Below are 62,903 nucleotides of genomic sequence, written 5' to 3' on the forward strand. Positions count from 1 at the left end.
TAATGTGCAGGCTGGCTCTGGAGGCCCTCGGGGCCAGCCGGGGTCTTAGTGCAATGAAGGAGGCAGAAGGCAGGAGGACCACCAGGAAGATGGTCAAAGGTGGACTCTCTCATCTCTGGGCCTCTCAGCCCTTAAATACCTCAGTACAATTACATCATTACAACACACTGAGCATGTGTCGACTAGGGAACCATGACATCACCATGGTTCCCTTAGCACATCACCATGCTAAGTACTGAGTATCTGTGGGAACTAGAGAACTATGACACATCACACTGAGTACCAAGTATATATGGGAACCATGACATCACCGTGTTGAATACTAGGTATGTATGGGAACTGGAGAACCATTATCTCATCAATCCCACTGAGTTAACACCCTCCTGGAAGTATCTTTGCTTCAAATATGCTTTTCTCAGAGTTCCCCAATATCTGTGTTCCTCTTGGCTGGGGGGGGGGGGGGGGGGGCAGGAAAGGTTCAGAATGAGTCCTTGTCACATCCCATTTGAGCAAGGGAGGCAGGCTGAGGCCCCGCCCAGAAGCTGATGATGTCATCACTAAGTGTAGGCAGCAGTACTTGAACCCACATCCAACTCTGGCAGCCATCTCTGATCCTTAGAAGTTCCCCCAGCCTAGATATTCCTTTCTGTAATTTCCAGCCATTTTCCCCTGTTCTGGCTCCCAGGGCCCAGCAGCCCCCCTCCCCTGATCTTCTCCAGAGTGAACACACTCAGTAACTTCAACTGATCCTCTCAATGCTTGTGCAGCTTCACAGCAACCTTCTTAAATCGACAGAACATGGCAGGAGCGATACAGGGAGTCTGAGGATTCCTTAGTTCTGGAAGCTCAGCCTTTTATTTTTATTTTTATTTATTTATTTGTTTATTTTTTTTTTGCTGAGGCAATTGGGGTTAAGTGACTTTCCCAGCTAGGAATTGTTAAGTGGCTGAGTCTACATTTGAACTCAGGTCCTTCTGACCTCAGGGCTGGGGCTCTACCCACTGTGCCAACTAGCTGCTCCCAACTCAGCCCTTCTTGATGCCTTAACTGGCTTCTTCATTGCTTCATCACACTGAGATTCATGTCAAGTTTGAAGTCCACTAAAACCCCCAGATCCTTTTCAGACAAACTGCAACCTGATGATGACCCTCTCCCATCCTGCACTCCCAGGGAGAGAGGGAGGACTCTAAGTATATCTGGATATTGTTGAGTTTTCTAAAAAAAACAACAACAACAACAACAAAAAAACCCAAATCTCTAGAGAGATTTCTCTAGAAAAACACCGTCCCGGGAAGTTTGGGTTTTCAGATGTGGAACCAAAGCTTTTGCAACAGATCACAGTGTTTAAAATTTAAAATGATCATTCTAAGTAACCTAATGACAACAGCGTTAATATTCAAAGACATTTAAGGGAGCGAAGTTTTAACAGCTGAAATCTGTGCTAAAGCTCCTCACCCCTCATGAGGGGTTTTCAATCCAAGCCCTGTGATTGCTGTGGTTCGGGGAGATCCCCTTTGGGGTATTTCGGGGCAGAGAGAGTGCTGCTTCCGCTCCCTTTCCCAGCTCACTTTACAGATGTGCAAACTGAGGCAAACACACCCGGTGACTCGCCCCGCGGCTGCACTCAGCCCTTCCAGACGCGGGCCCTGCCCTCCCTCCCCTCTCCCTCCTGCCACGGCCCGCTGCAGTACCCGCTTTCGCCACCAGGAGGGGCGCTATACGCACGCTTCGCTCTCAACTCGAGAGAGGGCCGAGTTTCCAGGGCCCCGGCCCGAGACCGCGGGAAGCGGGTGCTCCCCTTCCCCTGGGCCTGGGCCCCGCGGCGGCCGGGAGGCTGTGGACCTCTTCTCGGACCCACCTTTTTTAATGCATACGATAGAGCAGAAAGGCGGGAAAAGGGAATCAATCTTTAAAAGACCAGTGATGAGAATACTCGTTAGAAACGGCCCCCCGGAGGAGCCCGGGGCTTGCTGGCTTTTCTACAAAAACAGAACAAATCTCGAGGGGGAGGGGGGAGGGGGGAGGGGGACCCCGTCCCGGGACTTTGGGCTTCAGGTGTGGAAGCAGAGCTTTTGCAGCAGGTCGGAGCTTTCAAAATCTAAAGTGATCGCTCTAAGTCACCTACTGGCCCCAGCGTCAAGGCTCACTTAAGGGAGCGGAGATCCGTGCTAAAGCTCTGGGGACCGGAGCGCGCGAGCTCGGGCCCCGCCCCCATCCCAGGGTTCCCGCGCGTGCGCGCATTTTTGTTAGCGGCTTCACGGCAGCCCGGCGCTGGCAGGACGGCTCGGGGGCGCCCGGCCGGGCCCAAACCGGCCCGGGCTCCTCTCCCGACAACGCCCGCGCCGTCTCCCCGCGGCCTTTGTCCCCCCCGCGCGGCTGCGGGTGGCATGACCCATTATGAAGGCCCATAGCAGCCGCCGCAGGCCCGAGGCGCCCGGGACAGGCCGCAGCTCTTCCGCGGGCCTTCCATGGAACGGCCCCCGCCGCGGCCACGTGGCCTGGGAGAAACTGGTTAACCGAAAATTCCACGTTCCGCCTTCCCGGGCGTCGAGTGGAACGATCCGCCCCCGCCCCCGCCCCCCCCCCCTCCGTTCAAAGAACCCCGCAATGGTTCAGTCCAGCCCCTTTCCTTTTGACGTAAGATACAAGGCCCGGTTTGCGAGGCGGGGATTGGTCGGCCCTGGGGGGCGTCGCCCGGCGGGGGCAGGGCGCTCTGGCGTCATCGCCCCGCCCCGCCCTGTGGGCGGAGAGAAAGGCAGGCGGGGCCCGCCCGTTTGCTCACGCTGTTTGCGCGCGGCGGCGGGATTGGCCGGCCGCAGCGGTGAGCGCTCGTGCTCGGGCGGGCGCGCTCGCGCCGGGCTCGTGCCTGCCTCCTGCGTGCGTGCGTGCGTGCGTGCGTCGGCCGCGGCGCGAGGCGGGCGCGGAGTCGGGAGGTCGCGCCGAGGCTCGAGCGGCCGTCGCCATTTTGTCGGGTTGTCTCTGACAGACGCGGGAGCCGCCGCCGCCCCCGGAGGTGCGACCGGGACTTGGGGGGAGGGGGAGAACGGGGGGGAGGGGGCCGCGTTCGGGGGCGAGGCCTCTGCAGGCGGGGCCGGCGCGGGGCGGGGCCGGGGAGGGCTCTGCCGTCTGGGAGGCGGGGCAGGGGAGGGGCGGGAAGGGGCGGGGCTCCGAGTGCCCGGAGGGCTCCCTGAGGTGACTCCCAGAGTCCATTCTCTGGCCCGGGTCTTCCCGAGGGGCGAAACTGAGTCCCGAGCCCAAAACCTGCCCGCCCCTCCCGGCATGCCCCGAGCTGCCCCCCGGATGCACATCTTGCCTCCGCAGGCCGAGCTAGTATTATTGAGTGCTCGCTGTGCCGGCGCTGCAGACGAGACAGCTGCTTCCCCTCCCCCCTCGCGGCGCGGGCACACAGAGGGCGCTCAATACGTGCTGACGGTCGCGGGCTTTCCCTTGGATCCGCCTTCACTCCCCCTACCGAGAACACGAAGCTCTTCCCTCCCCCTTGCTGGGGATTCCGGAGACTCTGCTCCTAGAGACTCCTAGTCAGGAAGGGAGGGACTTCAGCCTCCTTCGGGACCAGGCCTGGCTTTGACCTCTGACCCCACCGTGACCCCGTGACCTCACAGCCATTGGGCCTGAGCCGTGGTGGTCAGGCTCAGAGAGGGCTGGCACTCAGCAAGCGCTCTATGAATGCTGCTCCCTGCCCGTCTGAGACCTGAGGAGCTGAGGCAGTGGCTTGCCCAGGGTCACTGGGTCAGGCCCCTGACGGCGTCCTTGTCCCCCACAGGCTGCTGTCGAGATGGTGAAGCTGTTCATCGGCAACCTGCCCCGCGAGGCGACGGAGCAGGAGATCCGCTCTCTGTTCGAGCAGTACGGGAAGGTGCTCGAGTGCGACATCATCAAGAACTACGGCTTCGTGCACATCGAGGACAAGACGGCGGCCGAGGACGCCATCCGCAACCTGCACCACTACAAGCTGCACGGCGTCAACATCAACGTGGAGGCCAGCAAGAACAAGAGCAAGGCCTCCACCAAGCTGCACGTGGGCAACATCAGCCCCACGTGCACCAACCTCGAGCTGCGCGCCAAGTTCGAGGAGTACGGGCCCGTGATCGAGTGCGACATCGTCAAGGACTACGCCTTCGTGCACATGGAGCGCGCCGAGGACGCCGTGGAGGCCATCCGCGGCCTGGACAACACCGAGTTCCAAGGTGAACTGCCCTGGGGAGAGGGGAGCACGGGTCAGGAGGGCAGCTGGCCCTCGGGGACGGCCTCGTGGCCCCCCGGTGTAGCCAGAAATCCCCTCGAGGGCGATTGTGGGGTGCCAGTTGTGATCATGCCGGCTTCCTCCCGAGAAGCAAGGTCACATTCTTCGGCCCTTCCCGTGCTGGGTCCCGAGATCTCGTCCATCCGCTTCTTGGGGGAACAAACGTAGACCAGTATGTTAAATTGGTTAGTTTTCTGCAAGTTTGTCCACTAAGGAATAGTGTCTCTTTGGGGTGAGAAAGGCTGCAGTCCCGTGGTCACTCCCCTCCAGGCCCTAAGGGAGCTGGCTTACTGCTAGCGGGGTTTGTTTTTTCCACACGGACGAGGACTGCCTGGTGCTTTGAGTTCTCCGAGGGACTCGTTGTTTAGTGTCTTGGGTGACTGGCAGTGACGGGGCCTCTCGGGCCCCCCCTCGCACTGCAGAATGTGAGTCTGGGGTTGGGGATTGGGCTGGTCGGTTTCTTCATTCATGGATTTCAAAGTAAGCAAAGCAAAAGAGCCCATGGTGCTCACTCTGCCCCTTGACAGATTGCTAGAACAGTGAGAAAAGGTGCTGGATTTTTCTGAGAAAATGCATAGGCTTGGAGATGGATGGAAGAAAAGTCTTTGGCAGTCTCCGTTACGTAGGAAAGCACAATCGCATGACCGTTATTTTGGGTCACACGGAGGGGTCGGGCAGGCCCTTCTGTCACCACTGTGGTAGAATTGGGCGTAGTAGGGAAGAAGGCAGATTCTGGGAGAGGGGGAGAGGGCCTGTATTCACTGCATCACGGGACCTTGGACAAGCGCATCTCAGATGAAGGCATTAGAGTCAGGGGGATTGTGCTGACTTCCAGGGGGGAGACTAAAAGAGGTAGCTCACGTGGTCTGTCATGTTACCCCTCCCAGTCTCTCAGAAAGGGCTTAGGGAGCCAGGTCAGCTCTGGCTTCCAGGCTTCCTACTGACGAGCTCTGGGACTTTGCTTCTCGGTGCCTCATTTTTCCTATTGTAAAATTGGCGTTGCAATGCAGCCTGTTTTGAGCCTCTCACAGTTGTCATGAGAACAGTATCCAGGGCTTTGCATGGAGCAGGTGCTTAATGATGTTTGCGGAATTGAAAGTTAAAGTGAGGAAACAGATAGAATTGTGTCTTGACACTAACAGCATTTCTGGAGACAAGGGAATGTTACGTCCAACTGTTAGTCCACTATCACGGGCAGGAAGCTGCTTAGGGCTGAGGCTTAAGCTGTCCTGGTTTCTTTCCTTGAGTGCTGATGATCTGGAAATTCCCATTCATAAGAGAATTTTTGTGAGGGTAGGATTTTGGGGGGGGATTGGAAACTTTTCTAAAGAAAACAAATGCAAAATGCTTTAGTTAAAAGAAAACTAGGAAGCAAGTGCTCTAGCCGTGTTGTAGTTCACCACATTATCCTTAAATTTTCACCCCCTTAATTCCTTTGAGTAAAAATCAAAGAATGATGAAAGTTATATGTGTATTTAGGGGTAAGGGAAGGGGGAAGGAGGCAAAAAGGTTTAAATAACCCCATAGTTGGTGCCTCAGCCAATTCTTCAGGGCCTGGAACACTTAGAAGAGATTTCCTTTTTGAGTCTAGAACATAAGCTCTGCCCAGCTCTTGGCTTTCCCCATCATCCCATGGGAAAGAGAATCCCAGTTTGTTGTTGTCAGGTGAGGTTTTTTCGTAACCAATTCTGTTTTGTTTTGTTTTTCAGATGATGAGAAAAAGTTTAGCGTAGATAATAGAAGTTTAAAATTTGACAGAATCTACAAATTAGGAACCAACTAACCCGGCCAATTAAACTTGAGAACCTTGGCCTGTTGGGTTGGCAACCTGGGTATCTCTCAAACCTTATGTTTGTGTACACACAGAATCGAAGAGCACCCAGGAGGCTGCTGGGCCTTCTCTACCGGGCCCAGGGCTAGCGTCTGAGCTTGCCTGGCCATTCCATCCTCGTTGCTCTCTCCTCAGGCTCAAGAGATTGAGCCTTAGGTCCACTTGCCTCACCACTTCCAAATGTCAAGATGAGAAGGACGAACTTTTTGTCCGTGCAAGATTCCGGGCTGTGTTACTGAGATCTGGCAGAGCTCCAGCTTAGCGTTTCCAAATGGATCATTCACCTATTCTGGACAGTTTAAAGCTTTTTTTTTTTTTTTTTGACTTTTCATTTGGAGGTGGTGTCATCAAGCCTGTGCCCAGGGAAGAGAAAGAAAAAGCTCTAAGCTTCCTCTAGGCAAGCTAGCCAAGATAGCTCCGTGGCATCTTAGGATTAAAGGCAATCCCTCATTCTTTTAAAGGAAAGGTGCCTAGAAATTTAAGTAGGTCTTTTCTGGAACTCTTGGTCACAACCATACATGATAGAAAGCCTTGGGAACTCCTAAATAAACAAGAATTTGCTGTTTTGAGTATGATTTGCAAGGGCTCAGGTGTACAGCCTTTGCCGTTTAAATGAGTTTTGGGGGGTGTGCTACTTTGCCAGCTGTGTCCCGGCCCTCTGGGAATGCTGGCAAACCCCCTGCGTGCTGCAGGTGGAATCTAGCAGGGTTAGAGTTAGTGATGACAGAGTGTTGTCTTATGTTCCCACCCTGAAAACGACCCGTCTCTGTGCCACTGGTGTTCCAGAGCAAGGGGGCCTCAGAACTCCCCTCCACGCCCTCACCTCACAGCATGGAGGTGAAGCCCCAGATTGTCAAGACGATGCCAGTGGAGCATCACGTGGGCACGGCCGGCCGGCCATGGGGGCCACGGAGGGCCCGCCTGGCTAAGTCAGGAGGAGCCGATGACCAGGCTGACTGTAGGGCAGCCTAGGAGGGGCTGGGACCCGCCCTGGGAGGGAGCCCCCCACCGGCAGTCAACTGGGGGTTCTTGAAGTGCAGAAGTCACTCCTGGGAGATTTGGTCACGCCTCACGCAGCAGGGAGGGGCAGTTTTTAACCCTCTTGTTCTTCTTTCAGATATCTTTGCCTTGGTGTCCCCTAAGACATGGTAGAAGTAGAGAAGCAGGACATTTTCCAGATGCTATTAGTAAGGCTTTTCAGGAATCACGAGTAAAAGCCCCATCTCTAACCTTTCCAAAAGCTTACGGAAGTAAATGGGAAAGTCATCAGTTTTGAAAGATGTTTTAGTTCCAGGTAAACAGTTAGTTGCCTCCTACTATATCACTACAGAGAAACGGATTATGCCATAGGTGTTTACAAACTAAATGTTACCAACCACCAAAAGGAATGAAGGAGGGCTGAAGACTGGAACTAGCAGCAAGAATAGAAAGCCTCTGGGGGCCCGCTTCTCCAAAGCTGATCCAGAAACTTGGAAAAGCCTGGTTAGTAGGGGAAAAACAGTCTTCAAAATGAGCTTCTGGATATCATTCTGATTGGCTGCTTTGAAAAAATTCACACCAGAACCAGACCGCCATTTTGTAAATCACTCAGTCCAAATTTCAGAGGTCACAATCAGTTTTATCCATTTTGAGTTTGTAGCTATAGAACTGTTCCAAGTTCAGTCAGTATTGTAGGACCCTTGAATAACTTCCAGTTTTGAAGATGGGGGAAACTTAAATAGGCAAGTTTACTACCTGGTCAAAACTTAAGAGTTTGAGAACACCGTTAATGACCATGACATCTGTTTTGCCAGTTGTGTTGGTGTCGGTGACAGAGCCAGAAACATGGATTCTTCTGAGCCGGAGGAGGCAGGGACTAGATGAGGTTTGGGTTGGTCGAAGTCATGAGACATTGAGGCGTGAATGCGTTCTACTAAAGTGATGTTCCTGCACTAACCCACTCCCCTCTCAGGGTCAGTGCATGGCGCTGTTCTGGCTGCCGTTCTGAATCGGGGCTGTTTCCAACAGGATGGTGGAGCACGGGGCCTCCTGTCGAATAGCTGCATCCAGAACAAGGTCTGTTAAAGAGGTAGCACCTTGCTGATCACGGAGGGGGACAAATGCAGTTTGGTTTTGCTCTAAGCGGCCCTTATGTGAGTCATCCTAACGCGCAATCCCCACTCTCTGTACTCTGCACCGGACTCATCTGGGCTGCCTTGATTTCCAAAGTCTTATGCGCTCTAGGACCCATTTATCTCGCAAAGTACCCATTTTTCACCAGGCCCCCTCTGAGCAGCCTGGGTGTTTCCTGTAAGGGTCCCTGGGCAAGATGGTTGTTTCCTGGGAAGTATGGATGTAGCATGTTTGTCTGGGTGCCCAGAGGCCTTCAAACAAATGCTGCATTTTTAATCGAGTGGATGATCCCCCGTGAAGTTTTTGGGGCGAACACCGCAGGACGAAATGCCGAACATCTCCATTGTGGGGACGATGGGACGAGCGTAGTGTCCCCAGAAAACTGGTACCGTCTCGAGTTCTTTTTGTCCCGATTCCATTTGTAGAGGGACTGCAGATGAGTGGTTTTCCTTTGCACTGTGGGCCTTGACTGACCTCTGGTGGAAGAGGTTGGGTAACTGGGATGTGGACCAGTGTGTCTCACAGTCCCAGGCCTCCTGCAGAGTGAAGCAGATGAGCCTTGTTCATGCAGCCCCTCAGAACCCTCTGGTGATAACCTGCAAAAGGGAAGGCTGCAGCAACCCTTCCTCTGGGTCCTAGGCTACCACAAGGCGCAGAGACGCTGACGGCTCCGTTTACTAAGCGCAGTCTATGGGTAGACCGTGTGTGGTGGCAAGAATGGGGGGTGGGGGTGGAAAGATGATTTCCAAATCTTTGCAAATCGAGGTGCTTCTGAAAAAAACTAATTTGGAAACCTCCGTGACAGAGTTCTAGTGAGTAGCAGTCCTAGCAGTGAGAAGTAGAAACTTGGAAAAAATGTCTACGTCTGTGCGAAATAATCGGAAAGTTGGGGGAGGGATGCTTGGTTCTGCCACTGGGGGAAGTCGAAAGGGCTGGTTTCTAGGGATTCGAGTCCTCCCGCTCTCACCTCAATTACACTCGGTGGACACTCTTTCTCCCCTCCCCAGTGCCCCGTGTGCCGCAGCTGGGGGGCGTGTGTGCGTGCGTGTGCGTGTTCCTGCGGGCGTCCGGTTCTGACCCAACTCACTCTTGGTTGCGGAGGGGAGGCGGGCTGGGACTGAGTAACAGCAACTTTCTCGCGTCTGTTTCTTCAAGGCAAACGAATGCACGTGCAGCTGTCCACCAGCCGGCTTCGGACCGCCCCCGGGATGGGAGACCAGAGCGGCTGCTATCGGTGCGGGAAAGAGGGCCACTGGTCCAAAGAGTGTCCAGTGGATCGGACGGGCCGTGTAGCAGACTTGACCGAGCAGTATAACGAGCAGTACGGAGCTGTTCGCGCGCCCTATACCATGGGCTACGGGGAGTCCGTGTATTACAACAATCCGTACGGAGCGCTCGACTATTATAAGCGTTACCGGGTGAGGTCTTATGAGGCGGTGGCGGCAGCGGCGGCGGCCTCCGCGTACAACTATGCAGAGCAGACCCTGTCCCAGCTCCCACAAGTCCAGAGCCCAGCCATGACCAGTCACCTCACCTCCACCTCTCTCAACCCTTATGATAGACACCTGTTGCCGACCTCAGGAGCTGCCGCCGCCACCGCTGCCGTGGCTGCCGCTGCCGCCGCCGCCACCGCAGCTACCTCCTCCTATTATGGGCGGGACCGGAGCCCCCTGCGCCGAGCTGCAGCTGCGGTCCCTACTATTGGAGAGGGCTACGGTTACGGGCACGAGAATGAGCTGTCCCAGGCCTCGGCAGCCGCGCGGAATTCTCTGTACGACGTGGCGCGGTATGAACGGGACCAGTATACGGACCGGGCGCGGTACTCGGCCTTTTAAAGCTCGAGGTGAGAGTGGGGTGGGTGTGGCGGAGAGGTTCGATTTAGTTGAGGTGAAAGGGACACAGTGCTTTGTAGAGAAGAAAGCCCTCCGCTTCCTGCTGGGAACAGCCTCGTCAAGGTATCAGTTACCCTTTGAACTCCTCTCTCTCTGGCCTAGGACGGGAGGGTCACTGTGGTCAGAACGTTTCTTTTCCTTTGATTCCAGTTTCCTATAACATCTTTTCTGAGAGCAGTTCCTTTTTTCCCAAGGACAGAAGCACTCCTGACTGGGGGGGGGGAGGGGCCTCAATCCTTAACCGATTTCCATTTCAGCAGATGGACAAAGCCAGGGACCGCTGGGCCCCGTAGCCCTGGGACAAAGTAGGGGGTGATCACATCATTTGGGGTGAGGAGACTCCCCTTCCCTCCCCTTTGGTGAAAGCTGACTGTTCTAGATCTGGCTCCACGTGAGGCGGCTTCCCTTAGCAGAGATCCAGAGCATCTGGCTCGATGTTGCTAGCTAATACAGGTCTGAGACTTGGGCTGGGTGGCCATAGGCCACCTCAGGCTCTCTGGGATACTGGGCAGCTCATCCCGTGCCCAGTCTAGGCCATAGACTGAAACATGAGTCTCCTGGCAATTCTTTCCAACTCGGCCTGAGACGTCCGCTTTCTTTCATGTACTTTGCTTAAGAGGAGAGAGAGAGAGAGAGAGAGAGGAGAGGAGAGAGAGATGGCTTCTAAGCTGCGTTTTCTGGGCTGCTCTTGCTAGAAATTGAGATTTTCTTTCCCTGGGGTTGAGCACTCAGCATAGGGCTCTTCTGAGGATGGCTCTTCTTTTGGGATGGTGGGATTAGGGGAAGCTGCCCCAAACTGTGGGTGCCCTTGGTGGGGGGGGTAGAAATAGCTCCGTGTCAACCATGGGTCCCCCCATTCTTATGAGGGGGCGTCTGTCCCTGAAAGAGAAGCCCAAGGCTCAGTCTCAGCCGAAGGCAGGTTTTGATTTCCTTTAGATAAAGGATGAAGAGAAGGTTGCAGAAGTTTGCCCCACGAGCAGGGAGCTGTTGGTGTCTGCACCCCCAGGGGCCTGATGGTGATGAGGCTGCGGGGATGGACGCCAGTCGGTGGTGGGCCGGCCCTTGGGACACTGCCCTGGGTCTGCCGCTTGGAGATAGGAGCCTAGTGCTAGCTCAGGGTCTTCCCCAGCTCCCGCTGGCTGGAGAAACCCCATAGGATCCTGTGTGAATTATTGGGGTTTGGCTGCAGTGGGAGCAAGAGCAGGAAGATCTGGGCTATAGATCTGAGGACAAAGGACGCTCCCTGCCATCTGTGTTCAGGTCATTCTCCACCTTGAGAAATCTATTGTTTTTCAGGCTAGAATCAGCCGTGAACAGTGGCAGGCGGGCACCCCGCTGCAGCGGGCCGGGTCCCCACGTGCCCACGATCTTCCAGGAACCCGAATGCGTGGTGTTCCTTGTAAAGCCCCCGACACTGCGCTGCTCCCCGGTCCGGGGCCCTGATTAGTGATGGAGGGTGCAGACGTGTGGCCCGAGTCTGGGCCCTGGGCCGCTCCCTCCAGGGCTCAGCACCCGCCCCTGGGGGGCAGCTCCCCGGGCAGTCGTGGGATCCGCACTGACGCTTGTTCTCTGTTTTCTCTCGACAAACAGGATGGGAGCCAGGGCCTTAGCACTCGGAGCCCAGCCGTCCTCCGGACAGTATATAAGCCTCTTGTGTTGTGCTCTCTTTCAGGTAGGATATTTGCGGGCTGAACCCTCGGGCTGCGGTCGTATGGGAGAACTTGCTTCGCTCGCGCGGTCCCCTTTGCCGGGATGTTCCCGTTGCTTCATGTTTCAGTAAACAAAGGAGTTTGTGACCAACTGTGGTTTTTTGTTTTCCCCTTAATTTAATTCTTCTAAGGTGGCTCTTTCTCCGGCTAACGAGCGCTGTGTGTAACTTCTCATTCAACATTTCCTTCTTTCCTCAGCCTGAGAGCAGCCCGGGCTGTGGGAAGGACTCTGCTGGCCTTGCCCCTCCTGAGGGAACCTGGATTCCTTCTCCCTCCCGGCTTCTCCTGGGGGGTCAGCTCCCGGCCGGGGCCCCCAGCAGTAGGACCTGCTGGCCCTTTACGGGACTGTCTGGTGTCAAATAGCCCGTTTGCTCTCACTCTGCACCCCATCTGGACTGTCACGCTGCAGCAGCTGGCCTTCTGAGAGTGCCGGGATCCGGGGGGGCGGGGGTGAGGGGGCACGGGGGGCGGGCGCTTTTTTAACGACCTCTGATCATGGTGCCAGCATGTGCTGGAGGCGACTCATCCCTTCTCTCCCCCGTCCCCTTTGAATAAATAAACGTTTCTAATGATCCGGTTTCCTGTTCTCCTAACTGGTATTTAAGGCTTAATGCAGATCATGCCGCACAAGGGCAGGGCTTCGACGGGCGGCAAGGGCGGGGGCGATGTTAATGATAGAGCCGCATTTATAGAGCACCTGCTGTGTGCCAGGCACCCGCTAAGTGCTTTACAATTAGCGGCTCATATGTCCCTGGCAGGGAAGGGCTGCTATTATTTCCAAGGCAGGCAGTGGTTAAGTTCCCGAGCAGGGAAGGTCTGAGGAGGGATTGGAACTCGGATTTCCCTGACTGGGTGAGAGCAGCTGGTGGAACCCGGTTCCCACGGGATCTTGTGGCTCAACTGGGCCGACAGACATCGAGGGTTCCTCTTCCTAACAAGTTCCCCTCCTTTTATCTGGGAATGATTGACGGCGCCGGCAGTCCCGATGTTCCGGACCGCGATCCGGGGAATTCACAGACAGCTGTTTAGGACGCTGCACAACCCGTGGTGACTTAACAGGTGGCCTCGGATTAGCATCCCCCGCCTGCGGCAGCTTCCAAAGGGGAGGGAACTCTGGGCACGGCATCGGGGCACAGAGGGCCTCTCGTCTTGGTCCAAAAAGTGGGTCTCCTCCCGCCCCCTCCCCACCTTGTGTGAGCACCACCCAGCGAGCGTGGGAATGGGCCCCCAGGTGTCCGAAGGGACCCTGAAAAGGGGAAGGTGTGGCCTCGTCCCCCTGCAGCGGTGGGGCCCACTGCTAAGCTCTGCTGCATCTCTGCATAGGCCGAGGAGCACTTGCAGAGGGTGGTGGTCCCTCCCTCCATCCCATGCTGCTTGTTTGTCTGTGAACAAGCCTTAACTTTCCCACCAGAATGTAAATTTGGTGAGGGGATGAGCGTTTATTAGGCACTTGCTGTGTGTCAGACACTTTGCCAAGCACCTTCCCTGTGCTATCGCAAAAATTAAGGCTGGGGGAGGGTCGGTATCAAGTTCATCGAGTGAGCAATGAAATGGGGAGTGGGTACGAGAACAATGAGGGGAATGGAAAGGGGGCCAGGGTTGGTTATGAAGGACTTTAAGGGGCAGGGTCATTTGGGGGGGGGGGGGGCGGCCTCAGCAGGGAGCTGGTGGTAGGACCTTTGGCTAAGGATAATCACCAGCGGCCAGGCTGGGCCAGAATGGATCCCTCCCATGCTTCCCGGGGATGGGAGGGGTCTTTCCCCATGGGCCGGGCCAGGCCAGAATAGACTCCTGTGCTTCCTGGGGACCAGGGTCTCTCTGAGGGCCGGGCTGGGCCAGAATGGACCCCTCCTGTGCACCTCCCATTACTCTGTCAGGGCCCAGTTTAGACACACCCTCCTTGGGCTTTTTGCACCTCCCATCACTCCCTGGGGACCCAGTGTAGACTGGTTTTTTCATACCTCCCATTACTGTCGGGCCACTTTCTGACCTGCTTTTTCTGCCATCCCATTTATTTCCCAGCTGGCTAAACTTGCGGGTGGCTCCCTGCTTTTCGCAGCTGGGTCGGAGCCTCTGAAGACCCGGCGCCTCCTGTTGTCGATAACCCAGGATGGATTTATTTCTAACGCCCGGGTTCCTGGCTCGAGCCTTCCCCGAGCTACCCATCACCCACTTGGGGGAGCTTCTGTGCCGTTACCTCTCAAAGGCTGCGCCTAGAACGTGGGGCCCGGGACCTAGGTGCGGTTCTCCCTGCCCTTCTCCCAGGGGCCTGTGGGAAAAAAGCCAAAAAGCCCAGACCCGGATGCAGCCGGAGCAGGAGTTCCAGCGCACAGCCATGGGAAGGAGAGAACAAACGCCTCCCCGATTCCACGCAGGAAAGACGGGCTTTTCCCTGAAAACGTTTGCTGCAGAAGCTTTGGGGCCAGAGAATGGGCCCAAAGGGTGGCCAGGGGTGCTCCGGGCAGGGGTGGCTGGGGCCCAGGGGGCAGGAGTCGGGGTGCCAGCCCCCGCTGGGGGACATCGGGGGTACACTGGGGAGGACGCCAGGGGCGGGGGAGGGACCAGTCCAGCCAGACCTGTCCTGTCTGTTCAGGCTTCTCAAGATCCAACCTTTGGTGGCAGAGGCCGAGGGCAAACCCGGAGAAAGCCCCGACCGAACCCCCTAACCTTGAGTAACCCAGTTATTTGAACCTCAAAAGGGGACGAGGCTTTAAAAAAAGAAGCCGTTCTGTCGTTAATGATACCTTGTGTGCTCCCATCTCCGGAGCCCAGAAGGGCCAGAAAGCCTCGCTGCCCCCCCAGCCTCCCATCCGCCGTCCTCATCCTGCTGCTGCTCCTAATTACAGGGGCCCGGCTCCCAACCTTTTGTTCTGTCTGAGCCGCAGGGAATCGGCAGCAAAACCCGAGGCAGCTCCTGACTCCCAGAAGCGTGGGGCCAAGTGGGGGAGCAGGAGGCCATGGGAGAGCGGGACCCGGGTGGGGGCAGGGCCTTGGCTCTGCTGGGAACATTCACCTGACCGGCCAGGACTCCCTTTCCCGCCTCCCTAATCCCTCACAGGACTCAGGGGAGGGAGGGTGGGCCCTGCCGCGGGACCTCAGGCCTCTGGCACTGACGAGCTGGCGAAACCTGGGGGTCCCACCGCGATCTCCGGGCCCCGCTGCCCCCAGCCCTCCCACGGAGGGGGAATCTCGGGAAACGTGCTTCCTCCCCACACCGGCCTCCTCCCAGCCAGGGACCCCGAGGGAGGAGACCTCAAGCCTCAAGAGCCCACCCCCAGGGCAAGACTTCCCAAGAAGCAAGGATTCTTTTTTCTTTTTTATTAAAACTTTTATACCCACACGTAGAAATCTAGGTTAAATCCAGTGTGAGCTCGGGGGTTTATCTTGCGCCGCACGAGAAAAAGCCACTTCAGGTCTTTATTACGGGTTTATTGTTTGCTCTTCCGAGAACTGCCTCCGAGGAGATGCTGGAGGGGCCCCGGATGTTGCACTGGGGGGTGGGGGGGGGGAAGCAGACATCTTGCCCCGCCCCCTCAGGTGATGGAAGGGCCGCAGGGAAGGTGCGGGAGCAGCGGGAGCCCGAGGGGGCGGGGCGGGCCGCCCCTCTCCCCCCCCCCGCGATTCCCATCGGCAGTGACGGCTGGACAGCTTCTTCCCCGCCCCCACAGCAGGTTCCCGAGACCATGGAAAGCCCGCCCCTCACAAGCGCTCGGCAGCGCCGCTGGGGTTTGGGGGGGCGGGGCGGGGGGACCGAGGTCTTCCGCCTTTCCGTCCCCCGCCAGTCCCAGGGCCGCCCCCCGGCCTCCACCTCCCAGACCCGGCCTTTGGCCCGGACTAGAGAAGGAAAAGAGCCGAAGGCCCTTGGCGGAGCCTGGCCGGGGGGTTCCGTCCCTTTCCAGCTACGCGGTCCTGACCCCGCCGCGCCGCCCCCTCCCCCCTCCGTTCCCGTCTCCCCCTCCCCCTCCCCCGGTCCCCGGGGCCGAGCTCCCACAGCGGGCGCCGCCGGAAGTAGTTTCGTCTAGTCTGACCTTGGGAGGGCGAGCGGTCCGGACGTCTCGGTCACCCCCCCGCTCCGGCGCTTCCCAGGACCGTTGGGCCCCTCCGAGCTCGGCCAGCAGCGCGTGAGCGGGAGCCACCCCCCCCGCCCGTGCTCCCGAGCCCGAGGCTCTCACAGATCCCCGCCCCCACCCGTCCCCGGGAGGTCCGAACGGGGGCGTGGCTTGGGCAGGAAGGAGGCGCCCACGGCCTGGGGAGAGGGAGGGGCCGCTGAAGAACCGGAGACCGTCGGAAAGGGCAAAAAGGGTCGCACAAACCCGACCCTCAGAAGCAGGGGCAGAAGGGGGGGGGTCCCAGGCCGCCTTTGTGACACCGGGCTCCGTCCCGGAGCGCAGGAAGCCGCCGCCAGTTATAAGGACACGTCAGCCCCGTGGATGAAGAGGCAAAAGATGGGAATTTTCGGAGGAAGGCGCTCCCGAAGGCCCCTGAATCACCATGAGATGCAGACCGAGGCGCCGCCTCCGCCCCTCCGGCACCGGCTGAAACGGCAGGGGGTGTGGGAGGGCCCGGACGCCGGCGCGTCGTGGTGAGGTGTGAGGGGGGCGCCCATTCCCAGGGCGATCTGGGCCCGCGCCCAAAGGGCCAGAAAACCGCGACCCTCGCGGGCAAAAATGTCTGCAGCGGCTCTTTCTGTGGGAGCAGGGATTGGGGAGGGAGGGGTGCCCGCCGGTGGGGGAAGGGCTGAGCAAGCTGTGGCACACAAGGGGATGGAGCGTCCCATAGAAAGGATGGGCGAGCCGAGTGTAGAAAGGCCTGGAGAGACTGACTCCAACTGAGGCTGAGACAAACAAGCAGAACCGGAATACACTGTACACAGTGACAGCAAGACTGTGTCCGAATGCTCTAGAAAAGATAAAGAAGGGGGCAGGAACACTTAGTTTGGGAGGGCTTCGGGGAGGAAGAACTCTGGAGGTGACCCCTGGAGAAGAGGCTCTTACCCTCCTCCATCCCCTTGTCTTCCTCCCTGATCTCGGAGATAACCTTGGCATCCTCCTGCGCATCCTTCAAGGCTCCATCCCCGAGCATCTTCATCTTTCTACAGCGCCAGCTGCTGCCTGATGGCTCCCAGGGACGGACCCGCAGCCCCTCAGACTCGTTCTCTCAGCCAAGCTGCTTCTGTCCCCTCGGGCTTCTCCTTCTGAAGTCTCGGGGGGTCTGGGGGGCCAGGGATGGCTTCCACAGGATTTGGTGACTGAGTTTCAGAGTCCGTGACTTTGCTATGAGCTGTTGCCTCCCCAAATCCTCGCATTCATCTTGTATTTACACTGTGTATACTTACTGTTGGGGGCAACCGAGGAGATCGGGTCCCCCCTGCCTCCCACCCCCACTTTGCCCAAGGTGTCCCTGGATCACTGGCCCATCACCGTACTGACATTTCGAATCTGTTTTGTTAATCTCCCGGGGGTTGACTCTTTGGAGCTGGAAGAAATGGTTTCCTCAGATAGGAAGGCACCCGAATAGCTTCTTCACCCATCCCCATGGGCCCGGGCAAAGAAGCTGTGGATACGTAATCAAAGCACAAGCAGAAGTTCGTACGGTCATCTCTAGCCTGCTAAGAGCCAGTTGTTAAATTTCCACCATGAGCATTTGCATCTCCGGTCATCAAATGCGCAAATTAAGACTTGACTTATTGCTGTGGATTGCCTAAGCTTAAGAAAGTGATGAGAGAAGGTTAATGATGTACATTAAACTTCAAAGTTTATCGTGTAAAATGCGTTTTACACAGCCCAGTATTTCCACCTTTTTTTGTTAGTGTCTGTTTGCTTTTTTTTTTTTCTTCCTTGTGTTTTTTTCCCTTTTGATTTGATTTTTCTTGTATAATACGACAAATACTGGAACTGTGTTTAAAAGAACTGCCCGAGTGTAACCTCTATCAGATTACTTGCTGTTTTAGGGAGGGAGGAGGGAAGGGAAGGAGGGAGAAATCTGGAACAGTTTTACCAAAATGAATGTTGAAAACCCATACATATATTTGGAAAAAGAAAATACCATCAAAAAATAAAAGTTTATCCTGGGCACATTTTTCTTCCTTCTGGGGAGCTGCTTGTTAAACATTCTCCAGAAAATAGTGATTACAGAGGGAGTTTCTGGCTCTAAAAAAGCTTTGCTGTGAAAGTTTTTGAAATGTGCTTCTTCAACTGCAGAATGAGGGAAATGTTCTAGATAGTCAGTGTCTAGAACAGTCAGCAGCGCCAAAGGGAAGGACGAACCACCTGGTATCTTCCCCTTTTATCCACTAGCGCTTGGCACGTAGTAGGCACTTGTTAACTCTGTGCCAAGCACCGCTAAATACCAGGAGAGACAAAAAAATGAGACCTCAAAGACCGCAGAGACCTTGTACAAAGACCTTGATAAGTCTCCAAACTGACCCACCCCCAGAACTTGGTGACTCGGATGTTCGAGGACAGAAAGGGGGTGGGGGGAGCTGGAAAGAAAAAAAACAAATCTGCTCGGGCCTCAGAAATGAAAGGGGTCATTCTGGCGCCCACAGATTATGATTATTTTTTTGAAGAAGAAAGTTAGAGGGGGGTCATCGGAGATAAGCAAAGAACAAGAACCCCCTTCCCTCCTCCCCCCGCCAAGAGGAAAGCGACTGGGGTTTTGAAGATTGGAAACAACCATTTCAGAACCAACATCTGTGCAACCGGATCACCGGGTTAGGGACAAGGGACAAGGGTCAGGTACAGTTCCAAGTTCAGAATAAAGACAGATGGGACACGAGCTTCTTGGGGACTTTAGACAACCACCACCGACTCACTTTCTCTGTTCTGGAGGTGGCAGGTATTTTACTCAATAGTCACTTGAATAGAGCAAAAAAAACTTGTTCTGGGGATGACTTCCCCCCAAAAATGTTCTGGAAACTTGGAGTTCCCTTCTTAGTTCTAAGTCCCCAACAAAGCAAGTTGGGGGGAGGTCTCTGGCCTGAGGACCCACGGCTGGGAGCGGCCTCCAGGGCTGCCCCGTTGAGGTGGAGGGCAGCAAACTACGGCCGCCTGTTCTGCACAGCCCCAGCTGAGGAGGGTCTGGACGCTCTGAAATCCCGTTCTATGGCGTCTGAACATGTAGGAAGCGCCCCTGGCTCCCGGGCACTCTCGGAGAGCTTCCTAATCTGTCTCCCACAAGGAACCGCTCAGTCTCCCAGCTGACTAAACCCGGAAGGGGATTCCGATCCCAGAGCCATCGGCTTTAGGAGCTGCTTGTAGTCAACAAGCATTTAATAAAAACACGGCCCCTCCTGTGCCGCACTCCCATGATTCCTCTGACTGACGAACGTCACTGACCACTGCACCCCCACGTGACTTGGGCTGTCAGTAGGCGGGAAGCTAGCAGGGCTGCCCTGCTCCCCGGGCCCCTCTGCCCCTTTCTAAATGACCCCCATGATGCACCTGCGCCCTCCTAACTGGCACGGCCACCCCCCAGCGGTGGGCACCCCTCCCTTCCCACAAGAGGGAGCTGCTCTAAGTGCTTTTGCCAACATGGGTCCCTTCCCTCTTTAACATTTTTAAATCCCTTTAAAAAGGTTCTGAGTCTCCAAGACAAACTTGTGGGCCTTCCTCTTCCTTGAGCCATCCCCAAGGTTCCGGAACGCCCAGAACTCGCCCCTCAGATCTGCCACAGCCCCTGCCCCCCTCCCGGCTGTGGCTACAAGCGTGCTCTCCTCTGGGACATGCAGCTGACCCAAAGTGGGTCCCAAAGAGGTGTCTGGATGAGGCCCCTCCCCCATGCTGGCCCCCAGCCTGCTCCTGGAGTCCTGGGACTTGGCCACCCGGGGTGCAGCCCCTTGCCAGTTCTTTCCACTGAGGTCCACATGCTCCCTCCTCAGACCACAATAGCCTTCGATTCCAGAGTCTGAGCTTCCTTCCAGTTTCCTGGACTCCTCCCTGTCTTTTTTGCCCAGGTAACCTGTGGTGATCTTATCCCCACCCCAGAGATAGGGGCCATGAGGGCAAAGGTCACAGCCCATGGGGGGCTGCTGGGAACTCACCCCTGCCACCAGCCATCATCCTTCACGTACCTGGTTGAGCACACCTGGAGGTCAAGTTGGAAGGCTTGATGCAGGGATGAGGGACGCCGAGACCCAGGGTGCTTGGACCCCGGAGCTGCTGCTGACCAGTGAGGAGTCCCAAGGGAGAGAGACCTCTTTCCTCTCCTTTTAGTTTCTCTGAGTACAATCATGGCACATACGTGAAGGGCATGTGGCCCACTCTGGGGGTAGTGCCACAAATTATTTTCCAACCCACAGAGCCCCCTGCCCCCTGCCCATCCCCCCACCCTGCCCATCCACTCCCAGCACCCCAACACTGTCAGCTTTTCCCACCACTTGGGTGCCAGTTAGAAGGAGCGGCAGAGCATCCCTCCTGCACCATTTTTCGGACACTGGGGATAGCCTGGCTTTCTGAGAAGTGCCTTTAGGCCTGGCCAAGATCCTTTCTTTGGCGTGAAGCTTTCCTCAGTTCCCCTCAGTCCTAGAGTCTTCTGTTAATCGCTCCCTGTTTAGCCCAAACGCTGCTGCTCTCATAGCCCTGTTTGTAAGCTGCCCCCCCCCCCACCTTAGACTGCAAGCACCTTGAAGGCAGGAATGTCTTTTGTCTCTTTTTGCACCCCCAGGGTTTGGTATAGTGTCTAGTACACAGTAGGTGCTTAATAATTTTTTTTTCTTTTTAAAAAATGTATTGCTTTTTAAAACACACACACTACTACTTCATGAATCCTGTTGGGAGAGAAAAATCAGAGCAAAAAGGAAAACCCATGAGAGGGAGAAAAAAAGCAAAAAAGAAGCAAACAGAGCCTGTGCTGGTTGGTTCTTTTTCTGGATACAGGGGCCTTTTCTGTCCAAGGTGCTTAATACTGCTGACTGACTAACCGCTTGCTTCTGTCCTTTGACCAAACAGTCTCATGGGCTGGCTCCTTTAATGGCCAGCGCTCCCTTCACGAAGCACTCCTGCCTCAGTGCAGATTTCACCTCTCTCACAGCCTCCTAATCCCTTTCCCTGCCTTCTGCCTCTCACTAGCCCATTCCTTCCTAGAGGCTGAGGTCTAATTTTCCCTAAGTGACCTCTGACCCCGAGGCTTTCCAACTCCACAACCAGCCCCTCCATGGCCCCACCCTATCTTCCCAACTTTGTTGAGCCTTCCCTCCACTTCCGCCCTCTGGGATCCAACTAGGCTCTCCATTTCCCCTCTCCATGCCTTTGTCCTCACTGTTCCCCATGCCTGTAATGCCCTCTCTCCTTCCTTCCTTCTCAACTTCTTCAACCAGCTTCTGCATCAAGCCTTTCCTGCGCCACCCCCATCCCCAAATGCCTCGCATTTAATTCCTCTGAATAAATCCGCATTACTCCCTTTATACTTATGCTGTATATAATCATACATGCCTTTGTAGTCTCGGGTTCCTTTGGTGTTCTTAGCCCCTGGCACAAAGCAGCTGTCTGATAAATACTTGCTGGTTATTTTATCAGAGAAACTTGAGCGAAGCTTCTCCCCCCATGATTTGCGTCCTTCCAATTTTCCAATTTTTCCTGCTGAGGCAATTGGGGTTAAGTGACTCACCCAGGGTCACACAGCCAGGAAGTGTTAAGTGTCTGAGGCTGGATTTGAATCAGTTCCTCCTGACTTCAGGGCTGGGGCTCTACCCACTGCACCACCTGGCTGCCCTGTCCCTCTAATCTTAACTGTCTTAGTTATGGTTTCAAGCCCCCCACACTGTCAGGGCTCCCTGCTGTGACCTTCCCTGGCAGAAGATCTGGCAGAGTGTGAGGCTGCACGTGCTCAGAGAGGTCAGTAAGAGAAGGGCCTGCTTGAGCCGGGTCTCACGGGAAGCCAGCTGGGGCTGGCAGAGAGCCAGGCGAGAGCCCTAGGCCCGGCCAGGCAAAGACCCAGAGATGGGAGGTGAGGAGCAGAGTGGAGGCCAGCGGGTCTGGTCCTCTACATGAATGGGAGAAGCCTGGAGAGCTGCCAGAGGCCGGCGGGGGACAAGCTCTAAGGCTCTAGCAGAGGGCGCTGGGCCATGTGGGTGCCTAAGGGCGATTTTTAGACATTTTCTCCCCTCCCCAAACAGAAGGGATGTGCCCACGATAAAGCAGCTTCAGCTCTTTCCCAATCTTGGACACCAGCAGCAAAAACAAGGTTTTAACCCCCCAACCCCCAAGGCAGGAACCCTGACCTTCCCGAGCTCCCAACGCCCCCACCCACAGGCTGTATCGGGGGCCACCCTCTTTCCAGTGCCTGAGACTCCAGTCTTGGCAACCCCAGGGGCTGCCGCCCTCCAGGAGCAAAAGCCCGACTGGGGCTGCCCCCCAGAAGCCCCGACGCTGCATCCGGCAAGTGACAGGTTCCACGGGCCCGGGGCCGGGCGGCACTCTGCCAAGGCCCGAGCCGGTTCTGACTTCCCTCAAGACAGTCAGGCAGAGACCAGGGCTGGAAGCTGAGACACTGAGAGACGCAGCCCCCAAGGGAACCGGGCCCAGAGCGGAGGGAGTCAGAAGGGAGCAATCAGCCCGATGAGCCAGAGTGAGGACCAAGGGAAGAAGGGAAGTCACAAAGGTTCCAGGAAGCCGCAAACTCAAAGACTTGAACACAAGCAGATGAACAAACAGAAAAAATAAATAAAAAATAAATAACAATTAAAAAATAATCACACAATAACAAGGAAACAGCCTCCAGATAAATGAGTTCAGGCACATCGGAAATAAATACTGCAAAATAAAAAAAAATGGTTCAACAGAGGACTCTGGGAGTTGAGAGCAAGGAACCACCACATACTGTTCCTAAGTGATTTGAAAGAGAAATGAGAATTATGAGAGCAGAAATTTTGGCCTGCAGAGCCAAAGAATGAACAGAATGTAAAACTGGACTCTTTAACGGAAGCTTCACCAAAGAAACAAAAGAGAACAAGAAATACAAACACAAAGGAGTTAAGGACAACCTAGAAGAAGAGAAGGAAAAGCAAGAAAGTTTATTTTTTTTTTTGTGAGATGCAGCTAAAGTAATTTTTTTTATTATTATTATAGCTTTTTATTTACAAGACATATGCATGGCTAATTTTTCAGCACTGAGAGTAAAGCAAGAAAGTTTAAAGAAAAAATGCTCACCATGCAAGCAAAACCTGCCGATCTTAAAGATAGGCCGAGCAGAGATAACCCGAGAACAGGACAGGACAAAGACCCTTACCACCATGATGAAGGAAATTACAGAAAAGAGGCTTGAATTTTTGAATTTACAAACTAAAGAATTCACAGATTACCTCCAGAAAAACAAGCAAGGCTGCAAAGCTCAAGACACACAGAGGTTAAATTTAACAATTCAATTCAGAAACACATCTACTTTACCTGTTCTGAGAGGAGTTGGAACCCCAAGGGGGGTAATTAGCACCTGGAGGCAGGAGAACATGGCCCTAGGGAGGAAAATTCTGAGCAAATGTAGGGGAGGGGGAAGTCAGCAAGGGAGAGTAAAAATCACTGGGGAGTGGGGGAAGAGAGAGAAGATGCTTTACCACGGGAGAGCACCAGAATAAATCTCTTGGAAACATTAATATGTAGAGAACATGTGAAAAAAGAGAGGGACCAGATTATTGCAGGGACTAAGAAGAAAGGACTCAGAGGAGACAAGGAAAAAATGGATAATGAAGAGAGTGAGAGGAATCTTTTTGGAAAGGGCACAAAAAGATGAAATTAACAACAACAACAACAACAACAAAACTAATGAGTAGGGAATCTGCTTGAATGACTTGTGAGGAAAAAAGAGAAGGCAGCCAATATGAAAATGGACAAGAGCAAGGGACCAAAAGCTCAAAGGGGAAAGGGTAACAAACCAACAAGAGAATAATTTATCCTTTAAAGACCATAATACGATAAAAACAGAAATTGGTTCAGACCACAAACAAAAAATAAGACTGAAATGTTGGCTGAAATCTTAAATAATGAGTAGGCCAAAGACAAAAGTCATAAAAATGACAATTATGTAATGAAATAAACCAAATTTCTGGAATGTAAATAAAGCAGTTCTCCAAGAAAATTGATAGCCTTAAAATTATACATTAACAAAAGAGAAAAAGAGAAGATCCATTTTTTCCCCTTTTTGATCTGATTTTTCTTGTGCAGCATGATAAATGTGGAAATATATGTTTAACCAATAACAGATTACTTGCTGTCTAGGAGACAAGGTGGGGGAAAAGAGGGAGAAAAATTTGGAACATAAAGTTTTGCAAGGGTGAAACTATCTGTGCATATATTTTGAAAATAAAAGGCTATTATTAAAAAAAGAAGAAGAAAAAGAGAAGATTAATGAACTGGATATCAATTTTTTAAAATTTAAGAATCAACAAATCCAAAATAAGCATGAGAGAAGGTACTAAAAATTAGAAGGAAAATAGATAAATTGGAGACAGAAAAATAGAGAAATGATCATCAAATAAAATTAAAAACTGTCTTTTTAAAGACTAATAAAATGGATACAACTTTATCCAGTGTGATTTAAAAGCCCTTGACAAAGTACAACATTTTTATATTAAAAACCCTACAAAGTTCAGCAGCTCTTTTGGTGGTAGCAAAGAATTGGAAAATGAATGGATGCCCATGCACTGGGGAATGGCTGAACTAGCTGTGGCACACAAAGGTGATGGAATATTATTGTTCTATAAAAATAATGAGCAAGCTGATTTTAGAAAGGTCTGAAAGATTTACGTGAACTGATGCTGAGAGAAACAGGCAGAACCAGGAGAACATTGTACATGGTAACAGCAAGATTTTGTTATGATCAACTACGACAGACTTGGTACTTCTCATCCGTTCAGCGATTTAAGGCAATCCCAATAAACTGGATGGAAAATGCCGTCCGTGTCCAGAGAAGGAACCATGCAGACTGAATGCAAAGATCCACTTCTTTTTTCTGGATTTTTTTTTCTCTCCCATGGTTTTTCCCTTTTGCTGACTTTTCTCTCCTAACACGATTCATAAAGCAATGTGTGTAAAAAAAATAAATAAATAAAATAAAATAAAAAGTATAAGCACAGAGACTTTTGTATATATCATAAGGTCAAGCAGAGCCATTTAATATTTGATCCCAGAAGCAGAAAGGGGTTTTTGCGTTTTACTGAGGAGGATCATGCCGGTAAGTTATGACAACAAAATAACAATGATAATAATAAACACACATCACTTTAAGGTTTACAAAGCTCTTCATATTTCTTATGTCGTTTGAGACTTACAATGACCCTGTGAGGTTGATCCTGATTTCACAGAAGAGGAAACTGAGGTTAAGGAGAGAGAAGAGATCCGAGTCCAAATTCAGCCTCAGATACTCACCAGCTGTAAGTCACTCACTCTTGCCTCAGCTTCCTCCTCTGTAAAGTGAGCAGTCCTGGCAGGCTCTGGTCCACAGGTCACATGACTGAAGGGCCGGACAAGAACCAGACTCAGAGGGGTGCTATGTGTAAAAGGAGGGTAAACTGAGTCCGGAGATGAGCAGGACAAAGGGGGGGGGGAAGACTGCCTTTGGGGACCCTGCTTCCAAGGCCCAGAACACAGTCCTAACCTTATGAGACCACTTTTCTTCCAGCGACGCCCCACTGGAGGGGGGAGACCCCAGAGCATACAATCTGGCACCCACCCCCCTACTGGCCATCAGCATGTTGCAGAGGCCTGTGGGAGGATATGGAGGGTCTCAGCCCCCAGCCCTCTGTAGCTCTCAATTGTCCACCGGGTGGCCAGTAACATTCCTTCAGCTCACCCACTTCCTTCCTTGATTGGCTCCCTCTGTTGTTGCTAGGACAACCAAAATGAGGTGCCCTGACTCCAGGAAAGTGGGTGGTCTTGCCTACCTGGTGGGTATCCTCCTTTCCCCCCACCCCAGCAGATTACGGTTCATTTCTCCTTTTATTTGGATGGCAGCAGGGGAGCACGTCCTCCACATGGTTATAAACCTGTGACATACGGGCTGGGGGCTACTACCTGGCAACCAGAAGAACGGATCAAGACACGCCATCTGAACCGGAGCTGACCAGGCGGTCACAAGTGCAGGGAGGAAGCCAAAGGAACGGAAGGAGAATCTGTGCCCACGTGGGGACAACTTGGAGAACGTGGGGGCCGGGCGAGGTTGGCCGAAGCCAAAATGGGAAAGTTTGCTCGGGTAGAGCCGTTGGGCCTTTGACCTGGCTGGGGGCAGTCTGGGAGAAGGGAGCCGGACCGCCCAAGGGGCATCAAGGACGGGAGTTCGGAGGGAGGGGGCCCCCCGCAGTGTGGGTGAGGCTGGGCAGGCGATAGCTTGTCTTTCCCAACTTAATCACAGCATGGCTGCGACCCAGCTCAGCCCGATTGGCTGTTTTCAGCAGAGCAGAGGAAACCCTTTGTTCCACATAGTCAGGGAAGGACGCCCTACTCTTCTGATTCTGATAAAACGCTGCCCAGTGAGGAGCTGATCAGAGGCCTGGCAGGGGGCCCTCGACTCCCCTGTCCAGCGTTCACACAGTGCCCGGCACACAGAGGGAGCCTAATTGTTGCGGGTCAGCCTGAGCTCCATCAGGGCGACACGAGGCCCCCTGCCCACCCTTCTAAATTGGCGCAGCAGGGGGAAGGGGTTGGGCGAGCAGTGGGGCTGGCCCCGTTCTCCCCAGGCCAAAGCAAGCTCAGGCTGGCTTTCCCAAAGCAATGGTTCTCACCTTCACAACGTGCTCACCGACACGAGGCCTTGTGGCTCCTGACTGTCGACCATTTGCCCTCAAAAAGGGAGCGGGGACCGAGGAAGCGCGCAGGCTGAGAGTAGGCGAGCACCCTCGGCAGAGTCCTGGGAGGAGCCCGCTTCTGTCCAGCGCAGACCCCGGGCCTCTCAAGAGGCGGCACGCAGCTCCTGGCGTTCTGCTCCTCCCCAGCCCACCTTCCTCCTGGGGGCTTCCCTCTCCTCCGACACACAGCGGGGCACCCAACATACACCCAACAGTCACCCCCGGCCTCCAACCTCAACCACACGGCCACACTGCTTCCCCACTGCTGCTCCCAGCCACACTAAAACCGGCTCCTTCAGCCACCATCCCCTCCACTCTTTTCTCCCCCACTTCCCTTCCTGTCCCTCACTTGGCTCTCTCCCAGGTTCCAGGCCAGCCCCTCCTCTCTGGGTCCTCACCGGACTAACCCCTCCCTCTGAGTCTCCACAGACAGGGTCCCATCCCCTCCCTGGGGTGCTCTCCTGAGGCCCCGAATCACCACTGAGGCCTTTCAGACAGGATGTCCCAAGAAGTCTCAACTTCCACAAGTGAGCTTATTCTCTTCCCCCCAAATCTCCCTATTTCATCACCCTGCTGTGCCCCAAGTTTCCGGCTGCAGGTTCTTGCTCCCCTCATCTGCAATCACTGGTCAGATCCAGGGGTTTTCAACTCCACAATCAACCCCCTTCTCTCTGCTACTCTTGCTCTCTCCGAGGGGACATCGTGACTTCCAACGGCTCTGCCGGCCTTCTCTCCCCAACCTCACCCCCACGGCAGCTGGCCCTCCACAATTCCAGTCTTCCCTGATCCGATCTAGAGCCCCAACAGCCTGGCCCCCAGCGCCTTTTCCAGCCTCCATGGACACGACTTGTCCATAGTCTCTGCTCTTTACGCTCGGCCCCTGCCTCCCATCTCTCCGCCTGTGGCCTGGCCAGCTTCCACGCCGACTGCGCTCCCTCCTCCCCTCCCCTCCTTTCACTAAAGACGCAGCTCAGACCATCAGCTGCCAGCCTTTCCAGACCCCTCCCCTCTTCCCAAACTTGTACTTAACTACTTTGCATTCGTTTTTATTTCTTCTCTTATGTTTACTCTATTTATCTCCAGATTTGTTGTCTCCCCGACTACAACATAAGCATCGTGTGGATAGGGATTGTTCCACTGTTTGAATCCTCAGCACTAGACACAGTGCTTGTATACTGTAGGTGCTTAAAATACTGTAGGAAGAAATATTAAAACAAAGTTAAGAGACTACAAATATTCAAGACAACAGGAGGAATCCCACAGCAAAAACACTGAGCCAGAAAACGGGTCAAGGAGAAAAAAATGAAAGACTCACTGGACTATCTGAATGCTATGACCAAAAAAAAAAAAAAAAAAAAGATGGGGTTAGGGGCCTGGACATCCTATTTCAAGATGTCCAGATTTCTTAGACCCAGAGGGCAAAGGAGAAAGAGCAGGGAGCCACCGGCTGAATGAAACCCCCAAAGCAAAAATTCTAGGAACGTTGTGTGCAGAGGGCCGGACGCTGGAGAAGTCTGCCTGAAACAAGGTGCCAACTCTGGGGAACTGAGGAGATGGCGGTTCTCTGGTTCACACTTGCTCAGTGCGCTGTAGTGAGGTAACTGTACTAGGCACATAAGGGCTGAGAGGTCTGGAAAGGAGACATTATACTTGGACCATCCTGGCGGCTCCTCTGCCTCCTGCACTAAGAGCAAGACTGGGCTAGAATAGACTCCAGACTCTACTCCTGACCATCCTCGTGGTGACTCTCCTGCTGAGAGCAAGGCCCGTCCGCAGGACCTCCAGAAAGCAAAGCAAAGTTGTGCCCCAAACCCAGAGATTCCAGATCAGAGAAAAGATATATTCTTGTGGATTCACTCATTCATTCATTCATTCATTCAGGCTGCCTTGGCATCTGAAGGAACAAGGGATACAGAACTGTGCTGGTGACTGGATTTTGTTGAATTTGAAAGAAAACGGTTGCAAAGCAAAGCTTACTAAATAGGAGAGAGGATATGGAGGGTCTCAGCCCCCAGCACTCTCCCTGGAAAGGAAAGCAGCAGGGAAACTCCAGAGCCACTGGGCGGTCCGGCAGCAGAACGGCCTCCTGCCCCCCAGCGGGAAGCTGGGATCGGCGGCCACGCGTGAGATGCTACGCCAGCCACTCGGGACACAACTCTTAGTGAGGACTCCGCCTGGGGCTCATGAGGCCCCGAGTCCCTGCCGCACTGCGGGGAGACGAGTCCGGCCCTGGCGTCGACGAGTCCCCAGGCTGACCCGCACGCGCTCTGACCGCTCCATGCAAGGAGCTTCCCCTCCACTGACCTCCATCCAGACGGACTCTCCCAGGAGGCCCGAACACCACAGCCGCGTCCTACTTCCTGCGGCCACTCTCAACCCGCCATTTCCACATTATTTCATTTCATTAAAGTCTAAATGAAAGGCTTGGTGCCTAGGGAGGGAAGGGGCTTCTCTCTCCACTTTACGTCCAGGGCCTGGAGATTCCCCACTGGTTCACGGGAGATCTGAGCCCTCTGCTCCCCAGACACCGGCCTTCCCATGTCTCACAGCCCCAACGCCTTCTGGGCCCCACCAAGACCAGGCCTGGAAGACTTCACCTTCTCATCTCCAAACCTCCACTCCCACAGGCCCAGCTTCCTCCCAGGCTGGCATCTCACCTGGGCCACTCACAGAGGGCCCCAGCACCCAGCTTCCCTCCCCCGACTCTCCAAACGGGGGCCTTGCCAAAGCTACAGGGGGAGGGGTCTGGCAATCTCTCCTTGTTTTCCCGGGAGCTCCCTGGCCTGGGTTGGCTCTCCCACTAGACTGCAACCTTGTTGGGGGCAGGGGCTGCCTTTGCTTTTATAATCCTAGCTCCAGAGCTTGGCGCACAGTAGGGAGGATGGAAGGGAAGCCATCTGATGAACACCTCATTAACAGTGTTCCGTGAAGCCCCTTGTTTGGTCCTGGGAGTCTGTTCCGCCCGGGGCCAATCCTCCCCATATCCTGAGTGGATCCAATTCTCGTGGTGAGTCCGACTCCAGATTCCTGGATTCTGCAGTCTGGGCGTCCGGCCGGGCCGGGCTCCAAGAGCAGCTTGGGCCAGAGGAAACTGGGACTGGGAAATGTCTGACAAAATCCATCAGAACACAACTGCAGACATGGCAGATCACATCCTGGGGGCAGCTGGGTGGTACTAGCCTGAAGTCAAGAACACCTAATTTCAAATCCAGCCTCAGACCTAGACCAGTGTGACCCTGGACAAGTCACTTCTCCCTGATTGCCTCAGTTTCTTCATCTGTCAGATGAGCCAGAGAAGGTAATGGCCGACTGCTCTAGGATCTCTGCCGAGAGAACCACCCCCCCCCCCATGGGGTCACAGGGCCAGACACGCCGGCCATGACCAAATAGCATCCAGCTAAAAATACGTTTTCAGAAACACTTCTATAAAGCCGCGTCGCCTCCGTGTTCTCCTCCAGAAACTGGTCTTTGGAGCCTCCCTCCTCCCCCCTGCCCCCAGCCTAGGTGTGAGAGGGAAGGAAGGGTGGAGTAGGGGCAGGGGTCTCACTCTCCATCTCCCCGGACAGAAGGAGCCGACCAGCATTCCCTCTGCAGCTCCCAGCAGGGCTGCTTGGCGGAAGCACCAGGAGTGAGTGCCTTCCTTACCCACACTGGGTCTAGGACCCAAGACTTCCGAACTCTTGCCAGCCCGGCTCTGCCGCGCTGTCCCCCAAACTGGGATGCAGAGGAGTCGTTCCAGCCGACTTCCCCAGCCTTGCCTGGAGTGGCCACTTATTCTCAGTAGTACCAAGCACCCCACTTATTTCAGGAACACTTTTTGGGGGTGGGGGGCAAGGAAAGTCACTTCCCACGATACCATCCCTCGGTTCAAGAAAATCAATGACACGGCTAAAATGAGTTCCCCCACTGATCCAACTACGGGACTTCTCGTCTTTGACTCAATTATAATCAATGTTTCTTTGAAAACAAAAAATAGAAAAACCAGCCCTCTCAGTCTCGCCATCTGAAGGCCCCGACGCCCACCCCCATCTCCTGGCCCCGGTGTCTGCGTTGTGCCAAGTGCCAGAACGCTAAGCCCGGTATTTAGAAGCCTGAGGATCCATCTCCCCCAGGGGGCAGCGGCTACAAGCTCATGGCAGATCTCGAGTCTGTCGGGGACAGGAAAGATCGCCGCGTAGAACGCGGAGGGAGTCCGCTTCCCCTCTGGCCTCCTACTGTGGCAAGTTCAAGGCTGTCCACAACGACGCCTATTCTTTGCCCAAAGCCAAGCAAACTTGAGGCCGTCTGATCAAACATCCTAAGGCCGAGGGTGGGCTCCAACCCCCACACAAAAGGATCAGCCTCCAGATCAGGGACGCTGTGGAAGTCCCAAGACACTAAAAGCTCCCTGTGCAGCATTTAATAACTACAAATGTTACCTTTGCGAGCCTGTCAATATTCCAAGGAAAGGGCCAGGGCCGTTAATCAGCAAGAGGGCCAAGGCAAGACTCCAGCCAAGTGATGCACAAACTAGCTTTCTAGTATCTGAAGGAGAAATTCTTTCTCCCCAACTCTCTCTGCCTTAACCTCCCCTCTGATGCTCACCCCCCTCCCCCAAGATAAGGACTCTCTCAAAACAGACACACCCTAAATTGAAAAAACATTTATTTCACTGGAAAAAAAAAGTGACCAACTCTACACATCTACCCATCGCAAGCCTCTAGGGGCAAATCGGGGAAGAAGGAGCCAGAGCCCCCTGCAACTGTGGTCAACACCCACTGAGAGCAGGAGGTCAACGGGGAGACAGAACAAGCCCTGCCACTGTTTCTGGACATAGTCAAGGCTACAGGGAGAACAGAACGTGAGGGGGAGGGGACTGAAGAACAGAGGGGTAGGCGGAGGAGAGTCTCAACTTAGCAAGGTTAAATTAAGGTCCGTGGTTCCTGAGGGACCCAATGCACAAAGCCGTGAGAACATCCCGAAGATGGGGGACCACGAAGGGTGAATTCTCATGCACAACCGCAGCCCGGGGCTTCAGCCCCCACACATCCCACCTGAAAGAAAGCACAATACATGGGCTTACAGTAAAGACAAGCTCAAAGTGGCCATGACCATCCAGCTCCTCCCTTCCCTCTTGGGGCAGCCTTCCAAAACCTGCCCGCTCTCAGCACACCGTGCGGGCGGCCTATACCCTCCCCCGAGAGGCAAGGCTTATGGACCAGAAAGCAGCGGGAAGCTCAGAAAAATCTCGTACCTCCGTCTCTGGCCCTCTGCTGAAGGGCCAGTGGAACAGAACCAGGTCTGGCGGCTCTTTGGTCCTTGCGGTCCTTTCCTTTCTTGGTCTTCCTGATCTCAAGGACAGACCTGTCTCTGATAATGGAGTGGGACGATACTGACAACCGACCAAAGAGACTGACACTACCAAAGGAGAGGAAGACCCCAGGGTCCCCCACCAAGCAAGGAGGGAGTGTCTGTCAGGTGTCTGGAGAATAAGTCAAGACTGGGATCCAGACTGGGAGGCAGCTTGAGGGGTAAAGGACGAGCAGTGAGTCTCATGAGCATCGGACTCTGCCAGGGAAGGGGCTGGAGAGGGCGCTGGGGGCCTCCAAGGCCGCCTCGAGAGGTCCGACTCCACCCATCAGCAGGAGGTCCAGGGGAACCGACCAGTTCCCCAAAATGCAATGAATCCATTGAGAGAAAGGGAAGCCACAAAGAACTTCTGAGGAAGTGGGTCCCAAAGCTGTCGAGAAGCAGGAGTGAGCCACAGGGGCTCGAGGGCCCCAAGAGCAGAGGGGGAGATAAAGTCAAGAGCCCCAACAGTGGCTCTGGGGCCAGATCCTCAGAGGCAGAAGCCCTGACTTCCTGAGTGCCTCCAATCATACAAAATTAAAGCTAAAAGAGCCATTAGACAAAAGAAGCCACAGAAGACTGCACAGAGGACAAGAGAGAGTCACAAGAATGCCAAAGAATAACAGGATGAAGCCAGACAAGGGGGGGGTGCCGTACCCAGGGGCCGAGAGGGAAGGCTTCCTCCCGCAGACTGGCTGGGCCAGCTCGCCCCTAGCGCTTTGTTCTGACACGGCCCCAAGCCGAGGGTCCCTCCCTGTACTCTGGGGCCTGCCCGAGCCTCCAGGGACACCACTAGCTAGGACTCATTACCAACGGGACCCTAAGATGGCGTTACTTCGGGTCAGTGTCCGGCTGCAGCAGGGCCTTCCCCCAGGAGCTCCCATGACAAAACAAAGACCAGTTTTTGCCCGTGGTAAGATGTACAGCCAGGAACTCGGGGGGCACTGCCACCCTTCCCTCGTTTGACAGCCTGAAGAGATTAACTGCTGCCAGCCAACAGCAGCAGGGACTAGGAAATCTGCCACGAGGGCCGGGGACTTGAGACAGCACTGGGGAACGAACAATGGACGGCTGCCGTCCCCAGCACCAGAGCCAGCCCGTTCCTAGGGAAGCAGCAAGGCAGCCTGGCCCCCAGAGCCGCCAGAAAGAACAAAACTTTGGGGGAAACGCACCGTTCTCACCTCGAGCTTCAAAAGGCCGAGTACCGCGCCCGGTCCGCGTACTGCTCCCGCTCGTACCGCGTCACGTCATACAGAGAATTCCGCGCAGCTGCCGAGGCCTGGGACAGCTCGTTCTCGTGCCCGTAACCGTAGCCCTCTCCGACAGTAGGGACTGTGGGGGCGCGGCGCAGGGGGCTCCGGTCCCGTCCGTAATAGGAAGTGGAGGCTGCAGTGACTGCAGCGGCGGCGGCAGCGGCAGCAGCAGCAGTGGCGGCGGCAGCTCCTGAGGTCGGCAACAGGTGTCTATCGTAGGGGTCAACAGAGGTGGAGGTGAGATGACCGGTCATGGCTGGGTTCTGGACTTGTGGGAGCTGGGACAGGGTCTGCTCTGCATAGTTGTATGCGGAGGCTGCCGCCGCTGCCGCCACCGCCTCGTAAGACCGGACTCGACATCTCTTGTAGTAGGCGTCAAGCGCTCCATATGCGTTGCTGTAATACATGGACTCCCCATAGCTCATGGCATAGGGGGCCCGAACAGCTCCGTACTGCTCATTATACTGCTCGGTCAAGTCTGCCATGCGGCCCGTCCGATCCACCGGACACTCTTTGGACCAGTGGCCCTCCTTCCCGCACCGATAGCAGCCGCTCTGGTCTCCCATCCCGGGGGCGGTCCGAAGCCGGCTGGTGGACAGCTGCACGTGCATTCGTTTGCCTTGAAGAAACAGAGGCGAGAAGGTTGCTGTTACTCGGTCCTAGCCCCGGCCCCTGGCCCCAGACTCCTCCACCACAGCAAGAGCTACTGGAAGCCATCTCCGAAGCAGGCCAAGCTCAGCATCAGAAAGACACTTAACCGTCTACGGCACCGCACAAGGAACTCACTTGAGAGGCCTGGTCTCTCTCCAGCATCAGGGTTTCTGGCTAAGAAGGCTCTCCACTAGGCTGGTTTACCAGCCATTATCAAGGAAAGGAAAACCAATCTTGTCCTAAGAAAGAATCGTCAAGTCCTTGGTGAGTGACCCGCCTGTCACCACATCCCCTCTGCAAGTCAGCGTCAGCACCCACCCTGCGGCTCTCTGCTCCCCACAGGAGGGGCTGCCTTTACTGAACACAGGGGCGCGGGGCCCCCCAGAATGATGCCAGTGAGTGGCCAATGCCCCTACCCTCTACCACTCCACAGGAAGAGACCGTTGTAAAGGACAAGTCCTTGAGGAAAAACTCCCTCTGGAAGGTGAAAAGACCTAGAGTCTCCCATCCCAGAAGGGTAAGTGGCCCAGATCCCAAAGAAGTGCCTTTCAAAGACCATGGCTGAGGCCCCTCTACTTTCAAAGGCCTGCGCATGCCCACAAAACGTCCGTCAGCGAGAGGCAGCACATTTCAAGATGGCCAAAAGCAATCGTCTTCCGGGAAGAAGACCTGGGTTCCAGTCCAATTGGGATGCTGGTGACTGTGCGCCTCAACTGGTCAACTCCCCTGACCACCCAGGGCACAGAATCATCATCTTCCAAAGTGAGTGATTGTTAAGAGACCATTTTCTAGGTGAGACCCACAGGAGCCCAGAACACTTTTCCAGCCGAGAGCCAGGGCCAGGCAACAGATATCTTTTGTGAAAAGTTCTAACCGAAGCATTTATTTCCTTTCCCCAAGTTTTTATCCATTACTTCAATAGGTTGTAAGCAATCTGCCATTGGATATTAGGGGCTGCCAGTTTGGAGTTATGCCAAAGGCAGAAAGAGAACCAAGATGTTCACAAAACCAGGATTTCCCAAAGGAAATAGAGAAAGCGAGAGTGGAGATGGAGATGGGGGCTGGGGGGAGGCAGCAAGAACTGGAAAACAAGCAGGGATAAAGTGTCCATCCAGACAGTCACCTCAGGGGAGACTTGTCTATAATGACCTTTGTTTCTCTGAAACTTAGGAACCCCAGAGCCTAAATACCACTTCTGCAGAAATCATAAAAGCTTAAAAATGTTTTAACTTGGAAATGAAAAGGAGAATGCCTGTGAAAACCAATGCAGACCAGAGTCTAATTGTGAAGCAAGAGAAAATACAGAACTTTTTACCATCAGAGGAAGAAAGCAGGTGTTCTAGAGCAGGAAAGAACCAGAACCGGCTTCTCTGGAAATGCAGATCCTTCCTTAGATGTGCTCTAATACACAAAAATCCAAGGGAGCCAAGGTCAGCAAGGCTTTCTACTCACTAGTGACCACCACAAGCACACATGACCCTCAAAAACCTGGAACACTCAGCTGCTGGGAGGGGTTCCTAGAGCTGGTTCCTAAGGGGACATTCAATGAGAAACTAACTAACCAAGAAAACTCCGGAACTGTGGTGGCTCAGATCTAAAGTTGATTATCTAACAAAAAGAACAGAAATCTGTTAAGGTAAAGAACAGATTAGGGCACGTCCCAGGAGAAAAGGGGCAGAAGCAGCAACAGGCAGAAGAACTAGCTGTGTCTTCTAGCTGGGATCCCTCCAGGGCCAACCAGCCTTCGGCATTCTGGCTGGGGGCCACTCTGGGCGCAAACCAAGCAAAAGCCAAAAGGAGCAAAAAAAAAACAGCCCCTAGTTCTGCCTTTTCTTTCATGCGAGTCACCCCAAAGTTAGGAGTTTTCAAGGCATAAAAAACTTGGAGCAACTTAAAAAAATCTTGAAATACCCTGAACCAAAGGTTTTTAGCAGAAGTTCAAAGGCCCAGAAAAAGCAACCTCTAATTTTAAAAGACAAGTCGGAACATAAGAAATAAAATGGGGAAATAATATTGAGACTACAGGTGTTGGGGGAGAATCACTCCCAAATCCTGAGAAACTTGGGGAATAGGAATCCCTCTTAACAAACACTGGGAAAGCCTTCAGCAAAGGAGAGGAGAAACCTGGACTGTGCCGGCCGGTGAAAACAAAGCCAAGAGGAACTTGGAGAAAAGCAGGGAGTTAGAGGGCTGTGCCCTCCATACCCCCAAGCAGGCAGGAAGGAGTTAAGCAGAAGGGCCTTCTCATTAAGTGGTTGACCCAGTCGTTCTCCACTTGCCAATTAAAAAGGGAAAACAAGCTCCCTCTGGGCCAGCATCAGGGCCCATCAACGCCCTTGGCACTGCACAGATCATCCTTGGGGAAGGAGAGTGGGCCTTCAGGTGTGAGGAAAACAAGCAGCCAGGGCCACCAGTGACCCCGAATAAAGACCAGAGGGGAAGGGGGAGAGAGTCAATGCTCCCCAAGAACGGGTGGAAAGTCGCCCCAACCGGGCGAGTACAAGATGGCCAGACGCCCCTGGGCCCCAGCCCCTGCCTCAGTTTCCCGGTCTGTAAAACCAAGCCCCGCAGGGCCGAGCGCCCGGCCAGGCCGCGCCCCTCCCTCGGCCCCCCCTCACCTTGGAACTCGGTGTTGTCCAGGCCGCGGATGGCCTCCACGGCGTCCTCGGCGCGCTCCATGTGCACGAAGGCGTAGTCCTTGACGATGTCGCACTCGATCACGGGCCCGTACTCCTCGAACTTGGCGCGCAGCTCGAGGTTGGTGCACGTGGGGCTGATGTTGCCCACGTGCAGCTTGGTGGAGGCCTTGCTCTTGTTCTTGCTGGCCTCCACGTTGATGTTGACGCCGTGCAGCTTGTAGTGGTGCAGGTTGCGGATGGCGTCCTCGGCCGCCGTCTTGTCCTCGATGTGCACGAAGCCGTAGTTCTTGATGATGTCGCACTCGAGCACCTTCCCGTACTGCTCGAACAGAGAGCGGATCTCCTGCTCCGTCGCCTCGCGGGGCAGGTTGCCGATGAACAGCTTCACCATCTCGACGGAGCCTGCAAGACACCAGGCTGGCACCGCGTCCCGGACCCGGCCGACGGGACAAAGGCCGGGGACCTAGGGGGGAGGGGGAGCGGGGGCGGGGCCGGGGACCCACCCGGGGCAGAGCAGGGGGGCAGGGCGGGTGGGGGAAGGGAGGGGCGGACCGCCACGCCGGCTCTGGGCGGGGGCCCGGGCTGCCCGCTCGGGACCAGGCCGGGGCCCGGGGTTGGGGCCGGGGCTCGGAGACGGCGCTCGCGGCTCACCCGCACGGGACGCGGCGCAGCCTCCTCCTCGCGCCTCTGACAAAACGCTAAAATGGCGACGGCTGCAGCGGCGACTCCGGGAAAAGACTCGGGGCTCAGCCGGCCGCCCGATTGGTCACGCTACCGAGCGGGAGGCCGGCGTTCCACGCAGACCCTCCTCCCTGTTGGTTACGAAACACGTCCGTCACCTGGGGGGCAGGGAAAAGCAGACGTCAGTGATGTCAAGAAGCGTTCGCCGAGGGCCAATAAGAGCGCCGCGTGCGCAGCCGGGCCAAGCCGATTGGGCGCGGAGCCGCCGGAGGCGTAGCTAACGGTAGGTGGGAGGAGAGCGGAGCCTGCGCCGAGGGGTCCGCTCCTCGCTCCCGCCCCCGCCCCCGCCTCCCGCGGCTCCGCGTCTCCCGTTGCAGCTCGACTTCCTGGGGCCCGCCGTTCACTGAGCCCAGAGCCCACCCCCACCCCCACCGCGGAGACGGGCGACCAGAATTGGGGCACGTGGGCGGCTCGTAGCCGTAACCGTCCGGCCTCAGAGCACACACTAAACAGCCCGAGGACGGAGCTGCGCCCGCGGAGGCAGCGAGGCCGAAGGGGATGTGGGGGTAGACTAAGGTCTGGAGACGCCCCCCTCCCCAGCTCGGGGAGAAAGAGCCGGCCTGAGAAAGGGGAGGGGGTGGGGGATGGGAGGAGGGGGGCAGGTAAGCAAAGGCCCCTCCCAAGAAAACGTGCGAGGCACCGAAAGTTCTGGTTCCGTCTTTATTTTTCTGCAACCAGGCTAGAACGGGTGTACACGGCCCGGCACAGCGGCCCCGCCCCCCGCCCTGCAGCTGCTCGCCATCCTCGGCTTCCTTCCTTCGGCTCGTCCACAACGTCCCCTCGCTGCCGGAAGCAGCTTCCCAAGAGAACTCATCAGACACAAAGCAGGACGTGCCCACACAAGAGCCCAAAGCGCAAGGTAAAGGGTCAACGCCTGGCACAGGATGAGGCGGGCTCCGAGAGAGGCGATTGCTCGGCCAGCCCCGCGTAGGAGCTCCAGCCCGACAAACCCTTTCAGGGGAGCCTGCCTCTGTTTTCTCCAGGGTCATATGAGGATGCTAGAAGCACCAAATGACCTTTGTACACAGTAGGCACTTAATGGATGCAGCCCAGACAGCAAAGACATCTAGGAAGGTTGGTCCAGAGATCCAACAGCAGCTTCTGTCAAGATGGGATTAATGTAGTACCCCCTCCCCCCCCTTTATCCAGGCACATCGATGTGGTGAGATGCTTCTCCCTGATGCACAAACTCCTCATTGCTTTTCAAATTAAGTGCTGCAAAAGCACTTTCAATTCAGCATTTATTCAGCACCTGCTGTATGCAGAGGAGAAAAGGCAGGCTCACTCCCAGCTGGGAGGATAGGGAGCAGTATGCAGAGACCAGGTCGTGCACCACCCTCAGCCAAGCTATCCCAGGCTCAGGGTGCCTGGGGAGAACCTCTGCATTCTTGGCAGGGCCTTGAAACAAGGTCAGCCGAGCCATTCGAAGTGGGAGGGGGAAAAATCTCAGGACATGCACTGTCAGAGCGGAAGGAGTCTCTTGAATTGCCTGGATCCCCAGCACGCATACTGCATAGCCCCCCAAGATCCAAGGCAAAGCAGCCCCCGAGCCCGGTGTCGGCCGCCTCTGCAGTGTAGATGATGCCTTTCTGGAAATGGCTGGAGTTGGGGGATATCCCCTCGCTTGTTAATGGCTTAGCAGACTGAAATTCAACCTGGGGGAGGGGGGGGGTAACCCAATGTCACTGAGCCCCACCTCCCCCTGTATGAAGCAAACAGCTCCAGGGACATACCAAGGGTGGCCCACCTCAGGCCCAATCATCCACATCTTCTGGACAGCCAGGAACCCACGTCTAGTCCAGCCCTGTCCCTCCTGCCTGGGACCTGGGATAAGGGGCCCGGCCATTCCTGGTTCTGAACCTTGGTCCCACATTTGTAAAATATAACGCTTGGACGAGTCCGGAATCTTGTGTGGCCTTTGAAGCTTTGTACCCACCTTTCTCAGAATGCTGTGAAAGGCTTAAAAAGCAGGTGAAAAAGGAACCCGACTAGGCTAAAACAAAAGTTCCCAGGCCCCAGGCGAGGGTCCCGGCCTGGGCAGCCAGCTCTAATTCCTGCCTGTTCAAGGAAATTTCACTCCAGATGCTAAATTCAAGTCTTCCCCCTTTCCCCCCCCTCCCCAAATAATCCCAGGATGGAGCCGAGGGGGGAGGCCCCCACACCGAGGGGCTAACTCAGGGAGGAGGCTCCAATTAAACCCAGGACAGAACGACCCTTTGCTGGATTAGTTTGGACTCCTTAGAGGGTTAATGGCTGGTCACTCCGGACCCAGACCAGAGAACAGGATCCTGCCAAAACAGCCAGGGACTTTTGTGGGGCCAAGAGTCCACTTCTGGCCTCCAGGTTTCCAGGCCCAGCTCAGTGGGCTGGCAAAGACACTCCAGTTGACAGCCCAGAGACCCATGCCTGGAACTCCTTTTGGGCCAATCACTCTGGCTCTGCTCTCAGTAAGGTCCCTTCCAATTGCTGCGCAGGGACTTGTGCACTTCCCAGGCAGTTTGACCCTTCCTCTAACACCCCCACTTAGGAAGACAAGATAGAGGCCTCACAAACTCCATATCCCAGACAGCTTCTTCCCCAACAAAAGATCTGCCTCCAGCTCTACCGAAGTCCCAACTTTGGAGGGGATCCAAGGGTATCAGAAGCAGGGGCACCAGAGAGCCCTTGACCAAGATTTCTTAATCTGGGGTTCACATCCATGGGTAATTTCAGGGCATCTGTAAATTACATCTTTATTCTGACATAATTGGCTTCCTTTGTAATCGTATGTATTTCAGGCGTTCAAAAATAACATCACTCTGTAGGGTCCATAGGTTTCACCAAACTGTCCAAGGGATCCGAGGACACAAAGTTAATCACTCGGGGAAGAAAGGTAGCCGGGGAAAAGCCGTACCCAGCCTCTTCTCAACACAAGAGTCACCAGAACTCAGGCGCTCTCTAGTCTCACTGTCTAAACTCGCCTTTCTATAGGTCAAGCTTGCTACCCCTCGTGGGCAGGGGAAAGGCGGTATACCCCTTAAAAGTCCAATGGGAGCAAAGTCCCGCCCATTCTGCCAGTGAAGTTCTTCCCTCTCTTAACTGCCCGATGTTTGTCCTACTCCTATCACCTGCCATCGTGTGATTAATTGAAGAGGGCAGCTCTACCTCAGGAGGAAGCTGCTCATTCTTGTCTGCCAGAGCCGAGGCCTGTATGCAGGAGGTTCTAGGCGCTTCAGGTTGATGGAATTGCTGGACGGCACCTCTGATGGTGCTTGGTCCAGTGCCCAACAGGAAGACGGCATCAAACCAGAACCAGGTGTGAAAAAACCTGTTTGTACCCAATTTGGACTCACAGCCACTCCCTAAATGCCTCTCAACTGGTGCCACTAACCAAAAAACTCTTTGGTGCAGTGTGGACACCAAAAGCCCTACCATTTTGATCCGTGGGTCCCAAAGTCCCCCACTCTTAAACCCTAGGCCTCTAAATCCAAAGCCTACAGGACCATGATTGGGTTAGTTGGTCCATTTGGGGTAGCAGTCACCTAGAGATGCCTGTAAAAAAAACACATACACTGACGTTCCATTTTGCCTGAAACAGAAAAGCAAAGCGGTTCAGGGGGACACCAAGCGCAGCATGGAGAACTCAGCAAGGAGCAGAAGTAGTGGCCACGGGGCCACTTGGGGACAGCCGAGGCAGGGTCCGCCTGCCTTTTGGAGTAGCCATCCAGCAGCACCTGCACTTACTTCTACTTTCCCAAAATGTAAGGTGCATGTAGATCTGTGGGGTCCCCAACATAAGAGGAGTCACCAGGTTCTCTCCCATATCTATCAACAGTCCCCAAGCTGCCACTTCCCTCCACGGAGACAGGATCTCAAAAGTCAGAAAGACATGACAGGAACAGGAGAAATGAGAAAATGGGCTGGAACAACCGAAGACAGATTGCCCAGCTAGCTTGAGCCTCCTGGGCAGAAAAGGAAGGACGAGAGAGAACAGGGTGGGGAGAGAGCTAGCAGCACACCTGCTTTGGGACATTAGCCAAGGAAGGACTCAGAGAGCCGAGGGGTCCGGGAGCCTGGGCCTGGCTAGGGTGCTCATCCAGACTCCAGGTGGTTCCAGGTAACCGCTTGCCCTGAGCTGCAATAAGGACAGTTAATCAAGACCCCCACCAGGGGAGAAAAAGAGAGAAGACAGGAGATCAGAATAACAAGAAAGAAGGATTTGTTATAGCCAACCTTCCGATGTTCATGGAGAGCTTGAGCTCTACCTATGAAGGCTTACAATAGCCTTAGTTACCCCCCTTCCCCCCACACTTCGGATCCCTTCAAAAGAATAAAGGAAAAACAGAGTAGAAGCAAGTAGGAAGAGAGAATTCACAGCTCAGAAATCTCCTGGAGTGCATTCTAGCCCTGGATGATCCTGGGGAGCCCGATGTGACCTCTAGAGCTCCACAGAAGAGCCGGCCTCCAAGTGCTGATTGCTCCCCGATCAATGGGCTACAAGTGGATGGGCTTGGCCGGGACATCCCAGCACCAGCACACCATCTGCTGGGAGGGGGTAGGAAGAACAATGATCCCAGAAGCACGTCACCCCAAGAAGCCCCGCCCTCCCCTCAATGTGGAATGGAAATCTGGCTTAAGTAATGTGAAGACCAACTTCTCCAGGCCACACTCCAATTTTCAAGTCAAGTCCTCAGGCCTCCTCCTGTCTGTGCTCCCAGTGCCTCCTTTTTCTGGGTCCTAAGGTTAGGAAAAAGGCTGCAGCTCTCCATGCCTTGCTGCTTCCCCCTTACCTAAACCTATAGTAAGCCCCCAAGGCTACTCCAGAGCCCCATAGTTGGGAGGGCGCAGGTGATAGCGGAGGCAGGAGGGAGCAAGGAACATCCCCTGAGGCCAGCTGTCCCCTCTGCCATCCCCTCTCCTTCCCAACCACCCCAAAGCACAGGCCATTCCCCCTTGCCCTATCACCTCATGTACAGGGGCCATGAAGCAGAGGGCACCACAAGCTAGGTATGCCCGAGGAGATCATCTCTCAGCGACCTTCCTATAGGAAGCCCACAGCCTAACGATTCTGTCCTCCCTGGATTTCTGGGATCAAAGTCCAGGTTGCCTTTACTTTAGCTGCCACATCTCTCTCGATGTCACCGATGGCTCCTCGGTGACACAGTTCAATCAAGACAATGACAACCAGGTTTCCAAACTGCAAATTGCCCCAAGTTTTATTCATAGTCCATACAAAAGGGGAAAGAAAAAAATGAGGTTTCTAACACTCCCTACTTGGGGAAGATGGGGAACAAGGGGCTGGGGTGTACTGCTCAACATCAGCTCTGCTGGCAGTCACCAGGAACCCCACCTCCAAAGCGGCGTGTGGGCAGGGATGGGGTCAAGGGAGCATGGGGATGAAGGGGCTGACCTGTCCCCAGCCTCCCTCATCTCTCAAAAGGAAAAGGCGCCGCTGACCGCAGCCATGGGCTGCTTCCTGTCCAGACGACCTCAAACACCGCGCACAAAAATCCAAGGGAGTTCAGGAAAAAGATAAAAACGTAAAGAGAAATTCCTGCTCAGTAAAAGTGGGAGGCAGGGGGTAGGGGACAGGAGGTGGGAGGGGGAGCCGACCGTCTGGAGCCAAAGGCAAGACTCACTGCTGAGGCGGAGGAACAAAAGAACAGGTTACTGCCGCAACACTACAAAGACTCGGCTGCCTCGGGCAGAACCACACTGGAGAAAGGGGAATCAAAACTCGCTCTTAACGAACGGGCCCCTAGCCTACCCCCACCTCCTCCTCACTCTGTTCCCACCCACCCGCAGGACGACCCTACAGGCGGCGCTGGTAGCCAGAGTGCATCTGCGCTGCCCGCAGGTACTCGCTATAGGAGCCCGAATAGCGAGCGTAATCGGAATGGGCATCGGGCAGGCGACGGTAATCCAGCGAGGACTTTGTCGGCGAGCGGCGGAACGAAAGCTGCGAGTCTGATAAACGGCGGTAATCAGAGAGCTCGGCTAAGCGCCGGTTGGAACCATACCTGATCGAGAGAAGAAGACAGTTGGTGAATGAGACAGTTGTCGGGGAAGGAGCTCCAGCTGGGTGGGGGGGGAAATGCCAATGGAATCAGGGGCTAGTGGCCAGGCAAGTCTCCAATCAAGGGCTCTCGTGTGCTTTCCACCCCCGGGATGCTGATACAGGGCAAGAAAATCAAATCTGGGATAAACTGGGGTGGGTTAGGGTTGGGGACCAAGCCCTTCACTGACACCTCCCCCTAGGTCCAGGCCCAAGATGCTCTGTGGCCACCATTCATTTCTACATCACAAAAAACACCTGGGACACCCACAGTGAAAGGTCCAGGTCGGAGGAGAGCCAAGCTCGGTTGCTTTGGAACGGCGAAGGCCAGCAAGATTCCCTGTTTCCCCCAGAGCAGACGCAGTACTGACTACCAGGGTACTAGTGCAGATCTAGGTGCCCCCCCACTGCCCCATCTCCAAACCTACAGCTATCACAGCAAGGACAGCCAGGTCACACGTGAGGGGGCATTCAAGATAGTGGGAAAGATCAGGGACCCATTCACCAGCAAGGGATCCCGTGGCACAGGGACTGACCCAGCCAGGCGCTGCCTCTCACAGCCTTAAGTGGCAGGCTCTAAATCGAGCCACACTGTCTAAAGCCCCAACTAAAATTTTGAGAGGCTGCCCCCCAAAAAACCCTACCACTTGGCCTCGAGGCATCCCATGGAGCACCAAGGTGAATGGAGAGTGAGGAAGGGTCATTGGCTCTAGCTTCCCTCCCATCCTAACCTCAGCCCCGCGCCCAAGGCCCCAGCCAGGGGCCAGAGCCTAGGGGCATACAGTACCTTTTCGACATGATGGCGGCGGCCTTTTTGTAGGGATCATCGTAGCTGTCTCGGGGTGGGGAGAGGCGGGTACGCTCATAGGGCGGCGGGGTGCTGGTAGCGGCGTTGGCAACAGGCCCCTGGGACAGGGACAGGTAGGCTGCGGACGGCTGGCCCGCCCCCTCATAGGTGGCACCTGGCTGGCCCCGGTAGGAAGCAGCAGCAGGCTGGGGAGGCTGCTGTTGGGCAGCATAGGAAGAACCCAACGGGGCCGACGACTGAGTGCGGTAGGGAGCAGCCAGGGCCGCCGCGGTGGGCTGGGCGCCGTAGGCAGCTGCCGCCCCATAGGAGCCAGTCGCTGCAGCTGACTGAGCCCCATAGGAGCCAGAGAGGCCCATGGTGGCCTGAGCCCCATAAGCATTCAGCTGCGCTGTGACGACCGGCTGGGCCCCGTAGGAGCCGGCGAGGGGCCCCGCTGCCTGCGCCGCATAGGCGGCTGGCTGGGCGGCATAGGCTGCAGCAGTAGCCGGCTGAGCCACGTAGGCAGCAGGCTGGGCAGAATAGGAAGCAGCTGGCTGGGCTGCATATGGGCCTGACTGGGCATTGTAAGAGGCTGCCGTGGGCTGAGCATTATAGGAGGCTGCAGTAGGCTGGGTGTTATAGGAGGCCGCCTGGGCCCCGTAAGCAAGTGAGGATGCTGCAGGCTGGGCCCCGTAGGAAGCTGCCTGAGCCCCATAGGAGGTCAGGGAGGAAGCTGCCGACTGGGCGTTGTAAGAGGAGGCAGCAGCCCGCACCCCATAGGAAGCTGGCTGATTTCCATATGAGGCAAGGGAGGAGGCCTGTGCCCCATAGGAGGTGAGAGAAGAGGCCGCGGCTGACTGGGCCCCGTAGGAAGTAAGGGCCGAGGCCGAAGGCTGGGCACCTCCATAGGGGCCAAGTGAGGAAGCTCCCCCGGGCTGTGAGCCAGGGCTAGCCAGCTGGGCCCGGTACGGGGCGCCCAGGGACACTGAAGGCTGTGCCCGGTAGGAGGCTGCCTGGGCTGTCATGGGCTGGGTCCGGTAGGCAACACCCAAGGAAGCAGAGGGTTGGGCTCTATAGGCCGCCCCCAGGGAAACTGAAGGCTGGGCTCGGTAAGTGGCCGGCTGGGCAGTCAGCGGGGTCACGTAGGAAGCTCGGGGAGGCGAGCGGCGCAGGGGACTGCGGTCACGGCCATAGAAAGGAGGAGAGGGCTGCCGGGGCCGCCCATCGAAGCCGGTGGTGCTGTTGCCGAAGGCCTGCTGGTAATCAAAGGTGGCGGAAAAGCCACCAGTCCCAGGGAACGCAGTGTCGCCAGCCCCTGGCTTCTTGGCCTTTTCCCCAGGGGCTGCCAGGCCCGCTGGCCCCTTCTTCTGACCTTTGATGGAAAGCTCCACGTTGATGCGCTTGCCCTTCACTTCCTTGCCGTTGAGCTGCTCGATGGCGGCTTTGGCGTCTGCTTCCTTTTCCATGTGAACAAACGCATAGTCTGATAAAGCAGCAGACAGAGGGGTTAGCGGTTAGGGGGAGCAGGCCCTTTACCTGAGAGTAAGCCCCACGCTGGGGACACACACGCAGCCACTCGCACACACACATTCCCGATGGCAGGTCTTGGCCACCACCAGTCACCTCCGCACACCTCCACAGCTTTCCTCCTGGACCGGGTGCCCGAGGCTTAAGGCTGCCAACGGGCCCAGGCTAGGAAAATGCTATTAAAAAGACTTCCAGCAAAGCTGTCAATAAAAAGTTTCCTAACTGCCAGACAAAAAGGAGACTTCTCTCCAGCTTATGGCTGCCACTCACCTGAGTTTATACCCAGGCCTCAGTCTCCAAACCCCCGGGGGCACTAGGCTAATCACGGCAAGGACACCAGGTCAAACCAAAGCTTCCCAGACAGAGGCAGCCAACCATCAGCAGTTTCAGGAATGACCCTCTGGAACCAGAAGGCACTTCACAAAACAGTCACGACCACTGTCACCTGACTTTCACCAACAGCCTCTAAGGGCAGCAAGGCAAAGGTCTCTTTTACAGATTAAGAAAGTGAGACCCAGACTTGTCCATGTTAGACAGAGAGCTACACTTAAATCCAAGGATTCTGGCTTCATCCCAGACTCTGACTTTGTGAGGCTGCAAACTTCCAAACAAGCCCAGCCAGGATCAAAACCTCCCGATTGCTTCCATAGGCTTGAGAATGGAGGAAATAAAGCCCAGGCGTCCCTCTAGCTCAGACTCGCCCCCGGGGCCACAATACTTCATCGATACCGGACAAACCTGTCCCCATACTGAACCTCTGTGACACCGCAGGTTTTAACTACACGGGCTTTCTGCTCTCCAGGCTGTGAAATTACAAGCTGCAGTCATGGTGGCGGGAACCGCGTCTATCCTCAAACCACTGACTGCCCTTTCCAAGATCACCTGGGGCATTGGGGGGGGGGCGCCACGTAATTTGTCAGCGCAGAGATGCCAACAGAGCACCTGGCCAACAACACTAGAGATCGGGCGAGAAGGTCTGGGCAAGGTCCGAGGCTAGAGAAAAAGAAGCCAGGAGAATCCACAAGAGCCCAGCCTAGCTCTGGTGAGATGCAAGAACTAAGGCTGCTCACTGACCCTCTGTCAGGAACACTTCTCACTAGTAATTGATCATAGTCTAATTTAGGCTCAGCCCTCAAAATCAATGGCATTTTCTGCTCCCAAACAAGTACTTTAGCTATGAGAAGTGCATTGGTTGTGGAGCCTCCTCCCAAGATGTTCTCCATGGATACCAGTATCCTCTTCTGTTCCTTGGGGACAAACACACGACCATCAGAATTCAAATGTAACTGATGAGAAAGCCTGTGTAGAAGCCATATGGAAGAACCAAAATGGTGCTGGGGACTGGGGGGGATGAAGGGGTTTCAAGTGCACCATCAGAGCCGCTGGGCAAGTCTCTTGACCTGCCTCTCCATTTGGCCAATCTGTTGTGAACTAAGAAATGTGGAAGTGCTCTCAAGTATCGTGTCACATAGGACGTACGGGTGCTCTAAAGCTGCTTAAGAATGCCCTCCAAATCCCAACCTTCCCCTGTTCTAAGAAAGCAAACAAGAGGCAGGAGGACCCTTTCTACTTGCAATCTTAGAACCTGAGATGATGAAAGAATGAAATAAAGGGAACCGAGCCCCTGCCTTCCCACCCCGCAGCAGAACACAAGCTCTCCTCTCCACAGGGAAGGAAGGAAAAGACCCCACATGAGTGGAAAGGAAGGAGGAAGGCACTCAAACCTCACTCAAGGGAAAGGAAGGCAGTAAAGGGTAGCAATCCAGGGAGGGTGGGAGAGCAAGCCAAACCGTTCTAAGGTAAGGAGAAATAAAACTTGAATGAGAATTCCCTTGGTAGCTATTTCCTAATCAGTCCCCAAATGGGTAGAATTAGGCAAAAACAACCAATGAACAATGGGAAAAGTTGAAAAAGGCCAGGTACCCTAATTACAACCCAACTTTGTCCATTTTTAAAATTATGTTTTTAAGAGCCAGGTTGAAAAGTATCTTGAAATCCACATAAAATATCACAAATCAACTGGATACAAAAATATATATATATATGATTACAAGTAAATCCTATCCATATAAGGGGCTTCTGGGAAGCAGATAAAAAGCACAAGTCCAGCTGGCTCAGGGAGTCAGAAGCCTAACCAGTCTCCCAGGGGAAGAGCCCGAGCCAGCAGAAGAGAACAGAGGCTCGTTTCTCTAAGAGCACAGCAAGGAAAAACACCTGAAGATTCAAGGATCCCGAAGAGCCCCATCAAGCCCTTCAAATTAGATGATGGAATATGGAGTAACTTTTGAGAAGATACTTTTTCCGTAGGGAAAACAAATCACCGAGGTTGCCCAGCATATCACTGCCCAATTCCCTCTGCTAGTATGGCACGACAGCCTCTCACTCTTGAGGAGGTCCTAAGTCTAAGGGGACAGCATCTCCTCAGAGCTCCCCCCAGGCTGGCAACGGGCCTTCAAGACAGAATACAGGGTGCCCACTTCTCTGGGCAGCCTATGGGGCAAAGGCACAGGTGGCTCAGAATTGCTGCTCTAATACACTAAGCCATCCATAGTCACCAAGCAGCTTCCTCTTTCCTTCTGCATCTGGGCCACAGGTTGCACTAAAGGCCCAACTCCTCCTTCTCCTCTAATGGTGAGCCTTGGGTTTTTAAGCGGTAAAGACTAGCATCAATGTAATAATAGGAGGTAATGGAAAAGCGGTTCCTCTTTCACACCCATCACTGTATCACCTCCCCCGTTGGGGCTCGCCTCATCCAAACTTCTGTTCTCAGCAAAAGAGTTAAAAGGATTCTGTGAAGTATGACCCTCTTCCTGCGGCCTCTAATATTAAAGAGACTCCCACAGATCTTCCTGATCAAATCAAACCGTCTCAATAAAGAGCACAAACCGGAACTTCCAAAATAACTGCCATGACCATAAACGCATTGCTGCTCTTAGATACACAAGCATTCTCCAGGTGCTTCCAAAGGAAATGCCAGATGCCTCCCAGCCCGTTCTTTTCAGTCTAGGCAAGCACCACGCCAATCGTTTTCCCTCCGCTACCCAGCTACCTGTTTCTGAGAAAGCACCGAGCAAAGAAGGTTCCTAACACCATGAATTCCACCACAGCAATTCTAACCTCACAGAGCCAAATTTCTCAGTTCTCCACTCAGAACCCACCCCGGTGAAGAACAATTCTGACATTTATTAAGCCGAGAAAACAAGTAAGGGCCAAAGTCAGAATCCCCACTTCCTTCCCTGAAGTCCTTTCCATTTTCCCTCAATACAAAAGCAAACTGCAAACACCATAGCCTGCCCCAGAACACCTGGCAGAAGAGCCCGGATCCGGATATTCCTGGACTTCCATAACCTGAGTTGAGGAAAATAGAATGCAATATTAATGCAGGATGAGAAGGCTATTCCTGTGAAGGAGAAGTGGAGGCCAAATTAGATCTTTTACTCTTCCCACCCCTTGCTGGAAAGGAGATACGTGACCACGGAGGAGCCTTCCTGGATCGGGGTGGCAGATGCAGAAAACACACGGAGGGTTTCTCTCCCTAACACTCCTTCTGCCGAGTCTGAACACCCCCAAGGAGGGGCATGAGACTCTCCGAGCACATCCCTCCTCCCTCTCTTCCGAAATGCAGGAGAATTAACTGCGGCTTCTGCGGATCACCAGGAGAAGCTAAGCCGAGCCCACCTGCAAAGGTCGCTGGACTACCCAAGGGTCCGTTCCTGCCCAAGGCGGCAGAATCTGCACACACCGCGCGGCCTAAAGCCGGCGATCCTGCCGACCAGGAGGCCCTGCGGCCACCGGGGGGGGAGCTCAAAGTCGGGGTCAGGCTCCTGGGGAAGGGGGGCGAAGGCCGCTGCGAGGCTGGGCTCGGGGGCCCCGTTACCTTCCGCTCCGGCGCATTCGTCTGCAGCGGGCCCGGACCGACGTCCGAAGGCGCCTCGGGATCCCGCGTGGCCCCGGCACTTCCCAACACTTTCCGCCCCCCCCCCCCCCCCCCCCCCCCCCCCCCCCCCCCCCCCCCCCCCCCCCACGGTCACCGGCTTAAAGTGTCCTCGCCCCAACGCCGACGGGCGCGGCCCCGACACGCGCCCCCGCGGGTCCTGGCCCCTTCCCCCCCGGGCGCGCCCCCGCGTTACCTTTGACCACGTCACACTCGATGACGGGCCCGTGGCGCTCGAAGAGGCTGCGCAGCTCCTGGCTCGTGCACGCGGCCGACACGTTCCCCACGAAAATTTTCCAAGTGTTGAGAGGCCGCGGCCGCGACATCTCCACCACGAGGGCGCGCCCCGGCCGGAGCTCGTGGCCGTGCAGGGCCTCGATGGCGCGCAGCGCGCCCGCGGCCTCGCGCACGTGCACGAAAGCGAACTGCTTCATGACGGCGCAGCTCATGACGGTGCCGAAGCGCGAGAAGAGGGCCGCGAGCTCCTCCGGGGTCGTGTCCGCCCCATCTACGTTCCCCACAAAGATCTTCATGGCGCCGCCGCCCCCGGCCAAGAGCCCGGACCCCCGCCTTTCCCTGAGCGACGAGCGAGACGTCCGCCCTGACGGCCGTCCTCCCCTGGAATGGAGGGCGGACGACAACCCCGCCGCGCAGGCGCAGCGCGCCGGCCAATCGCAGCCGGCGCTCCGCGCCACCGCCGGCCAATGGGAACTGCGGAAAGGGCCGCGCGCGGGGGCAGCCAATCCCCGCGGCCGGGGAGCCCGCTCGCTGGGCGAGGAAGCTCGGAGAGGGGGGGCGGCGGCGGCGCGCGCGCGACCAACGGCCGCCAGCTCCTCTCCCCCCTCCCCTCCCCTTCCCTCCTCCCCTCCCCCGCCGCAGGGGACGCCGGCCCAGCTCGGAGCTGGGGGAGGGGGGGGGGGAGTGAGCGAGGATGACGACCCACAGCCTGAGGGCCCCGCCCCGCCCCGCCGGCCCCAGGGCGCGGCCCGGCTTCTGCCGGAGGAGAGGCGGGGCTCCGAGCCCGAGGGGCGCGGCCAGGCCGCAGCCCCGCTCCGCTTCTCCGCGGCTCCCGCGTCCCTCCCCCGCTCCGAGACCTTCCGTGGCTCCCCAGTGCCCGCGGGAGCCGCCCGGCCCCGGCGCCGTACCTTTGCAGCGTGGCCTCCCATTCCTCCTCCGCTCCCTGGCCCTCGACGTTCCAGTGCCGCTGTCCCCCAACGGCATCGGCGTTCCATCCCCGGCCATTCGGAGCCGGCGCAGGAAAGGGGTCGGATTCGAACCCAGGGCCTCCGCCTCCACGACACGCGGCCCTCCCCTGGGAGCCCGGCCCCTGGGGGTCCCGCCGGGGGAGGGGGGGGCCGGGGCCCTCGCCCTGCGCTTGTGTGTTAGTTGCAGGGCGAGCAGCCACGGCTGGGCCCCCGGCCCGGGCCGGGCGCTGGGGACGGAGGGCTGGGGGCCGTGACCAGCGGGCCATAAACTGATAGGGCCCCGGGATAGCGGGGCTCGGGCGGAGGCGAGGCGAGAGCATCCCGCAGAGCCAGAAGTGGTCTTTGCCCACGGTCAGGTCGCGCCGGCACAGGCCGTCCCAGAATCCCCCCCGGGGCACGCTCGGCTCTGGCGCTCGTGCAACCATGGCTTGGCTCTGCCCCAAAGCCCCTCTGCCCCGCATGCAGCGAGCGCTTGCTTACTCAGGGGCTGTTGAGCTGCACTGCATCCAGACGATCGCCGCAGGCCTTCCTCCTTTGGGTCCCAGTGTCCCCCGCGCACTGGCAGCGTGGGAGCAGCCCCGGTTTTCCAAGCGTCTCTCCTCAGTTCTTGGTCCCCGCCGAGCCACCGGCCCGTGCGTCCGCTTGGGGTTGCTTTGTGGCTTGTGGGCTCAGTTTCTGGATCTCTCTTGGCCAAGTTCCCTCCGTCTCAAGGAATCTCACATAACGGCCAAAAGGTGCCGGGAAGAGACCGGCTTGGGGGGAGGTCCCCATCGCCAGGAATCACAACAGGCTCTTGCTTTTCCCATAATGCTCAGTCCGTCATGAAGCTGCGCTCTGCTGCACAAAATCACCTGCAAGAACGCAAACGGGAACAGAAAACCCCCCTCCCCCCCCTCCCCCCGCGGGCATCCTGCGGGGAGGGGGCTCCAAAGTGCCCAGAGCACTGGGCCAAAGTTGGACGCTCACACCCATGGGGCGGCCCCAAGAAAGTCCAACCCTTCTCTGTTTTCTCCCAGGGTCGTTGTATCAACTTATCTCTTGTTTTTTCTTTCCTTCTTTTGAGGCAATCAGGGTTAAGTGACTTTTTCAGGAGCACACAGCTACTAAGTGTCTGGGATCAGATCTGAACTCGGATCCTTCCGACTCGGGGCCTGTTCGACCCACCGGGCCACCTGGTTGCTCCGTAGCTTTGTCCGCGGGTGCTCTGCCCAAAGGAATGACAATTTTGATCTGCGGGATATCTAGGAGTTACAAGCTATGGCTCTGGCTCTCCTACATGGGCCCAGGTACAAGGCAGGCCCTACCCGGTCATTATTGGGACCCGAGTGGCTCAGAGTGAATGAAGATAGCAAAGAATGAAGGACAAACGAGGATCAAATGAGATCGCAAAAAGTACAATGTCTGGCACGTAGTAGGTGCTTACTAAATGCTCTTCCTGCCAATATGGAAATTGCATGCTTTCACATATGTAATCAATAGCCTGTTGTTTTTTTCTGAAAGGGATGGGGGAGAGGCAAGAGAGAATTTAGAACTCCCCATTTTTAGCAATGAGTGTTTTAGAACTTTTACATGTAAATGGGAAATATTTAACAAAATAAAAATATATTGAAAATGAAAAAAAAGCTTGTTCCCTTTTCTTTCCCCTAATCTTGCCCGTTAAGTTGTTCCATTTCTTCCCATTTGATAGGTTGAAACTTATTTCTTCAGTGCTTTTAAAAGAGATAATTTTGATGATATAAAATGAAAACATTTTTGCAAACAAAATCAATGGAATGAAAACTGCAAAAAGTTGCAACAGGTATCTCTGATAAAGGCCTCATTTCTCAATATAGCGAGAACTGAGTCAAATTTCTAAAAATAAGTTATCTGCCGATTGATAAATGGTCAAAGGATATGAACAAGCAGTTATCAGACAAAAAAATCAAAGCTGCCGTGAAAAATGCTCTAATTCACTATTGATTAGAGAAATGCACAGTTCCACCTCATATCTATCAGATTGGCTAATGTGATTTTTTTAAAAAAGGAAAATGAGAAATGTTGGAGAAATGTGGGAAAACTGGAACACGAATGCATTGTTAGTGGAGTTGTGAACTGATCCAAAGGTTCCGAACAGCAGATTGGAGCTATGTCCAAAAGATTATAAAACTGCATGTCCAGCAATACCACTGTAGATTTATATCTCAAAGACATCCAAAAAAAGAGGGGGACAACCCTATTTGTGCAAAAATGTTTATAGCAGCTATTTTTGTGGTGTATAAAAATTGGAAATCCAAGGGATGCCCATTAATTGGGGAATGGTGGTACATGTTTGTAAAGGAATATTACTGCGATATGTGACAAGCAGGAGCATTTCAGAAAAATTTGAAAAGATTTACCTGAACTGATGCAAAGCTAAGTGAACAGAACCAGAAGATTGTACATAATAACAGCAATATTGTTAAAAAAAAAAACAAAAAAAAAAAAAACAACAACAACAACAACAACAACAAAACTGTGAATGACTTAGCTATCTCAGAAATACAATGGTCCAAGACAATCCCAAAGGACAAATGGTGAAATATACTAACCACTTCCAAGGAAAGAAAGGTACAGACTGAAATAACCTCTGTTTCACGTGCCTTCTTTTTTCTCTTGATGTCTTCTTGTACAAAATGACTGATAAAATGAGTTAAAATGTTTTACATGATTATAAATATAACTCATGTTATTGCTTACCATCTCAGAGTGGGGAGAAAAGGAAGAGAAAGAGGGATAGAATTTGGAACTTAAAACTTTTTTTAAAGTTGTTTTAACATGTAATTGGAGGAGAAATATAAAGTTATATAAAAAAAAAACTTTGTAATGACCTTGATTAAAAAACAACAACAATAAACCCTCAGCAAAAAAAAAATAAACCCTCTCTGCATCTTTCCTCTTCCCAGGTTTATTTCCTTCAGTGCACTTCTTTCTCATGTGACACAAAGACTGAGTAGCTCAATTCAGCAATCATTTGAGGGGCAGAATTCTTTTGTTTATTTTTATTTTCATTTTCAATTTCAGTTCCAACTTCTCTTCCTTCTTCCTGCTCTTCCCACACATATTGAAAAGACAAGAAATATGATATCCATTTTATAAATCATACTTCTCCATTAGTCACTGATATATAAGAAGGGGAGTGCCGATGAATGGGCTCTTGACCTTTAGGACCATCTCTGGAAGCCTGCAGAAAACTCTCCAATTTCTAGGAAATCACAGGAATTTGCATGAAGAACCCATTCTTCTTTGGGCAAGACAGAGTCCCCTCCTTGGCCAACAAGCAGGACAAACTGATGACTTTGTGGGTATTTAAAAGGGAGTGACTCCATTCTAGGGATTGCCATTGTTGTTATTGCCCTTATCATCATCCTCATCCTCCATTGGATCATCCATCTATCCATCATTTCCTCCAGTGAGTTGTCAGATCAGCCATGGATCACAGGCACAAGGCTAGTTAGACCAACACAAGGAGCAAAGAACCGAGATGCTGTTTGTGGGGTCCATGGAGACTCAAGTATCTGGGTCTTTAACGTGGGCTCTCACCCACCACCAGATAGAGCATATCATCACCAGCTAGGTGACCTGCAGTGGCCCAGGGCGGCTCGGTAGTTACCCCCACTCAGCCCCTGGCCAGCTTTGTCTTTGGCCCCTCTCCCCTCCCTCTCTCTCACTTTCTGACATACATCTCTTACTTGACAGGTACCTACCACCTTCATTATCTAAACACCCTGCCCCAGTTCTGCTAGGTTTGCCTTTCCCAGAAAACCCCTCTCCACTGCCAATCGAAGTTACCATTCTTTCAGTTCAAAGGATTATCATCTGTAATTTTATTTAACGTGATTCTGCTCCCCAGGACGAGAATGGAGGAAGGAAGCAAACCCTGGTAGATTGGTGGTTGGAGGAGCAGCTTAGGCAAGCAGCAGGACTGAAGTAATGAGGAGAAAACAGGGAGACAAGAATAAGGTAAAGGGCCCCTCAAAGAAGAACTGGGCTAGTACTCTTTGCTTCCTACATGATTAATCTCAGTGTTGCCCCCTTTGGTCCACGCTATCCTCCAAGAGTTACCGTTATCACACATACCCCTTTCAGGGAGTGGCGAATTGCATAAACTGTGTCATTCAGGGTTACCCAAGATGGACAGGTCATAATGGAGAGTTCCAACAAAAAGGATCCATTAGAGAAGGACGTAACAAACCACTCTAGGACACCTCCCAAGAAAATCCAATGGACAGTGAAAAAGTGGGCAAGAGAACACTGGGAGATGAGTCTCTCAGGTTGGAATATGCTCCAGGGAAAGAGTGGAGGACAATGACAAGGAGCTCTAATACTAATAAGTGCTAAAGTAGGAAATCAAAAGATAACTGGAATAACAGACAAGTTTGACGGTGGAGTACAAAATAAAGCAGGGCAGAGACTAATAGAATTTTGTTAAAATAACTCGCTGGTCAAACAAACACTTTCTTTTCAACAACCCAGAATGTCATTGTTCACACGGACATCACCAGATGGTTGATATAGAAATCAGATTGATTAAAAGGTGGAGAAGCTCCCAGGGGTCGTCACACTTTTAAAATAGGGGGCTAGTTCACTGTCCCTCAGACTGTTGGAGGGCCTTTGTTTTGGGGGCCTTTAAATACAGAAACTTCATAGCCCTGGGGGAGGGGGATAAATGTCCTCAGCTGCCACATCTGGGCCACGGGCCTTAGTTTGAGGACCCCTGTGCGTCTAGACAATCAATTAAAATAAGACCTGGCGCTGAGTGTGGTTCCATGCATGAGCTTCTTATTGCAAAATTCAGACCTAAATTGAAGAAAGCTGGGAAAACCACCAGACCATATAAGTGTGATCTAAATAGCTTCCCTTAGAAATATAAAATGGAGGTGATAGATTCAAGGCATTACATCTGTTAGATAGAATCCCCAAAGAACTATGGACAGAGGTTCACAACATTGGACAGGAGACAGCAACAAAATGATCCCAGAGGGTTCATTTCCCCAGATTTCCCCAGGGTTAGCAAAAATGGCTTTACAAAGAACTGAGGAAAAAAGGAAAGGGACAGATATTCCTGACAGAATGCAGAATTCCAAGGAATAACAAGAGCAGGTTTTCTTAAATGAGCAATGCAAAGAAATAGAAGAAAACATTAGAATCCAAAAGACAAGAGATCTCTTCAAGTAAATTAGAGATATCAAGAGAAAGTTTCATGCAAAAATGGATGTGATAAGGAAAAGACAAAAAGGGTAAAGATTTAATAGAAGCAAAAGAGACAGCAAGTATATACAAAAGAACTGTACGAGAAAGATCTCTCCATCATCAATGATAATGATGGTATGGTTACTAATCTGGAGAATGAAGTTGAGGGGGCCTTAGGAAGCAGGGCTAGCGAAAAGGTGAAGGGAGGTGACAGAATTCCAGCCGAGCTATTTAGAATCCTAAAAGATGATTCTATTACAGAGCTGCACCCCATGTCCCGGCAAATTTGGAAAACTCACCAGTGGCCACTGGATTGGAAGAGATGAGTTCACATCCTAATCCTAAAGCAGGAAAACTCCTCGGAATGCCCCAAGTACCAATCGGCTTTGCTGACCTCACACGGGCAAGCTTACCGTTAACATGCTGCAGGCTAGACCCAAGGATTACTAGAAGAGCAGGCATGGGTTCTGAAGAGACGGAGAAACCAGAAACCAAACTGCCAACGTTCACTGGATTATGGAGAAAGCAAGAGAGCTCCAGAAAAAGATCTACTCCTGCATCACTGATTACACTAAATAAAGCCTTTGATTGTGTGGATCACAACAAAATGTGGCAAGCCCTCAAAGACAGGGGAGGACCAGCTCATCTTACTTGTCTCCTGAGGAGCCTATATAAAAGTGAGAAGTGAACATGGAACAGCTGATTGGTTTAAGACTGGAAAAGGGAACACAACAAGGCTGTCCATCATCGCCTTATATATTTGACTTATATGCAGAGTATATCATGTGAAATGCAGGCTGGATGAATCACGGGCTGGGAGAAATGTCAACGATCTCAGAGATGCAGAGGATACCTCTCTGATGTAGAAAGGGAAGAATTCAGAAGCCTTTTGGTGAGGGTGAAAGAGGACAGTACACACCTGGTTAACATGACAGGAAAAGATAATGATGAATGTTGGAGGGAACATGGGAAAACAGGGACACTAATGCATTGTGGGTATGTAGTGTTCCGGTTGGTTTTCTGGAGGTGTCTGGACCAGCCTTCGTTTCAGCAGAGTTATCCCCATGAGAACAGCCAGGGATAAAGTCCAAATTGTTTATTGTCTCCTTCACAGTCTGTCTCCTTCACCTGGGGCCTGGCTAGCTTTCTGGAGGCCCTTCCGCCGGGCCTTGGTTTCAGTGAGGAAAGGAAGAAGAAGCACCAGGAGCCTGATCAAAGAGGGAAAGTCTCTCTGAGTCCCAGGGTTTGTGCTCCAGCCTCCAGCCACCACCCAGGTGGGAACTCTCTGGCTGAGTTTGTCCCAGCTTATAGGCTCTATTATAATTACATCATTATAGGTGTGAATCTTGGAGAACTATATAAAATATCAAGTACATGTACTGATCTAGAGAACTATTAAGCACCAGCTAAACCATAACCATTGTCTCTATCAATTCCACTGAGTTAGTACCTTGTAAGAATCCTGGTTTCAGAGTTCTGGCCCATTTCATTGGTGGAGTTGTGAACAGATGCAACGATTCTGGAGAGCAGAACTGTGCCAAAGGGTCATCAAACTGGGCAGTGTTCCTACTGGGCTTGTATCCCAAAGAGATCTTAAAGAAAGGAAAGGGACCCGCATGTGCAAAAACGTTTGTGGCAGCCCCTTCTGTGGTGGCGAAGAATTAGAAACTGCCCATCTCTTGGGGAGAGGCTGAATAAGTTACAGGATATGAATGTTATGGAATATTATTGTTCTCTAAGAAACGATCAGCAGGAGGATTTCACAGAGGCCTGGGGAGACATGAACTGAAGCTAAATGAAGTAAGTAGAACCAAGAGAACATTGTACACGGCAACAAAAAGATCATACGGACGTGGCTCTTTTCAACAGCGAAGTTTCTCGGGCCAGTTCCAATGGTCTCGTGATGGAGAGAGCCATCTGTACCCAGAGGGAGGCTGTGGGAACTAAGCGGGGATCACAGCACAGCCTTCTCACTCTGTTGTTGTTTGCTTGCATTTTGTTTTCTTTCTCATTTTGTTTTTTCCCTTTTTGATCTGATTTATCTTGTGCAGCACATTAAATGGGAAAATGTTTAGAAGAACTGCACGTGTTTAACATGTATTGGATTACTTACCATCTAGGGGAGAGAGTGAGGGGAAGGGAGGGAGAAAAAAAATTTGGAACACAAAGTTTTGCAAAGATGAATGTTGAAAACTATCTATGCATATATTTTTTTTATTATAGCTTTTTATTTACAAGTTATATGCATGGGCATTTTTCAGCATTGACCCTTGCAAGACCTTTTGGTCCAACTTTTCTCCTCCTTCCCTCCACCCCCTCCCCAAGATGGCAGGTTGACCAATACATGTTGAATATGTTAAAGTCTAAGTTAAATACAATATAAGTGTACATATCCAAACAGTTATTTTGCTGCAGAAGAAGAATTGGACTTTGAAATAATGTACAATGAACCTGAGAAGGAAATCAAAAATGCAAGTGGAAAAAAACAGAGGGATTGGGAATTCTATGTAGTGGTTCACACTCATTTCCCAGAGTTCTTTCTCTGGGCGTAGCTGGTTCAGTTCATTACTGCTCCATTAGAACTGATTTGGTTCATCTCATTGCTGAGGATGGCCACGTCCATCAGAATTGATCATCATTTAGTATTGTTGTTAAAGTCTAGAATGATCTCCTGGTCCTGCTCATTTCACTCACATCAGTTCATCTAAGTTTCTATGCATAAATTCTTAAAATAAAAAGCTTTAATAGATTTTTTTTTAATTAAAAAAGAAAGAACAGAGGATAAAAGCTAGCTTGAAACTAACCTTAGAAAATACTAATATCTTGGTACCTGCTCCCATCACTTTCTGGCAAATAAAGGGAGAAGAAATGGAAGCAGTGTCAGATTTTTTATTCTGGGAATCCAAAGATCCTGACAGATGGTGACGCAGTCATGAAATTAAAAGATTCTTCTCCTTGGAAGGAAAATTATGGCCAATCTAGACAGCATCCTAAAAAGCAGAGACATCACTTTGCTGACAAAGATCCTTAAAGTCAAAGGCGTGTTTTTTTCTGGAGAGATATATGTCTGGGAGAGTTGGGCTATAAGTTAAATTAAATTTTCTAACTGTGGTACTGGAGAAAAAAATTTGAAAGTCCCTTGGACATGATGGACAGAATCAGATACACCCAAAGAAGGAACACTGGGAAATGAGGATAAACTGCATTTTGGTTTTTCTTCCCAGGTTATTTTTTACCTTCTGAATCCAATTCTTCTTGTGCAACAAGAGAACTGTTTGGTTCTGCACACATAGATTGTATCTAGGAGATACTGTAACATTTTTAACATGTATAAGACTGCCTGTTATCTAGGGGAGGAGGTGGAGGGACGGAGGGAGGGAAAAAGTCGGAACAGAAGTGAGTGCAAGGGATAATGTAAAAAATTACCCAGGCATATATTCTGTCAATAAAAAGTTATTAAAAAAGAAAAAAGAAAAAAAAGAAAGTCCCTTGGACAGTAGGGAGACTAAATTAATCAAGAAATTGGGGCAGCTAGGTGACACAGTGGGTAGAGCATAGGCCCTGAAGTCAGGAGGACCTGAATTCAATTCTGGTTTCAGACACTTAACACTTCCTAACTTGTGACCCTGACCAAGTCACTTACGCCCAATTGCCTCAGCAAAAACAAACAAACAAATAAATAAGACAAAGAAATTAACTCATTATTTACTCAAAGAATAAAGACTGAAGCTAAATTTTCATTATTTTGGTCACATAACAACAAGATGGAATTTATTGGAAAATCCCTTGATTTATGGGAAAGATTGAAAGCAAAAGGAAAAGGGGAAGAGAAGGGCAGAGAGTGCTATGGAAACAACGAACAGGAAGAACCTAGTTTATAATCCGATTCCTATAATTATATCATATAATATATAACATAATCATCGATAATTTTTAAGACTATAAATTCTTTTACTGCTTTCAAGTGTTAAATGATTCATCGAGTATGGGATTTTTTAAAATTAAAGAAGGTATTTACATTTTGAATATAAAATATATTTAAACTCATACTTGGTCAGTTTCTGTAAACCAGTGACTACCGCGTCCCAATATGACGATTAAATATTAAATAATAACTATTAAATTATTAAACTATTAAATATTATATTTAATTATTATTTTAATAAAATTATATTGTCAAATATTAAATATTTGCACCCCTGAGCACACTCATTTTCTCCAACTTAAATGTGATCTCGGACTCCTTTTCCAAAAAGAAAACGGGATTTGTCACTTTATTTTGAGCCCACACTGTGGCCAGATGCTTTCCCAAAGAAGAACTCAATTCTTTTTGGCTGTTGGTCATTCCTTCCTTCCTTTGGCCCTATTTTAGTTGCAGAAAGCTGCTTTAGAAGGACAGCAGTTAATCCTGGCATGGGTAGAATAACCTGATTTTCCTCATCCAACCAGGAAAAGCCCAGTTCTCAAGTCAGCAGCAAGCACACAAAGCATCTCGTGTTTCTCCCTCCATCAGACTTTTTTCTCCTCATCCCAAAGGGGACGTGTATGTAGGCCCAAAGGGCAGAATGGCCCACTGCCTCTTCTGGCTCCTCTAGACCCCTCTCCCTCTGTGGTTCTGAGGGGATTTAAGGGTTTGGGGTAGGGCAGCTGCATGGCTGACTCTCCTGATCTCCCAGAGCCAGCAGCAACCAGTGAAGTTCAGGTTCTCCTTCTCCCTCTTGTTCTCCCTGCACCAGCTTCTACTCCTGCCTGTTCTGCTCTTCAAGGCTGCTTTCAGCTCAGAATTCATTTCTGTGCTGAATGAGAGCTCTCAGTCTGTAAATTGGGGGCAGGGTGCCAGGGCCTGGCTGGAAATACTCGAAATTTAAGCAAATACTTGGGTTTCTCCAGCCTGGAAGTTCCAGAGCTCACTGTATGATCATGATTTTTGCAGAGGAGAAAGGAGAGGAAAGGAGGAAGGGGAAAGGGGAGGGAAGGGAAGAAGGGAAGGAAAGGGAGCAGAGAGGAAGGGACTTTTAATGGATAGGCTCAATTTGCCTCTAAGCTAAAGAAGTAGCTATTGTTTTAACTAGGCTGGGATTTTAGCATATTGGAAGGAATCAGCTCTTCCCCCTTCCTGCTGGGAGGAATAAAAACAAAACAAAAAAAAGTTCCCAGAGAACTTTGCTCCACAGTGACCCCTGCTGTTTACAATTTTTCCAAGAATATTTCCAACATGCTATGGCAAAAGGAAAAAAAAAACCCGCACAATTTTCAAGGATCCTTAACTACCCGCTGCTGCAAAAACTCATCCATCTCTGTAGACTAATATTTTCCTGGGTTATTTTCTGTGACTACAGAGCTTGATTATCTTTTTTTTTTTTTTTTGGTTGATTTTGAATTTTATTTTATTTATTTATTTTTATTATAGCTTTTTATTTACAAGTTATATGCATGGGCAATTTTACAGCATCGACAATTGCCAAACCTTTTGTTCCAATTTTTCCCCTCCTTCCCCCCATCCCCTCCCCCTGATGGCAGGTTGACCAATACATGTTAAGTATGTTAAAGTATAAATTAAATACAATATAAGTATACATGTCCTAACGGTTATTTTGCTGTACAAAAAGAACCGGACTCTGAAATAGTGAACAATTAGCCTGTGAAGGAAATCAGAAACGCAGGCGGGCAAAAATAGAGGGATTGGGAATTCTATGTAGTGGTTCATAGTCATTTCCCAGAGTTCTTTCACTGGGTGTAGCTGGTTCAATTCATTACTCCAGAGCTTGATTATCTTAAGACAAATTTAAAACACAAGTAGCCCAAAGATTAATGGAAAGGTGCCCCAGGACAGGATTCTGGGGCATGCTTTCCTAGGACTTGTTCCCATGAAAATGGAATAATCACAAGTAAACAAAATTACCCCTTTTTGCAGATGGTCCAAGTAATATGCTCAAAGAACCTGGAAAGTGAAGTCAAAATTAATTGAAATCATTTCAGCAAAGTTGTAGGATATAAAATAAATCCATACAAATCATCACTATTCCTGCATATAACCAACAAAACTCATCAGGAAGAGCTAGAAAAAGAAAATCCACAAAAAATGCCCACAGACACTATAAAATATTTTAGAATGTTTCTACCAAGATTCACCTAAGGGATAATATGAATCTGACTACAAAACGTTTTTTGGTAGCAATAAAAACAAATAACTGAGAAGCATGAATTGTTTTGAGTAGATCAAGCCAACATAATCAAAATGACAATATTACTTAAAGTACTTATTCAGGTCTAACACAATCAAGTACCAAAGTACCAAAGGGATGTTTTATGAAACTAAAAAAAAATAGTCATATGAAGGTGAAAAAATTATGAAAAAAAAAAATGGAAGGACTTCTATTAGTAGAAGTTACCACACTGTACTATGAAGGAGTAATCACTAAAATAATGGGGTACTAGTTAAACAAAATGGAGAGGTAGATCAAGGGAACAGATGAAATAAAAATCGTGCTGGAATCTGGAGTCAGGAAGACTTGTATTCAAATCCAGATTTAGACTCTTAATATCTGTGTGTCCCAGAGCAAGTAGCTTAATCTCTCCAGTCTCAGTTTCCTCATCTGTAAAATGGAGTTGTTGTGAAGATTAGCTAATATTGGTAAAGCATTTTGCAAACGTGAAAGTGCTATATAAATAATGTACAGAAGCCAATAAACAAAATAGCTAGAATGTGCACTAAACCTAATAACAGCAGCTTTTGAGGGAAGGACTCACTATCACATCATTTTATACCTACCAGATTAGCTATAATGATAGAAGGGGGAAAGTGACAAATCTTAGCAGGGACGTGGAAAAATTGGGACTTGAATTCACAGCTGGTGGATCTGTGAGCTCATCCTACCATGTTGGAGAGACATTTGGAATTATGCCCAAAGAGTTATTAAACTGCCTTTGAAACAACAATACAACTACCAGGTATGTTTGTAGAGATGATTAGGGAAAATAGAAAAGAACCTACATGTCCTAAAATATTTGTAGC

The 62,903-nt window shown here is 52.8% G+C and overlaps 2 protein-coding genes and 2 long non-coding RNA genes across 19 annotated transcripts; 2 read left to right on the forward strand and 2 right to left on the reverse strand.

Annotated features, from left to right (window-relative positions):
* Nucleotides 1-271: 271 nt before the first annotated feature.
* LOC100926599 (RNA-binding protein 4B) lies at nt 272-12,380 on the forward strand. 3 transcript variants are annotated; one of them, XR_004230051.1, is made up of 5 exons: nt 2,744-3,013; nt 3,785-4,208; nt 9,363-10,050; nt 11,690-11,771; nt 12,007-12,380. XR_004230051.1 is itself a non-coding variant. In XM_031941688.1 (4 exons), the coding sequence occupies exons 2-3, from the start codon at nt 3,797-3,799 to the stop codon at nt 10,040-10,042; spliced, it is 1,092 nt and encodes a 363-aa protein (XP_031797548.1). In that variant the 5' UTR covers nt 272-326; nt 3,785-3,796; the 3' UTR covers nt 10,043-10,050; nt 11,772-11,900. The 3 variants fall into 3 exon arrangements, 2 of the variants coding, with proteins under 2 accessions (XP_031797548.1, XP_031797547.1); XM_031941688.1 differs by lacking the exons at nt 2,744-3,013; nt 11,690-11,771; nt 12,007-12,380 and adding exons at nt 272-326; nt 11,772-11,900; XM_031941687.1 differs by lacking the exons at nt 11,690-11,771; nt 12,007-12,380 and adding an exon at nt 11,772-11,900.
* Nucleotides 12,381-17,829: 5,449 nt separating this feature from the next.
* On the reverse strand, nt 17,830-29,787 carry LOC116419757. Of its 2 annotated transcripts, none has more exons than XR_004230054.1 (3): nt 25,396-29,787; nt 25,167-25,287; nt 17,830-21,386 (listed from the first exon to the last, which is right to left on the reverse strand). It is a non-coding gene; the product is annotated as an uncharacterized LOC116419757 (long non-coding RNA). The 2 variants fall into 2 exon arrangements; XR_004230053.1 differs by having other exon boundaries at nt 17,830-18,149; nt 19,880-21,386; nt 25,167-29,787.
* Nucleotides 29,788-31,207: 1,420 nt separating this feature from the next.
* LOC100922849 (RNA-binding protein 4) lies at nt 31,208-50,124 on the reverse strand. 13 transcript variants are annotated; one of them, XR_004230043.1, is made up of 6 exons: nt 49,672-50,123; nt 37,104-37,291; nt 36,432-36,854; nt 33,082-33,781; nt 31,815-31,930; nt 31,208-31,614 (listed from the first exon to the last, which is right to left on the reverse strand). XR_004230043.1 is itself a non-coding variant. In XM_031941671.1 (5 exons), the coding sequence occupies exons 3-4, from the start codon at nt 36,841-36,843 to the stop codon at nt 33,099-33,101; spliced, it is 1,095 nt and encodes a 364-aa protein (XP_031797531.1). In that variant the 5' UTR covers nt 36,844-36,854; nt 37,104-37,291; nt 49,672-50,123; the 3' UTR covers nt 31,208-31,614; nt 33,091-33,098. The 13 variants fall into 13 exon arrangements, 8 of the variants coding, with proteins under 8 accessions (XP_031797531.1, XP_031797532.1, XP_031797533.1 ...); XM_031941671.1 differs by lacking the exon at nt 31,815-31,930 and having other exon boundaries at nt 33,091-33,781; XM_031941672.1 differs by having other exon boundaries at nt 31,208-31,930; nt 33,091-33,781.
* LOC116419756 lies at nt 37,287-38,621 on the forward strand. Its single transcript, XR_004230052.1, has 2 exons — nt 37,287-37,709; nt 37,872-38,621. It is a non-coding gene; the product is annotated as an uncharacterized LOC116419756 (long non-coding RNA).
* Nucleotides 50,125-62,903: the final 12,779 nt, after the last annotated feature.

The sequence above is a fragment of the Sarcophilus harrisii genome, chromosome 6, assembly GCF_902635505.1.
Source record: "Sarcophilus harrisii chromosome 6, mSarHar1.11, whole genome shotgun sequence".
Lineage (NCBI taxonomy): Eukaryota > Metazoa > Chordata > Mammalia > Dasyuromorphia > Dasyuridae > Sarcophilus > Sarcophilus harrisii.

What these genes read in the sequence shown, in the direction of transcription:
- LOC100926599 (XM_031941688.1), top strand. Translation starts at nt 3,797, where the DNA reads ATGGTGAAGCTGTTCATCGGCAACCTGCCCCGCGAGGCGACGGAGCAG. An exon ending in GGACAACACCGAGTTCCAAG is followed by an intron (nt 4,209 to 9,362) that starts GTGAACTGCCCT and finishes TGTTTCTTCAAG; the next exon opens with GCAAACGAATGCACGTGCAG.
- LOC100922849 (XM_031941669.1), bottom strand. Translation starts at nt 50,008, where the DNA reads ATGAAGATCTTTGTGGGGAACGTAGATGGGGCGGACACGACCCCGGAG. An exon ending in CGAGTGTGACGTGGTCAAAG is followed by an intron (nt 45,498 to 49,671) that starts GTAACGCGGGGG and finishes CTGCTTTATCAG; the next exon opens with ACTATGCGTTTGTTCACATG. An exon ending in GCCGCCATCATGTCGAAAAG is followed by an intron (nt 43,193 to 44,014) that starts GTACTGTATGCC and finishes TCTCTCGATCAG; the next exon opens with GTATGGTTCCAACCGGCGCT.